We start from the raw sequence: 63,391 nt of genomic DNA on the forward strand, positions 1-63,391 counted from the left end.
TTACCAATTATTTAGCTCTCCTGCTAACACCTGCTAAATAAACTATGTATGCAGATGATACTGGAGTTTAGGCATCAAATAGATAGATAGATAGATAGATAGATAGATAGATAGATAGATAGATAGATAGATAGATAGATAGATAGACCGGAATCCCTAAAACAACAGCTTCAAACTTTGGGATTACTCCGCGAGCCAGTTGACCCCCTGGAGAGGAGACGTAAACGCAAACGGTGCGAGCGAAAACAAAAAAGAGGTAAATGTGGAGGCATAAAAGCGAGGCTCGCTAAAATGCCCTACAGGACCGCTCTTCCGACTCTTTTACTGGCTAATGTCAGATCTTTGGACAATAAAATGGACCACATAGAGCTGATGAGAGCTGTGCACCGCGACGTTAGGGACGGCTGTGCGTACATATTCTCAGAGACATGGCTGAACGAACACATCCCGGACTCCACCGTTCAGCTTGAACAATTCACATGCTACCGTTCGGACAGAATCCTTATTAAAGGAGGAAAGAAGAAAGGTGGTGGAGTCTGTGTCTACATCAGAGATGCAGCTGTGGTATGTAAACACTGTTCACCGCTGGTGGAGTTTATGATCATAAAGTGCCGTCCTTTCTATCAACCGAGGGAGATTACAGTGACCCTGCTCGTCGCTGTGTATATCCCCCCACTAACAACAACGCGGATAGAGTCGATGCACTTTGGGAACTTTACAACGCCATCAGTGAGCAGCAGACAGCCCACCCAGACGGATTTTTCATCATCGCGGGGGATTTTAACCACGCAAATCTCAAGACGGTTTTACCCCACTTCCACCAACACGTGAACTTCCCCACAAGAGAAGGTAACACCTTAGACATGATTTACACATCTGTTAAAGGTGCTTACAAGGCGTCACCCCGCCCCCAGATTGGCCACTCTGACCACATCAGTGTAATGCTAATGCCAGTTTACAGACCCAGGGTTAAAGTCACCAAACCGGTTCTGAAGCAGGTATGTGTGTGGCCAGAGGGGGCTTCTGCTGCACTGCAGGACTGCTTTGAAACCACAGACTGGGAGATGTTTCAGCAGGCAGCCACCTACAACAACCACACAGACATTGAGGAGTACTCTGACACTGTTACCTCCTACATCAGCAAATGCATTGATGATGTCACCACCACCAGAACCATCACCACCCGGGCTAACCAGAAGCCATGGCTGACAGGAGAGGTACGCGGGCTACTGAGGGCCAGGAACATCGCCTTCAGAGCTGGGGATGCAGCGCCTGAGAACAGCGAGGGCCAACCTGTCCCGTGGCATCAGGAAAGCTAAACACAGCTACTCACTTAAAGTAACCAGCCGAGACGCGCAGAGCCTGTGGCGTGGTATCCAGACCATCACGGACTACAAACCCAAGCCACAGACCGGTGACAACAACACCTCTCTGCTGAACGACCTAAACAGCTTCATTGCCAGGTTTGAAGCAAACAATAGCATGCCCGCACAGAAGACCACCCCTCCTCCCCACGACCAGACCCTGTGCCTGACTGCAGCCAGCGTGAAGAGAACCTTCTCCAACATCAACACCTACAAGGCTGCAGGTCCAGACAACATCCCTGGCCGTGTGCTGAAGGACTGTGCAGAGGAGCTCAAAGATGTCTTCACAGACATCTTCAACACTTCTCTGAGGCAGACTGTTGTTCCAGCATGCTTCAAAACGACCACCATCATACCCATTCCAAAGAAGCCATCACCATCCACTCTCAATGACTATAGACCCGTTGCACTGACCCCCATCATCATGAAGTGCTTTGAAAGATTAGTCATGGCCCACATCAAATCCTCCCTTCCCTCCACCCTGGACCCCGACCAATTTGCATACCGGGGCAACAGATCAACCGAGGATGCAATCTGCTCTGCTCTTCACCCAGCCCTCACCCACCTGGACTCCAAAGACTCATCCGTCAGAATGCTGTTCATAGACTTCAGTTCAGCATTCAGCACCATCATCCCTCAGCAGCTGATCGGCAAACTGGACCAGCTGGGGCTCAGCACTTCCCTGTCCAACTGGCTGCTGGACTTCCTCAGCGAGAGGCCTCAGACTGTGCGGGTTGGCGGCAACACATCAAAAACCACCATCCTGAGCACCGGGGGCCCCCAAGGCTGTGTGCTCAGCCCCCTGCTCTTCACGCTGCTGACCCACGACTGCACGCCATCCTTCAGCAGCAACCACATTGTGAAGTTCGCGGACGACACAACAGTGGTCGGTCTCATCTCCAACAACGATGAGACGCACTACAGGATGGAGGTGGGCCAACTGGCCACGTGGTGCAAAGACAACAACCTCTTCCTGAATATCGACAAGACCAAGGAGGTTGTTGTCGACTTCCGGAGGGCCCCCCACTCCCAAACCCCCCCTGACCATCGACGGTGCTGCTGTGGAGAGAGTGAGCAGCACCAAGTTCCTGGGGGTCCACATCAGTGACGATCTCTCCTGGACAGCCAACACCACATCACTGGCCAAGAAGTCCCAGCAGCGCCTCTACTTCCTCCGTAAGCTGAAGAGAGCACGAGCATCCCGACCCATCATGTGCTCCTTCTACAGAGGCACCATGGAGAGCATCCTGACCCATCATGTGCTCCTTCTACAGAGGCACCATGGAGAGCATCCCCACCCATCATGTGCTCCTTCTACAGAGGCACCATGGAGAGCACCCCCACCCATCATGTGCTCCTTCTACAGAGGCACCATGTAGAGCACCCCCACCCATCATGTGCTCCTTCTACAGAGGCACCATGGAGAGCACCCCGACCCATCATGTGCTCCTTCTACAGAGGCACCATGGAGAGCATCCTGACCCATCATGTGCTCCTTCTACAGAGGCACCATGGAGAGCATCCTGACCCATCATGTGCTCCTTCTACAGAGGCACCATGGAGAGCATCCTGACCCATCATGTGCTCCTTCTACAGAGGCACCATGGAGAGCATCCTGACCCATCATGTGCTCCTTCTACAGAGGCATCATGGAGAGCATCCTGACCCATCATGTGCTCCTTCTACAGAGGCACCATGGAGAGCATCCTGACCAGCTGCATCACTGTGTGGCTGGAGGGACCCTGCAGCGCACAGTGAAGGCGGCTGAACGGATCATCGGTGTCCCGCTCCCCTCTCTTCTGGACCTCTACGGCACCCGCCTCACCCGCAAAGCAACCCGCATTGTGAGTGACCCCACCCACCCCTCACACAGCCTCTTCAGCCTCCTGCCATCGGGGAGACGGTACCGCATCCTGTGGGCCGGCTCTACCAGACTGAGAAACAGCTTCTTCCACCAAGCTGTCAGGAAGCTCAACTCTCTCCCCTCTCTTCCCTCCCCTCTGCCCCCATGAACACTGAACATTGGAACCTCCTCCTGTTTGAACATTGAAACAGAACCCTGGTCACTTATTGCACATTGCACGCATGCACAAGTTTCACTTTTCTTATAATCTTGTTTTATACTCCATTTTATTTAACTTTGTACTTTTGCACATTTAGGTTTATTAATGTAAATATTATTTATCTTTTTTACCTCGTTTTATTTTATTTACCGTACCCTTTTTAGGGGAAGGGGGGAAACATAATTTCGATTTCACTGTATGTCTGACATATTTTGGAATTGACAAATAAAGAACCTTGAACCTTGAACCTTGATCATGTGATAGCAAACGTTACGTTAGCCTGATGTTCCTCTGTAGTTCTGTTGTTGTTGTTGTTGGATCTTAGCGCTGCTTATGGCGGTGTAGACGACCACATACGATTGGTCAGACTCAGGTCAGGTGTTCTTGTGTTTACGATCTCTGAAAGATCTCAACATGTTTTATTTAACCTCAGTCTGAGTCCTTCCACAGAGGTCTGTCCTGGGTCCACAGCTGTTTACACTCAGATTTCTGTTTCGCAGATGATTTGTAGTTTTTCGACACTCCGCCACGTTAGCAGAGCTGGTTTTCACTTTATTCAGTGTGTGTGCTTCCACTGACTCCGTCTCAGCAGATCAGAATTCTCTGCTGCAAATACACAAGACAATTTACCACAGAGCAGACTGAGGGAGACAGGAAGTCAGTAACCGAAACAACATTAACACATCTGGTTTATGGAGGGCGCTGGTGGCGCGTCCCCATGTACTGAGGCTATAGTCCTCATCCTTCTTTAAAAAAAAAGCAAACAAACATCCGGTTTATTTTCAGAATAAAACACTCTGTATAGACGGTTCCTTACGTGTTTGTTTAGATTTTTTTAAAGGTTATTACACCACATACATCGTACTATCTCACACTGTCCTGAGTCAATCTGTAAAACTAGCAGGAAGTCCTTTCCTGCCATGGGACGCAGCCTGTGGGTGTTGATGGATCAGGATGCACGGAGCTGAGGATCTCGATCTTTACCGCAGACACTCACAGTGGACAGAAACATTCTCACCTTTTAGAAATGAAATCAGATTCATGATCTTACCGACGGGACACATCGGACAGCACTCGTTACCAAACACATATTCTGTCCGATGACAGATGAGGGTTCGACTGATGAAAATATTCATCATAAATATCTGTGAAGAGAAAGAGAAAGATTCCTGAGTGATGAAGCTGATCAGGAGTTAGAGGGGATTACCATGAACTCACAAATATATTTTTAATATGAATCATTTTAAACTGATGTGAGCAAATACATCGAAGTGATGCTTCTGGATTCATCGAGCGTTTCGGGTCTTTCCATTGACTCCATGTTGGCGCTGTAGAAGTGCTCCATCATGGTGTTTGGCAGGTTGAACTTCTTCAGCAGGAAGTCCCTCCTCTGCTGTCCTGTCTTGATGGGTTCAGCTCCCTCTGGAGGTCCTGGGTGATCTCAAGAGGGTATATTCAGTTAGACAGCAAGGTTCTAAAAGTTATATAATTTGTATGCATATTATATTTAATTTGTGTGTGAATGTTATAAACATCGTCATGTTGCAAGTATACACCGTGCACAAACTAACACAGCTGCAAAACCAACATTTTTTTTATTATTCTAAGACCAGTAAGAAGCAGCTGAAGTCATGCTCGTCTGCTCTCTGAGGTCTCGTTTAGGAGTTCATCAATAAACCTGATTAAATGTTTTACATGATACAAACTTCACTGGGAGTGATTCACACAGGAGGAGGGTTTATAACGCTGGACTTGGTTCTCTGGACGTCTCTGTGACGTCATCTGTGAAGCGCTCAGCCTCTCCCATAGTTTCAGTCTTTGGTCTCCATGTTACAAGGTACGTAGCTGTTTGTTCTCTTCACATTTTCTTTAAAAGAGTCAAACAGAGCAGCTGAAAACTCGCGTACAGTCTGTTGTCTGTATGTTAAAGTCTTCAGGAGTTATCGCGACACATTTGAAGCCTGTGTTCCGGTTTTTACCGAGAGACGTTTGTCCGTTGACACTGCTGCTGTACTTTGAGACCAGGAAATGTCTTCCTCTCTCTCTGCTTCCTTCTCTGTTTCTGTGTCTGTGACTCCTCTGCGGTCAGGAAGTCAGGACTCTGTCCTCACCGTCTGTAAAGGTTAATATACGTTAAAGGGAAATATTCAGACTGTTCACATGATTATATTCACTAACACGAAGCTTTACTTTAGAGAAGGCTTTTTATTTAAACCATAAAGTCGTGCACACTTTACGGGAGCGCGCACACTTTACGGGAGCGCGCACTCACAGAAGAGATAAGTGCTGATTAAACATGTAAAATGATCTTTGTTGGCTTATTAAAGATGATTAAAAATGAAAAGTGTGAGTTTGAAGTAAGTTCGAAAACGTTCACAGTAAAAACGTTTCAGTTTGAAAACAGTGAAGGAGATTTCTGCTCGACTCTGTCCTGTAATAAACACATGATTAAAGTCTAAAAGGAAATATCACATAACCTGTTCTCTATGGTAAAACCTCATGATGAATCACATGGAAATAATCCTACATCCCACATCCTACATCCTCCTACTGCTGATACTGAAAGAGTCTAAACTGAAAGAGTTTAGACTCTTTAAGTTTAGACTCTTTCAGTCTTTCAGAGAAAGGAGGTGAACTTTGCAGTACAGAAAAGAACAAAATTTTTTTTTGCATTAGCTCGTTGTAGTGCAGGAGAATGTTTACGTTTACAAAATCAGGTGCAGAATGTTTATGTTTACAAAATCAGGTGCAGAATGTTTACATTTACAGAAGAAGGTGCAGAATGTTTACGTTTACAAAATCAGGTGCAGAATGTTTACGTTTACAAAATCAGGTGCAGAATGTTTACGTTTACAAAATCAGGTGCAGAATGTTTACATTTACAAAGTCAGGTGCAGAATGTTTACATTTACAAAAGAAGGTGCAGAATGTTTACATTTACTGAAGAAGGTGCAGAATGTTTACGTTTACAGAAGTAGGTGCAGAATGTTTACGTTTACAGAAGAAGGTGCAGAATGTTTACGTTTACAGAAGAAGGTGCAGAATGTTTACATTTACTGATGAAGGTGCAGAATGTTTACATTTACAAAAGAAGGTGCAGAATGTTTACATTTACTGAAGAAGGTGCAGAATGTTTACGTTTACAGAAGTAGGTGCAGAATGTTTACGTTTACAGAAGAAGGTGCAGAATGTTTACATTTACAGAAGAAGGTGCAGAATGTTTACGTTTACAGAAGAAGGTGCAGAATGTTTACATTTACAGAAGAAGGTGCAGAATGTTTACATTTACAAAAGAAGGTGCAGAATGTTTACATTTACTGAAGAAGGTGCAGAATGTTTACGTTTACAGAAGTAGGTGCAGAATGTTTACGTCTACAGAAGAAGGTGCAGAATGTTTACGTTTACAGAAGAAGGTGCAGAATGTTTACATTTACAGAAGAAGGTGCAGAATGTTTACATTTACAAAGAAGGTGCAGAATGTTTACGTTTACAGAAGAAGGTGCAGAATGTTTACATTTACAGAAGTAGGTGCAGAATGTTTACGTTTACAAAATCAGGTGCAGAATGTTTACGTTTACAAAATCAGGTGCAGAATGTTTACATTTACAGAAGTAGGTGCAGAATGTTTACGTTTACAAAATCAGGTGCAGAATGTTTACGTTTACAGAAGAAGGTGCAGAATGTTTACATTTACAGAAGTAGGTGCAGATATAAATAGATCTAAAACAAGAGCTATGGATAGATTCACTGTACAGATAAATATATTGCACGTTTCTTGATGTTATATGTTATATTGTAACCCAGTTTTGGGGGTTTGAGGGGGAATTGAGGGGATTATTTTGATGTGTTAAAGAGTCTTTTGGCCTGAGGGAAGAAGCTGTTACAGAACCTGGAGGTTCTGCCTTGGAGGCTGTGGAACCTCTTTCCAGAGTCCAGCAGTGAAAACAGTCCTTGGTGGGGTGGGAGGAGTCTCTGCTGATTTTCTGAGCCCTGGTCACACAGCAGCTTTTTGCGAAGAGAAGTCCTGATGATCTTTTCTGCTGTCCTCACCGCTCGCTGCAGAGACTTCCAGTCTGAGGCACTGCAGGCTCCAGACCAGACAGAGATGCAGTTGGTCAGGAGGTTCTCTATAGTTCCTCTGTAGGAGGTGGTGAGAATGGGAGAAGGAGCTGGGCTCTTTTCATCCGATGCAAAAAGTGCATTCCCTGCAGTGTAGGGACCAGGTCAGATTGTCACTTATCTGCAGCCCCAGGAACTTGGTGCTGACTTCTTTATTCTCAGTTTTTCAACATGTTTTGGACGTACAGAAGAATCGAAAAGACGTTTCTCCCTGAGCCAAATGAACTTTATACAAAATATGTATAAAAATCTAAAGGATAAAAATCCAGATTTACAAAAGGAACAGATGTTCTTCTTGATGTAAATCCAGAGTCTTTTTAAAAGCAGAGGTCAGCTGGTTGGTTCATGTGCTTAAAGAAATGTAATGACGCCTGGTGGCTCTGTGGCCTCTTTAGACAGGAGAGTCTTTAAAGTGAACTCTGAGGTCAGCCTCATTAACATCTACAGTCAGAGAAGTCCTGAGGCTTCACGTCTCAGGTACAGAAAACCTTCTTCATCATAGAGTCGTATCAGAGATCGTCTTCATTCAGTCCAACACTTTGATGGATTTTCATTTCAAACCTCTCAGATATTGAGCTTTAAGGTTGTTCCTCATGTATCTGAAGCCTCTTCTCTCTGATTGGTTCTCAGTTGATCATGAACTTGATTAATCATTTATCTAAAGACGCTCTGGATCAAAGTCCAGACTTTATTCTGCACCTTGTCCTGTCCCAGTCACTCACTGGTTTCATGTTTCTGCAGCACTAATCTATATGAACTGGTTCTATGTTAAACCTGGACTCTGTGCTCGGAGGTCTGGATTCAGGTTTCACAGGGATCCAGTTTAAAGACTAAGTTAGGACAGTCCAGCTCCCATCGACGAGCATTAATCTGACCAGGACTTCTCTCTATGAACACATATCTCAACAAACTGTTCTACATCAAACATTTCTATACTGGAGGGAACAACCTGCTCCATGCTGGGTCTCAAAGACGATCAGTTTTGAGATTTCCTGACCTCCTTGAATGCATCATAGATGAACAAACCTGACTCTTTGTGTTTGATGAATCAGCTTCATGAGGTTTTTATGACCTTCAGACCTGTTAACATGAGGAGATGAAAGAACAGTTTGAGCCTCCACAGCACAGAATCTTTGAAGAGTCATCCTCATGCTTTCACACCTTACAGCTGCCTCTGACACAATAAACCATGATATCCTCATCGCTCACCTGGAGCAGTGTGAATGGTTTACCTGTCTGAAAGGGACATGTCTTATAAATGTCTTCATGTTGACATTATTCCCACTGTTTGTCCTCTGTCAGGTATTAAAGTGATTCCTCTTCATCAGGTACTTTCATCTGCTCTTTGTCTTCACAGATCAGACTCAGATCAATGATCCATGCTGTGAGAAGTGTCCACCTGCTGAGATCCAGCTCTGAGGCGTTTCCAGCTGCTTCATTAGTCTTGGTCCTGAGTGTGCGTTGGTGGACTTGAAGCAGACGATCAGTGTGTGCTGCTCTTCTGTTAAAGAGACGATGAGAGCTGGATCAGCTGCAGCCTTTCTGGTAAATGATCTGATTGGATGATCTGAGCACACATTCACATCTTCAACATTTCTTTCTGTTTGTTCTCAATGATTCTTCTTCACATTTACAAACAGACAAACTTCAACTCTTTCCCTCTTCTCTCTTACATGGACTGGACCATGAGTTCACATTTCTCTCTGTGTTCATTTACACTTTGTCTTCACAGATTCTCCTGATGAGTGTCCTCTCAGCTCAGACTCTGACATGTGGTCCATATGAGTATGAGATCGGGGATAGATGCTGTGCTAAGTGTCCACGTGGTAAGATCCTCTGTTCAACTTGAATTAAAGTTTATCAGGTCAGATGAACATCCTGATCTTCTGTCCCTGTTTATAAGTTTGCTTTTGTTGCATATTAATAAACAGGAAGTTGCTTTTTAATGAGCTCCACAGAGAAAGGTTCAACAGAGTTCTCTCTCTCTCTCTCTCTCTGTCTCTCTCTCTCTCTCTCTCTCTCTCTCTCTCTCTCTCTCTCTCTCTCTCTCTCTCTCTCTCTCTTTTTATTAAGAATAAAAAACTTCTTCATGTTGTTTCCAACAGGATATCGAGTTTATGTAGACTGCGCAGAGGACAGAAGTACTCTCTGTAAGCCCTGCTCTGAAGGAACCTTTATGGACCATCCGACTTCCCGTAGAGAGTGCTACAGCTGTTCAGAGTGTGATGAAGGTAGATCTGTCTCTTTATTGATCAAACTAAATAAAGATCAGAACATGTTACTAAACAGTGGTCAGTCTAAAAGCAGCTTTCTAACCTTTGATTCACTTCAGCAGAACTCAAACACACAGATGATCCTCAGAACATCTGACCACTTCTTCTTTTCTTCAACTCTTCTTTAGATTCTACTTCATCAATAACCTCTGTGTTTGTGTCCACAGCTTCTGGTCTGAAGATGAAGACGTCCTGTTCCATCGAATCAGACTCAGTCTGTGAACCTCTGGAAGGATTTTACTGCTCAGAGTTTAGAAAGAACGACTGTTCTAAAGCAAAGAGACACAGACGCTGTGCTCCAGGAGAATACATCAGAGAGAAAGGTGAGTTTAACAAACACAGTTCACTTTATCTCATATAGACAGAGGGACTGTGTTCATGTTTAAATCAGACTCAGTGAAATCATGTGTTGTGTCCTTCCTGCAGGAACGTCCTCCACAGACACCGAGTGCTCCACCTGCTCTGATGGAACATTTTCAGACGGGACGTTTCCATCTTGTCAGAGTCACACACAGTGAGTGAAGCTTCACATCACACATGGACACACCTGAGTTCATGATCCTCCACATGTTCCTGTAATAACTGTCCCTCTGTCATTACAGATGTGAATCAGAGGGTCTACAGCTGCTGAGAGCAGGAACTAAGACAGAGGACGCTCAGTGTGGACAGAAATCATCAGACAGCACTGCACTGATAGTCGGAGCTGTTGTTGGTGGTGTTTTGGGTCTTTTTTTAGTTCAGTCTGGATCATCAGTCTGGACTGTTGGTGCTGTTGTTGGTGTTGTGACTTATTTATCCATTGCACTTGGACGGTGTTATAACAGATGCAGAAGGGCAACAAAAGATCCAAAGGAAGGTAAGGTTTCCACTGTGACAATGAAACATGATCATGTTTATTTTATAGATATTATGGTCTGTCTCATCATTCATTTGATTTTTATTTCTAACATTTTATTCCAGGAAACCTTCTTGGTATGTTTTAAACTGTCTTTACTCTCAGTCTGTTTTATGTTCAGTGATTTATTAAAGTCTCATTTATTCATGTTTCCTGTACATGAAGGTGAGAAGTCGACCCTGCAGAGTCTGACGTCAGAAGATCCAACCCTGCAGAGTCTGAAGTCAGAAGATCCAACCCTGCAGAGTCTGAAGTCAGAAGATCCAACCCTGCAGAGTCTGACGTCAGAAGATCCAACCCTGCAGAGTCTGAAGTCAGAAGATCCAACCCTGCAGAGTCTGAAGTCAGAAGATCCAACCCTGCAGAGTCTGAAGTCAGAAGATCCAACCCTGCAGAGTCTGAAGTCAGAAGATCCAACCCTGCAGAGTCTGAAGTCAGAAGATCCAACCCTGCAGAGTCTGAAGTCAGAAGATCCAACCCTGCAGAGTCTGTGTTGAAAATGCTGGAAAAGATTGTGCAGTTTGGTGAATTTGTTTTGTAATTTCTGTATTTCGATCATCATTTAATCTAGTTCAACCTATCATATAATCATACCTGCTTTTGTTGGCTCATACGTAATGAGCATACTTGCAAGCGTTGTCTTTTCCTTTTTCTTTTGTTCTTAGTGATGATGTAACCCTGACAATGTTTTAGTAAACAGTGATGAACCACAAACACACTTATGATAGCGTGTGGTTTTGAGATGTACCGGTTTGAACCGGTTTGAAAGCAAAGAGGTTCATGAGTGAACTTGTGGTGACCTCTGGGTGAGCGGTGTCTTGATATGTGACCTTTCGAGAGTCTTTTTGGCTCCGGCCAGATGACTCCACGCTCTGAACAAAAATTCCCCTTTTGGGGACTTTTGAAAAAAAATATTTTTTATTAATTATTAATTATTTTTAACTTTAATTTTTTCCCTTTTATAAATTCTTACTTTACTGATTTGTTTTGGAGTTTTTAAAGACTTTGTCAGATTTTCACCTTTTTTTGAATTTTCAATAAATTTCATGAAATCTTCCCCATTCCTCCTTTTTTGATCGGGTTTCTTCACGACGCCCCGCGAGCCTCGGAGGTCAGCATGGACACACCTCACCACAGCACACTGAACAGAATGCAGACAGTAGAGGGAGGGGGGGGGGGGGGGGTAGCTGTGAAGGGGATGTACTGATACATAATTATCCTACGGGACGGATCAGGTGGAGCGTTTCTCCTCGTCTGGGTGTTTGATGATTTTATCGTGAGCTCTGAATCACCTGGGAAATAGTAGAACTATTCAGTTCCAACAGGTGACTTCTTAAGTTAGCCACATAGGATCGTGCTATTATTATTTATTTACCCATAACATGCACGTCGAGGACGTGCAACATCTGAAGTCAGAAGAATCTGAAGATCCTGAAGAGGAGAAGAAAAGAGTGTCAGGTGAGAGAGCAGATGTTTGATGAGATGTTCACTGACTGACTGAGATCAACTCTGTCCTGTTTTTACAGCTTTACTAAATGTTTGCTTTAAACTAAATCTCTTTTCTCCTCAGGTTCAGACGGGTCAGAGTGAACCATCTCCAGGATCCTGTTCTGGTCCAGCTGCTGGACCCTGACACACATCGTTCATATCTGTGTATATATGTATTTGTATTCTAATATATATGTTTGTTTTTATATCTGTCCCATCTGAAAGGTCGGGGTTCGATCCCCAGCTCCTGCAGCCTCATGTTGATGTGTCCTTGGATAAAACCCTGAACCCCATATGAGTGGATCAGTGTGACCTGTAGTTTTTATTGATCAGCATGTAAAGAGCTCAGAGCACAGATTGGTTGTTCCCTGTGTTCATCCAGCTATAAAGGAACATGTTGAGCCTGAGGTCAGAGGTCAAAGGTCTCAGTTCTGTTTGTTGAAGTAAAGAAACGACACAGTTCAATGTGCAGGACTTTTCAGTAGTTTCAGCAGACTGAACTCTGGAGGTCATTGTTTGAGTCCACCTCAGTAGACTCAACATGTCAGTATGGATACTCACTTCCTGCTTTTATGCAGCATGGATCAGATGCACCCATTCAGGAAATGATTTGTATTTTAACTCCCACAATGCTTTGCAAAATTAACAGTAAAACGTCCCTTCATGTGCGCCTCCAAATGAAAACAAAGGAGCATGGATGAATTTAATCTGGAGTTAAAGTCCTTTGAATGAACAACAACAAACGTGTGCAGTATTATAAAACCTTTCCCCCTCTGTGGGAAGAAGGATTTCAGATTCACGTCTGCTGTCATGGTTCGGTTTGTTTCAGGGTTTTGAGTTCGGGTTTATTCTTCCTGAGTGTTTTGTGTTTCTTAGTTCAGTCTTTAGTGTTTCCTGTTTTATTTTGTAGTTCTGGTGCTCAGTGTTGTTTCCTGCCTCTCTCTGTTTCCTTCCTGTCTTGATTACTCTGATTATTCTCACCTGTCTCATTAGTCTCACCTGTGTCTGATTGACCCTCTGTGTCTTTGTAGTTTGTAGTTTCTCTGACAGTCTGCATCTTTACTGGTTTATTTCACTTTATATTCTGTATTTTATTTTACTTCCTGTATGTTTTATTTCATTTGTTCTTTACATTAAGAAGTTACTGGATCTTTTAACAATTTTTTTGATTTATATTTTTTATATTTTTATCTAATTGAATTTTAGTGTGATTTTCTGCTCTCCTGCTTTGCTGCTGTATCACTGTACATCGATGTACATTTCTCAGTGAGATGAATAAAAGATGATCTTTTTGTTTACCTGACTGTATATGTGCATTACTCTTTTTGAACAAAGCTAAAACAAAAGAAATGGAGGATGAGGAAGAGTCTGATGTTTGAACATGATACTGAAGCACACGTGTGATCATGTCTCCTGCAGGATTCATCTGAGGGATTAACTTTCTGAGTCCAGTCGAGATCATTTCCTCGACAGTAGGTCCAAACAGCACAGACAGTAGGTACTGACAGATGGAGGAGGCACTTTGTAGGAAGAACTCTGAGGTCAAAGGTCAAAAGTCTGAGGATCAGTTCTGTTTGAAGGGAGATTATAAAAATAGTTGAGAGTATTAACTGTGGATTAGGAGCGCCCTCTACTGGCCAAACTACATGATGACACCATTTCTAAATAATCCTGTTTGTCTCTGTATGAAAGATTTTGTAAATAAAGTTTTGTTTTGATATCAGCTGAAATAAATGAAAAAGCCCCCTCCATTCATCTCGACATGTTCTTCAGTATATCTGAGGTCAGGTCTCTGTGGCTGCAGACAAAATACATCAACCCAGACTTCCTTCTCTTCAACATTTCCCAGCTTCTCCTGGGGGATTCAGAGCGGTTCTCCATCCCGTGCTTTCCCTTCCTGACCCGTCAACAGTGAAAGTCCTTCTCTGGAGCTGAGACACAAAATGAGGGCTGTGAGAAAGGTGTGTCCCGCCCACCTGAGGAGCAGCCGTGGTGTCTCTACGTTTACAGAGGTTAGTGTCAGAACTCCACTTAGACTGGAAGAATCCTTTCATGCCTCTTTTGATACAAGACGCCTTTTCAGAGTCTCAGTCACAATCTGTCTGTGTCAGCAGGCTGCTCCAAAGCCACCCTTCACCAAACTGCTGGCACACATCTTTGTGCACCTTTCTGATCTTCTTCTCTTGTAAATCAATGTCAATGCCAAAAGCTCTGACTTCAGCCAAGAGCATGTTTTTCAAAGTTTCTCCAGTGGCTTTGGACATCATGGGACTCACTGATGGGAACATGTTTCATGTGTGTGTGTGTAACAGCTCTGACACCAGGATATCACAGTTCATCTAACTCCCAGAGCGTGGAGGCTTCTTCTTCTTCTTCGTCTTTATCCTCTGCCTCTGATTAAATCATAACGACCTCCGACTCATCACGAGCTGATGCTGCCTCACACTCTGTAGTTTTAAATGTGGGGGGGCGTCTTCTTCACACACAGCTTCCTCTGCTGGCAAAATCATCATTTCTGATTCCAGAGTTTCTGGATCCTCTGGCAGAGAGTACACAAGCTCGCTCAGAGCCTGGTACCTTTGTGCCTGCTGTTTCAGCCAGGTCCACATCCTGTTCATGAAAGACTCGACCTCAGGCTCAGTCTCCATCTTCATGTCTTCACCTGAGACTTCTCCTTCTTCTCCTGCTGATTTCAGGTGATCACACTAAACATCTCTGAGATCCTGAGCAACGAAATGTCGCTGCCGATCTTCTCGAACAGGCAGACCTCATCTGTCCCCCAGTTTCTGTCTTCAGCATCAAAGATCATCTATTGCACCAGGAGATCCACGTTTTCAAAGAGCTGCTCTGTTGAAGCTTTTCTGTATTTTGTTGGCTGATTTGAAGTTTGTTCTTTAAAGTCGCCTTCATGTTCAGGATTGCTTCCTGAGCATGTACGGACACAGGGAGCCTTCATGTTGCTTGCTATCCTTTTCATTATTGAAGCTTTGGGTGATTCCATCTCTGATTTGATCTCTCCATCACGTTTAACATCCAGGTCCTGTTCAGCTTCATTAGTTACAGTTTACAAAATCTCTCCTGTGAGGTCTTCAGATTCTTTGGAAGATCTGGAAAGAAGTGGACCGAAGTCTTCTTCAGACGTGTTATCATCCACACAGTGTGCAAGGTTGCTGCTCACCTCCTCAAGGATCATCTTGACTGCATTAAAGGATCACATGTATTTGCTTTTCACAGAAAATGATCTCTTCTTCTGATCAGTTGGACTCTGTTCAATGTCCTCATCAGAGTTAATTCAATTTATATTTTATATATAATTCTACTACATATTTTATATTATAACACAATAAGATGTTTCTATTGATTTCCAGAGGAAGTTAAAACTATTTGGTTCTACTTTTAAAGCTTTTATTTTGAAGGGCTGGAAAACGAAAATTGAATTTGGAATTGACACCTTTTGGTGCTTGAAGGTAACGGTCCGTGTTTTTCTCACCACATTTAAAGTAACAATTTGAAAGATTTAGAGATTGTTGGACCTCATGTGTCTGCAGTGACTCAGCAGTTCCTGTAAGATGAAATGGACCGACCCGCCCGTTCCCCAGACATCATGTCTCCATCCACCAACGCCACCATGCACCACAGACCGTCCAGGAGGAGGAGGATGCTTTAGTCCAGGTCTGGGAGGAGATCCCTCAGGAGACCATCCTCCACCTCATCAGGAGCATGGTCAGGTGTTGTAGGGAGGTCACACAGGCAGGTGGAGGCCACACACACACTACTGAGCCTCATTCTGACTTGTTTTAAGGACATGACATTGTTCTGTTGTTTTTAAGTCACCTTGTGCGTGTTGGTTTTCTCAGAGAAGGAAGAGAAGACACTCAGGGTCAAATTGAACAAACCAGAAGGTTTAATGAAGCAAGGAGATACAATGCACATACTGAGAGTTATTCTCAGCTGAGAGGTCCACCTCACTGACAGATCAGCCACCAATCAGAGAATGGACCTCGACTGTTAGAAGATGATGTAGTTATCAGTTAGGTACCTCCTCTGCTGTGTCAGCAGAAGTTTTAGCAGAAGGTGTCTGATGTTCAGTGTCTGGTAAAGAAGGTGTCCTTGAGGTGTTGCAATATGAGGACATTCAGTACACAGTCAGTTCAGTGCTACAGAGTTAGGACATTGAAAGCGGAGGTACATTGGCCTAAGTGAATAGCTTTAGCAGTACAGTAATTTGGTAAATGTTTATATTACATTAAAGTGTGGTCTGCCTGTAGACCCCCTGCTGGTTTGGAATTGTTGTGGATTTTTTCTGGTCTCAACTCCCCCATCACGCCACTCTTCTGAGCGACGAGCTGTTCCTCAGCACACTCTGGTTTTCCATCTTTACCAATGATTTAGCTCTCCTGCTAACACCTGCTAAATAAACTATGTATGCAGATGATACTGCAGTTTAGGCATCAAATAGATGGATGGATAGATAGATAGATAGATAGATCGACAGACCGGAATCCCTAAAACAACAGCTTCAAACTTTGGGATTACTTCGCGAGCCAGTTGACCCCCTGGAGAGGAGACGTAAACGCAAACGGTGCGAGCGAAAACAAAAAAGAGGTAAACGTGGAGGCATAAAAGCGAGGCTCGCTAAAATGCCCTACAGGACCGCTCTTCCGACTCTTTCACTGGCTAATGTAAGATCTTTGGACAATAAAATGGACCACATAGAGCTGATGAGAGCTGTGCACCGCGACGTTAGGGACGGCTGTGCGTACATATTCTCAGAGACATGGCTGAACGAACACATCCCGGACTCCGCCGTTCAGCTTGAACAGTTCACATGCTACCGTTCGGACAGAATCCTTATTAAAGGAGGAAAGAAGAAAGGTGGTGGAGTCTGTGTCTACATCAGGGATGCCTGGTGTCAGGATGCAGCTGTGGTATGTAAACACTGTTCACCGCTGGTGGAGTTTATGATCATAAAGTGCCGTCTTTTCTATCAACCGAGGGAGATTACAGTGACCCTGCTCGTCGCTGTGTATATCCCCCCCACTAACAACAACGCGGATAGAGTCGATGCACTTTGGGAACAACGCCATCAGTGAGCAGCAGACAGCCCACCCGGACGGATTTTTCATCATTGCGGGGGATTTTAAGCACGCAAATCTCAAGACGGTTTTACCCCACTTCCACCAACACGTGAAGAGAAGGTAACACCTTAGACATGATTTACACATCTGTTAAAGGTGCTTACAAGGCGTCACCCCGCCCCCAGATTGGCCACTCTGACCACATCAGTGTAATGCTAATGCCAGTTTACAGACTCAGGGTTAAAGTCACCAAACCAGTTCTGAAGCAGGTATGTGTGTGGCCAGAGGGGGCTTCTGCTGCACTGCAGGACTGCTTTGAAACCACAGACTGGGAGATGTTTAAGCAGGCAGCCACCTACAACAACCACACAGACATTGAGGAGTACTCTGACACTGTTACCTCCTACATCAGCAAATGCATTGATGATGTCACCACCACCAGAACCATCACCATCCGGGCTAACCAGAAGCCATGGCTGACAGGAGAGGTACGCGGGCTACTGAGGGCCAGGAACATCGCCTTCAGAGCTGGGGATGCAGTCGGCCTGAGAACAGCGAGGGCCAACCTGTCCCGTGGCATCAAGAAAGCTAAACACAGCTACTCACTTAAAGTAACCAGACACTTCAAGGACAGCAGAGACGCGCAGAGCCTGTGGCGTGGTATCCAGACCATCACAGACTACAAACCCAAGCCACAGACCTGTGACAACAACACCTCTCTGCTGAACGACCTAAACAGCTTCTTTGCCAGGTTTGAAGCAAACAACAGCATGCCCGCACAGAAGACCACCCCTCCTCCCCACGACCAGACCCTGTGCCTGACTGCAGCCAGCGTGAAGAGAACCTTCTCCAACATCAACACCCGCAAGGCTGCAGGTCCAGACAACATCCCTGGCCGTGTGCTGAAGGACTGTGCAGAGGAGCTCAAAGATGTCTTCACAGACATCTTCAACACTTCTCTGAGGCAGACTGTTGTTCCAACATGCTTCAAACCGACCACCATCATACCCATTCCAAAGAAGCCATCACCATCCATTCTCAATGACTATAGACCCGTTGCACTGACCCCCATCATCATGAAGTGCTTTGAAAGATTAGTCATGGCCCACAGCAAATCCTCCCTTCCCTCCACCCTGGACCCCTACCAGTTTGCATACCGGGGCAACAGATCAACCGAGGATGCAATCTGCTCTGGTCTTCACCCAGCCCTCACCCACCTGGACTCCAAAAACTCATACGTCAGAATGCTGTTCATAGACTTCAGTTCAGCATTCAGCACCATCATCCCTCAGCAGCTGATCGGCAAACTGGACCAGCTGGGGCTCAGCACTTCCCTGTGCAACTGGCTGCTGGACTTCCTCAGCGAGAGGCCTCAGACTGTGCGGGTTGGCGGCAACACATCAAAAACCACCATCCTGAGCACCGGGGCCCCCCAAGGCTGTGTGCTCAGCCCCCTGCTCTTCACGCTGCTGACCCACGACTGCACGCCATCCTTCAGCAGCAACCACATTGTGAAGTTCGGACGACACAACATTGGTCGGTCTCATCTCCAACAACGACGAGACGCACTACAGGATGGAGGTGGGCCAACTGGCCACGTGGTGCAAAGACAACAACCTCTTCCTGAATATCCACAAGACCAAGGAGGGCCCCCACTCCCAAACCCCCCCTGACCATCGACGGTGCTGCTGTGGAGAGAGAGTGAGCAGCACCAAGTTCCTGGGGGTCCACATCAGTGAGGATCTCTCCTGGACAGCAAACACCACATCACTGGCCAAGAAGTCCCAGCAGCGCCTCTACTTCCTCCGTAAGCTGAAGAGAGCACGAGCACCCCGACCCATCATGTGCTCCTTCTACAGAGGCACCATGGAGAGCACCCCCACCCATCATGTGCTCCTTCTACAGAGGCACCATGGAGAGCATCCTGACCCATCATGTGCTCCTTCTACAGAGGCACCATGGAGAGCATCCTGACCCATCATGTGCTCCTTCTACAGAGGCACCATGGAGAGCATCCTGACCAGCTGCATCACTGTGTGGCTGGGGAGCTGCACTGCTGCCAACCACAAGACCCTGCAGCACACAGTGAAGGCGGCTGAACGGATCATCGGTGTCCCGCTCCCCTCTCTTCTGGACCTCTACAGCACCCGCCTCACCCGCAAAGCAACCTGCATAGTGAGTGAGCCCACCCCCCCTCACACAGCCTCTTCAGCCTCCTGCCATCGGGGAGACGGTACCGCAGCCTGCAGGCCGGCTCTACCAGACTGAGAAACAGCTTCTTCCACCAAGCTGTCAGGAAGCTGAACTCTCTCCCCTCCCCTCTCTCCCCTCTGCCCCCATGAACACTGAACATTGGAACCTCCTCCTGTTTGAACATTGAAACAGAACCCTGGTCACTTATTGCACATTGCACGCATGCACAAGTTTCACTTTTCTTAAATCTTGTTTTATACTCCATTTTATTTAACTTTGTACTATTGCACATTTAGGTTTTATTAATGTAAATATTATTTATCTTTTTTACCTCGTTTTATTTTATTTACCGTACCTTTTTTAGGGGGAGGGGGGAAACGTAATTTCGAATTCACTGTATGTCTGACATATTTTGGAATTGACAAATAAAGAACCTTGAACCTTGAACCTTGAACCTTGATCATGTGATAGCACATGTTACGTTAGCCTGATGTTCCTCTGTAGCTCTGCTGTTGTTGTTGTTGGATCTTAGCGCTGCTTATGGCGGTGTAGACGACCACATACGATTGGTCAGACTCAGGTCAGGTGTTCTTGTGTTTACGATCTCTGAAAGATCTCAACATGTTTTATTTACCCTCAGTCTGAGTCCTTCCACAGAGGTCTGTCCTGGGTCCACAGCTGTTTACACTCAGGTTTCTGTTTCTCTGTGGATTCATTCATCGTCACGCAGATGATTTGTAGTTTTTCGGTCTGTCGACACTCCGCCACGTTAGCAGAGCTGGTTTTCACTTTATTCAGTGTGTGTGCTTCCACTGACTCCGTCTCAGCAGATCAGAATTCTCTGCTGCAAATACTCAAGGCAATTTACCACAGAGCAGACTGAGGGAGACAGGAAGTCAGTGACCGAAACAACATTAACACATCTGAGGGCGCTGGTGGCGCGTCCCCATGTACTGAGGCTGTAGTCCTCGTCCTTCTTTAAAAAAAAAGCAAACAAACATCCGGTTTATTTTCAGAATAAAACACTCTGTATAGACGGTTCCTTACGTGTTTGTTTAGATTTTTTTAAAGGTTATTACACCACATATATCATTCTATCTCACACTGTCCTGAGTCAATCTGTAAAACTAGCAGGAAGTCCTTTCCTGCCATGGGACGCAGCCTGTGGGTGTTGATGGATCAGGATGCACGGAGCTGAGGATCTCGATCTTTACCGCAGACACTCACAGTGGACAGAAACATTCTCACCTTTTAGAAATGAAATCAGATTCATGATCTTACCGACGGGACACATCGGACAGCACTCGTTACCAAACACATATTCTGTGCGATGACAGATGAGGGTTCGACTGATGAAAATATTCATCATGAATATCTGTGAAGAGAAAGAGAAAGATTCTTGAGTGATGGAGCTGATCAGGAGTTTGAGGAGATTTCAATGAACTCACAATGATGGCGCTGTAGAAGTGCTCCATCATGGTGTTTGGCAGGTTGAACTTCTTCAGCAGGAAGTCCCTCCTCTGCTGTCCTGATGGGTTCAGCTCCCTCTGGAGGTCCTGGGTGACCTCAAGAGGGTATATTTAGTTAGACAGCAAGGTTCTAAAAGTTAAATAATTTGTATGCATATTATATTTAATTTGTTCGTAAATGTTATAAACATCGTCATGTTGCAAGTATACACCGTGCACCAACTAACCCACCTTTTATTATTATTATTATTATCAGACCAGTAAGAAGAAGCAGCTGAAGTCATGCTCGTCTGCTCTCTGAGGTCTCGTTTAGGAGTTCATCAATAAACCTGATTAAATGTTTTACATGGTACAAACTTCACTGGGAGTGATTCACACAGGAGGAGGGTTTATAACGCTGGACTTGGTTCTCTGGACGTCTCTGTGACGCCATCTGTGAAGCGCTCAGCCTCTCCCATAGTTACAGTCTTTGGTCTCCATGTTACAAGGTACGTAGCTGTTTGTTCTCTTCACATTTTCTTTAAAAGAGTCAAACAGAGCAGCTGAAAACTCGCGTACAGTCTGTTGTCTGTATGTTAAAGTCTTCAGGAGTTATCGCGACACATTTGAAGCCTGTGTTCCGGTTTTTACCGAGAGACGTTTGTCCGTTGACACTGCTGCTGTACTTTGAGACCAGGAAATGTCTTCCTCTCTCTGTGCTGCCTTCTCTGTTTCTGTGTCTCTGTTTCTGTGTCTCTGTCTCTGTGACTGTGACTCCTCTGCGGTCAGGAAGTCAGGACTCTGTCCACACCGTCTGTAAAGGGTTAATATACGTTAAAGGGAAATATTCAGACTGTTCACATGATTATATTCACTAACACGAAGCTTTACTTTAGAGAAGAGTTTTTATTTAAACCATAAAGTCGTGCACACTTTACGGGAGCGTGCACACTTTACGGGAGCGTGCACACTTTACGGGAGCGCGCACTCACAGAAGAGATAAGTGCTGATTAAACATGTAAAATGATCTTTGTTGGCTTATTAAAGATGATTAAAAATGAAAAGTGTGAGTTTGAAGTAAGTTCGAAAACGTTCACAGTAAAAACGTTTCAGTTTGAAAACAGTGAAGGAGATTTCTGCTCGACTCTGTCCTGTAATAAACACATGATTAAAGTCTAAAACGAAACATCACATAACCTGCTCTCTAAAACATCCTCATGATGAATCACATGGAAATAATCCTACATCCTACATCCTCCTACTGCTGATACTGAAAGAGTCTAAACTGAAAGACTTTAGACTCTTTAAGTTTAGACTCTTTCAGTCTTTCAGAGAAAGGAGGTGAACTTTGCAGTACAGAAAAGAACGAAAATTTTGTTTTGCATTAGCTCGTTGTAGTGCAGGAGAATGTTAACATTTACAGAAGAAGGTGCAGAATGTTTACGTTTACAAAATCAGGTGCAGAATGTTTACGTTTACAAAAGAAGGTGCAGAATGTTTACATTTACAGAAGAAGGTGCAGAATGTTTACGTTTACAGAAGAAGGTGCAGAATGTTTACATTTACAGAAGAAGGTGCAGAATGTTTACGTTTACAAAGTCAGGTGCAGAATGTTTACATTTACAGAAGAAGGTGCAGAATGTTTACGTTTACAAAATCAGGTGCAGAATGTTTACGTTTACAGAAGAAGGTGCAGAATGTTTACGTTTACAAAATCAGGTGCAGAATGTTTACGTTTACAAAAGAAGGTGCAGAATGTTTACATTTACTGAAGAAGGTGCAGAATGTTTACGTTTACAGAAGTAGGTGCAGAATGTTTACGTTTACAGAATCAGGTGCAGAATGTTTACGTTTACAGAAGAAGGTGCAAAATGTTTACATTTACAGAAGAAGGTGCAGAATGTTTACATTTACAAAAGAAGGTGCAGAATGTTTACATTTACAGAAGAAGGTGCAGAATGTTTACATTTACAGAAGTAGGTGCAGAATGTTTACGTTTACAGAAGAAGGTGCAGAATGTTTACGTTTACAGAAGAAGGTGCAGAATGTTTACATTTACAGAAGAAGGTGCAGAATGTTTACATTTACAGAAGTAGGTGCAGAATGTTTACGTTTACAGAAGAAGGTGCAGAATGTTTACGTTTACAGAAGAAGGTGCAGAATGTTTACATTTACAGAAGTAGGTGCAGATATAAATAGATCTAAAACAAGAGCTATGGATAAATTCACTGTACAGATAAATATATTGCACGTTTCTTGATGTTATATGTTATATTGTAACCCAGTTTTGGGGGTTTGAGGGGGAATTGAGGGGATTATTTTGATGTGTTGGAGGCTGTGGAACCTCTTTCCAGAGTCCAGCAGTGAAAACAGTCCTTGGTGGAGTGAGACGAGTCTCTGCTGATGAGAAGTCCTGATGATCTTTTCTGCTGTCCTCACCGCTCTCTGCAGAGACTTCCAGTCTGAGGCACTGCAGGCTCCAGACCAGACAGAGATGCAGTTGGTCAGGAGGTTCTCTATAGTTCTCTGTAGGAGGTGGTGAGAATGGGGGAAGGAGCTGGGCTCTTTTCATCCAATGCAAAAAGTGCATTCGCTGCAGTGTAGGGACCAGGTCAGATTGTCACTTATCTGCAGCCCCAGGAACTTGGTGCTGACTTCTTTATTCTTAGTTTTTCAACATGTTCTGGACGTACAGAAGAATCGAAAAGACGTTTCTCCCTGAGCCAAATGAACTTTATACAAAATATGTATAAAAATCTAAAGGATAAAAATCCAGATTTACAAAAGGAACAGATGTTCTTCTTGATGTAAATCCAGAGTCTTTTTAAAACCAGAGGTCAGCTGGTTGGTTCATGTGCTTAAAGAAATGTAATGACGCCTGGTGGCTCTGTGGCCTCTTTAGACAGGAGAGTCTTTAAAGTGAACTCTGAGGTCAGCCTCATTAACATCTACAGTCAGAGAAGTCCTGAGGCTTCACGTCTCAGGTACAGAAAACCTTCTTCATCATAGAGTCGTATCAGAGATCGTCTTCATTCAGTCCAACACTTTGATGGATTTTCATTTCAAACCTCTCAAATATTGAGCTTTAAGGTTGTTCCTCATGTATCTGAAGCCTCTTCTCTCTGATTGGTTCTCAGTTGATCATGAACTTGATTAATCATTTATCTAAAGACGCTCTGGATCAAAGTCCAGACTTTATTCTGCACCTTGTCCTGTCCCAGTCATTCACTGGTTTCATGTTTCTGCAGCACCAATCTATATGAACTGGTTCTATGTTAAACCTGGACTCTGTGATCGGAGGTCTGGATTCAGGTTTCACAGGGATCCAGTTTAAAGACTAAGTTAGGACAGTCCAGCTCCCATCGACGAGCATTAATCTGACCAGGACTTCTCTCTATGAACACATATCTCAACAAACTGTTCTACATCAAACATTTCTATACTGGAGGGAACAACCTGCTCCATGCTGGGTCTCAAAGACGATCAGTTTTGAGATTTCCTGACCTCCTTGAATGCATCATAGATGAACAAACCTGACTCTTTGTGTTTGATGAATCAGCTTCATGAGGTTTTTATGACCTTCAGACCTGTTAACATGAGGAGATGAAAGAACAGTTTGAGCCTCCACAGCACAGAATCTTTGAAGAGTCATCCTCATGCTTTCACACCTTACAGCTGCCTCTGACACAATAAACCATGATATCCTCATCGCTCACCTGGAGCAGTGTGAATGGTTTACCTGTCTGAAAGGGACATGTCTTATAAATGTCTTCATGTTGACATTATTCCCACTGTTTCTCCTCTGTCAGGTATTAAAGTGATTCCTCTTCATCAGGTACTTTCATCTGCTCTTTGTCTTCACAGATCAGACTCAGATCAATGATCCATGCTGTGAGAAGTGTCCACCTGCTGAGATCCAGCTCTGAGGCGTTTCCAGCTGCTTCATTAGTCTTGGTCCTGAGTGTGCGTTGGTGGACTTGAAGCAGACGATCAGTGTGTGCTGCTCTTCTGTTAAAGAGACGATGAGAGCTGGATCAGCTGCAGCCTTTCTGGTAAATGATCTGATTGGATGATCTGAGCACACATTCACATCTTCAACATTTCTTTCTGTTTGTTCTCAATGATTCTTCTTCACATTTACAACCAGACAAACTTCAACTCTTTCCCTCTTCTCTCTTACATGGACTGGACCATGAGTTCACATTTCTCTCTGTGTTCATTTACACTTTGTCTTCACAGATTCTCCTGATGAGTGTCCTCTCAGCTCAGACTCTGACATGTGGTCCATATGAGTATGAGATCGGGGATAGATGCTGTGCTAAGTGTCCACGTGGTAAGATCCTCTGTTCAACTTGAATTAAAGTTTATCAGGTCAGATGAACATCCTGATCTTCTGTCCCTGTTTATAAGTTTGTTTTTGTTGCATATTAATAAACAGGAAGTTGCTTTTTAATGAGCTCCAGAGAGAAAGGTTCAACAGAGTTCTCTCTCTCTCTCTCTCTCTCTGTCTCTCTCTCTCTCTCTCTCTCTCTCTCTCTCTCTCTCTCTCTCTCTAATAAATAAAAAACTTCTTCATGTTGTTTCAAACAGGAGGTCGAGTTCATGTAGACTGCATAGGGGACACAAGTACTCGCTGTGAGCCCTGCCCTGAAGGAACCTTTATGGACCATCCGACTTCCCGTAGAGAGTGCTACAGCTGTTCAGAGTGTGATGAAGGTAGATCTGTCTCTTTATTGATCAAACTAAATAAAGATCAGAACATGTTACTAAACAGTGGTCGGTCTAAAAGCAGCTTTCTAACCTTTGATTCACTTCAGCAGAACTCAAACACACAGATGATCCTCAGAACATCTGACCACTTCTTCTTTTCTTCAACTCTTCTTTAGATTCTACTTCATCAATAACCTCTGTGTTTGTGTCCACAGCTTCTGGTCTGAAGATGAAGACGTCCTGTTCCTTCGTATCAGACTCAGTCTGTGAACCTCTGGAAGGATTTTACTGCTCAGAGTTTAGAAAGAACGACTGTTCTAAAGCAAAGAGACACAGACGCTGTGCTCCAGGAGAATACATCAGAGAGAAAGGTGAGTTTAACAAACACAGTTCACTTCATCTCATATAGACAGAGGGACTGTGTTCATGTTTAAATCAGACTCAGTGAAATCATGTGTTGTGTCCTTCCTGCAGGAACGTCCTCCACAGACACCGAGTGCTCCACCTGCTCTGATGGAACATTTTCAGACGGGACGTTTCCATCTTGTCAGAGTCACACACAGTGAGTGAAGCTTCACATCACACATGGACACACCTGAGTTCATGATCCTCCACATGTTCCTGTAATAACTGTCCCTCTGTCATTACAGATGTGAATCAGAGGGTCTACAGCTGCTGAGAGCAGGAACTAAGACAGAGGACGCTCAGTGTGGACAGACATCACCAGACAGCACTGCACTGATAGTCGGAGCTGTTGTTTTGGGTCTTTTGGGTGTTTTTTTAGTTCAGTCTGGATCATCAGTCTGGACTGTTGGTGCTGTTGCTGGTGTTGTGTTTTATTTATCCATTGCACTTGGACGGTGTTATAACAGATGCAGAGGGGCAACAAAAGATCCAAAGGAAGGTAAGGTTTCCACTGTGACAATGAAACATGATCATGTTTATTTTATAGATATTATGGTCTGTCTCATCATTCATTTGATTTTTATTTCTAACATTTTATTCCAGAAAACAGATGAGAAATAGAACTCAGCCTGGTATGTTTTAAACTCTCTTTACTCTCAGTCTGTTTTATGTTCAGTGATTTATTAAAGTCTCATTTATTCATGTTTCCTGTACATGAAGGTGAGAAGTCGACCCTGAAGATTCACAAGTCAGAAGATCCAACCCTGCAGAGTCTGTGTTGAAAATGCTGGAAAAGATTGTGCAGTTTGGTGAATTTGTTTTGTAATTTCTGTATTTCGATCATCATTTAATCTAGTTCAACCTATCATATAATCATACCAGCTTTTGTTGGCTCATACGTAATGAGCATACTTGCAAGCGTTGTCTTTTCCTTTTTCTTTTGTTCTTAGTGATGATGTAACCCTGACAATGTTTTAGTAAACAGTGATGAACCACAAACACACTTATGATAGCGTGTGGTTTTGAGATGTACCGGTTTGAACCGGTTTGAAAGCAAAGAGGTTCATGAGTGAACTTGTGGTGACCTCTGGGTGAGCAGTGTCTTGATATGTGACCTTTCGAGAGTCTTTTTGGCTCCGGCCAGATGACTCCACGCTCTGAACAAAAATTCCCCTTTTGGGGACTTTTGAAAAAAAATATTTTTTATTAATTATTAATTATTTTTAACTTTAATTTTTTCCCTTTTATAAATTCTTACTTTACTGATTTGTTTTGGAGTTTTTAAAGACTTTGTCAGATTTTCACCTTTTTTTGAATTTTCAATAAATTTCATGAAATCTTCCCCATTCCTCCTTTTTTGATCGGGTTTCTTCACGACGCCCCGCGAGCCTCGGAGGTCAGCATGGACACACCTCACCACAGCACACTGAACAGAATGCAGACAGTAGAGGGAGGGGGGGGGGGGGGGGGTAGCTGTGAAGGGGATGTACTGATACATAATTATCCTACGGGACGGATCAGGTGGAGCGTTTCTCCTCGTCTGGGTGTTTGATGATTTTATCGTGAGCTCTGAATCACCTGGGAAATAGTAGAACTATTCAGTTCCAACAGGTGACTTCTTAAGTTAGCCACATAGGATCGTGCTATTATTATTTATTTACCCATAACATGCACGTCGAGGACGTGCAACATCTGAAGTCAGAAGAATCTGAAGATCCTGAAGAGGAGAAGAAAAGAGTGTCAGGTGAGAGAGCAGATGTTTGATGAGATGTTCACTGACTGACTGAGATCAACTCTGTCCTGTTTTTACAGCTTTACTAAATGTTTGCTTTAAACTAAATCTCTTTTCTCCTCAGGTTCAGACGGGTCAGAGTGAACCATCTCCAGGATCCTGTTCTGGTCCAGCTGCTGGACCCTGACACACATCGTTCATATCTGTGTATATATGTATTTGTATTCTAATATATATGTTTGTTTTTATATCTGTCCCATCTGAAGGGTCGGGGTTCGATCCCCAGCTCCTGCAGCCTCATGTTGATGTGTCCTTGGATAAAACACTGAACCCCATATGAGTGGATCAGTGTGACCTGTAGTTTTTATTGATCAGCATGTAAAGAGCTCAGAGCACAGATTGGTTGTTCCCTGTGTTCATCCAGCTATAAAGAAACATGTTGAGCCTGAGGTCAAAGGTCAAAGGTCTCAGTTCTGTTTGTTGAAGTAAAGAAACGACACAGTTCAATGTGCAGGACTTTTCAGTAGTTTCAGCAGACTGAACTCTGGAGGTCATTGTTTGAGTCCACATCAGTAGACTCAACATGTCAGTATGGATACTCACTTCCTGCTTTTATGCAGCATGGATCAGATGCACCCATTTAGGAAATGATTTGTATTTTAACTCCCACAATGCTTTGCAAAATTATCTGTAAAACGTCCCTTCACGTGCGCCTCCAAATGAAAACAAAGGAGCATGGATGAATTTAATCTGGAGTTAAAGTCCTTTGAATGAACAACAACAAACGTGTGCAGTATTCTAAAACCTTCCCCCCTCTGTTGGAAGAAGGATTTCAGATTCACGTCTGCTGTCATGGTTCAGTTTGTTTCAGGGTTTTGAGTTCGGGTTTATTCTTCCTGAGTGTTTTGTGTTTCTTAGTTCAGTCTTTAGTGTTTCCTGTTTTATTTTGTAGTTCTGGTGCTCAGTGTTGTTTCCTGCCTCTCTCTGTTTCCTTCCTGTCTTGATTACTCTGATTATTCTCACCTGTCTCATTAGTCTCACCTGTCTGATTTACCCTCTGTGTCTTTGTAGTTTGTAGTTTGTAGTTTCTCTGACAGTCTGCATCTTTACTGGTTTATTTCACTTTATATTCTGTATTTTATTTTACTTCCTGTATGTTTTATTTCATTTGTTCTTCACATTGTTAAGAAGTTACTGGATCTTTTAACTATTTTTTGATTTATATTTTTTATATTTTTATCTAATTTAATTTTAGTGTGGTTTTCTGCTCTCCTGCTTTGCTGCTGTATCACTGTACATCGATGTACATTTCTCAGTGAGATGAATAAAAGATGATCTTTTTGTTTACCTGACTGTATATGTGCATTACTCTTTTTGAACAAAGCTAAAACAAAAGAAATGGAGGATGAGGAAGAGTCTGATGTTTGAACATGATACTGAAGCACACGTGTGATCATGTCTCCTGCAGGATTCATCTGAGGGATTAACTTTCTGAGTCCAGTCGAGATCATTTCCTCGACAGTAGGTCCAAACAGCACAGACAGTAGGTACTGACAGATGGAGGAGGCACTTTGTAGGAAGAACTCTGAGGTCAAAGGTCAAAAGTCTGAGGATCAGTTCTGTTTGAAGGGAGATTATAAAAATAGTTGAGAGTATTAACTGTGGATTAGGAGCGCCCTCTACTGGCCAAACTACATGATGACACCATTTCTAAATAATCCTGTTTGTTTCTGTATGAAAGATTTTGTAAATAAAGTTTTGTTTTGATATCAGCTGAAATAAATGAAAAAGCCCCCTCCATTCATCTCGACATGTTCTTCAGTATATCTGAGGTCAGGTCTCTGTGGCTGCAGACAAAATACATCAACCCAGACTTCCTTCAACATTTCCCAGCTTCTCCTGGGGGATTCAGAGCGGTTCTCCATCCCGTGCTTTCCCTTCCTGACCCGTCAACAGTGAAAGTCCTTCTCTGGAGCTGAGACACAAAATGAGGGCTGTGAGAAAGGTGTGTCCCGCCCACCTGAGGAGCAGCCGTGGTGTCTCTACGTCTACAGAGGTTAGTGTCAGAACTCCACTTAGACTGGAAGAATCCTTTCATGCCTCTTTTGATACAAGACGCCTTTTCAGAGTCTCAGTCACAATCTGTCTGTGTCAGCAGGCTGCTCCAAAGCCACCCTTCACCAAACTGCTGGCACACATCTTTGTGCACCTTTCTGATCTTCTTCTCTTGTAAATCAATGTCAATGCCAAAAGCTCTGACTTCAGCCAAGAGCATGTTTTTCAAAGTTTCTCCAGTGGCTTTGGACATCATGGGACTCACTGATGGGAACATGTTTCATGTGTGTGTGTGTGTGTAACAGCTCTGACACCAGGATATCACAGTTCATCTAACTCCCAGAGTGTGGAGGCTTCTTCTTCTTCTTCTTCTTCTTCTTTATCCTCTGTCTCTGATTAAATCATAACGACCTCCGACTCATCACGAGCTGATGCTGCCTCAAACTCTGTAGTTTTAAATGTGGGGGCGTCTTCTTCACACACAGCTTCCTCTGCTGGCAAAATCATCATTTCTGATTCCAGAGTTTCTGGATCCTCTGGCAGAGAGTACACAAGCTCGCTCAGAGCCTGGTACCTTTGTGCCTGCTGTTTCAGCCAGGTCCACATCCTGTTCATGAAAGACTCGACCTCAGGCTCAGTCTCCATCTTCATGTCTTCACCTGAGACTTCTCCTTCTTCTCCTGCTGATTTCAGGTGATCACACTGAACATCTCTGAGATCCTGAGCAACCATCTTGTGTTGCTGGAAATGTCGCTGCCGATCTTCTCGTACAGGCAGATCTCATCTGTCCCCCAGTTTCTGTCTTCAGCATCAAAGATCATCTATTGCACCAGGAGATCCACGTTTTCAAAGAGCTGCTCTGTTGAAGCTTTTCTGTATTTTGTTGGCTGATTTGAAGTTTGCTCTTTAAAGTCGCCTTCATGTTCAGGATTGCTTCCTGAGCATGTACGGACACAGGGAGCCTTCATGTTGCTTGCTGTCCTTTTCATTATTGAAGCTTTGGGTGATTCCATCTCTGATTTGATCTCTCCATCACGTTTAACATCCAGGTCCTGTTCAGCTTCATTAGTTACAGTTTACAAAATCTCTCCTGTGAGGTCTTCAGATTCTTTGGAAGATCTGGAAAGAAGTGGATCGAAGTCTTCTTCAGACGTGTTATCATCCACACAGTGTGCAAGGTTGCTGCTCACCTCCTCAAGAATCATCTTAACTGCATTAAAGGATGACATGTATTTGCTTTTCACAGAAAATGATTTCTTCTTCTGATCAGTTGGACTCTGTTCAATGTCCTGTCCTCATCAGAGTTGATTCAATTTATATTTTATATATAATTCTACTATATATTTTATATTATAACAGAATAAGATGTTTCTATTGATTTCCAGAGGAAGTGAAAACTATTTGGTTCTACTTTTAAAGCTTTTATTTTGAAGGGCTGGAAAACGAAAGCTGAATTTGGGATCGACGCCATTTGGTGCTTGAAGGTAACGGTCCGTGTTTTTCTCACCACATTTAAAGTAACAATTTGAAAGATTTAGAGATTGTTTAATCTATACTTAAAGATGAAAGTAAAAACTACACGAACATTATAAAGAAGTGTTAAAGTAGATCGTTGTTGTGTTAAAGTTCAAACTTCCGGAAACTTCCGGATCTGGAGACACTCTCAGTCTGTGTGAATGTCCTCAAACATCAGGACAGACATGATGAACACAACAAGACTCTACACAAAGTTAAAGATATTACTGAACATCAAGTTTCCGTCCAGAGAAGCTGAGTGTTTTCTGAAACTTTGTGCGCGCTCATGTTCACGGGAGCGCGCACAGACATGTCTCTGTGAGTCTGTGCACTTCATCACTGTTGGATGGTAGATTAGTGAACGATTCGGAGAGTGTGGTTGTTAAACGTACCAGTCCCCAAACTAATTTACAAACGACAGAATTAAAACTGAACGAACTTCTCTCATTGGACGCTTTTAGGAGGAAGCAGACCACGTGACTGTAGTTGTTTTCCCTGATATGTCTGTGAATGATCCTGACGCACACTTGAAGATTAGTTATTTGTCTTTTAATGCTTAAATGAAGTTTAAATAAAAAGAATTCAAAAAGGGAACAGACCACATGTCAGAAGTGATTGATCGAGGGGTCTTAATAAAATATCTATACTTATAATCTGTTTTATTGATGACAAGACAATGTACAGAAGAAGAACAGAAAGGATAGAGAGACTAATGTTGGAGTGATCAACACATAAAATATGACATGAGGACGAGGTGCTGGAGAAATAACACAAACAGGCATGACACATGAAAAGAACTCAAATATATCTGAATCAAGTTTGTCGACCTTTCTGTTCTTTTCTCAGATATTTAAATCATTTATAGTTATTAAATAACAGAAAAACAGGGCTTGATGTTTTTTTTCCATTTACAGGTATGAAAATGATATTTAAATCAAAGGTGTCCATATAATAGGTGATGTCTTTATAAGATAATGTAGGAATGGCTCTTTAAAGACAACCAGCTGTGGATCTCAGTCTAAAATATCTGACTGTCTGAGCAACAAATGAAAGTTCAGACGTTTATAAAGCAGAGAGATCCACTTCAGACCAGAACCTTTAAGTGTGAAACATCAAGAACTGGGTGGAGAGTTTCTCTGAGCGTAGGAGGAAGTGGGCGTTCCCTCAAAGTGACCTGCAGATCTCAGATTGACTTCACCGACTGTCAGACCAGGAGAGACGGGAACACACGGACTCTATGACAAGTTATCTTGGCACGGTTTATTTTATAAAGACTGAAGTGAGACGAACACTCACAACTTTTTTCTTATTGGACACTTTTTGAGTTAAATTTGGTGAAGATCACCTTTTTGTTTCCTTTCACTTCCTCTCTTTTCCACCTCCAGTGTGGACACTTCCTGGTTTCTCTCCTTCTCCCTCTTGATTGGTTGCTGTTTGCACTCTGCGCTCAGGTTCAGATCTCCACATGGGACAGAACTTCAGCGCTGCACTGATGTTTTCTGTTTCCCATCCTTAAAGACTGATTGGAGGAAATAAACCTGTGAACATTAAACTCAAGTTTCTTTGTTGGAGTCGTGCGTCCTGACCCGACCGACGCCCACGATGATGGTTTCTCCTCTTTGAACCGTTCTTAACAAACATGCAGTTAAAAGAAAAGAAGACGGGATAAAGGGACATGTCCTATGAATGTCTTCATGTTGACATTATTCCCACTGTTTGTCCTCTGTCAGGTATTAAAGTGATTCCTCTTCATCAGGTACTTTCATCTGCTCTTTGTCTTCACAGATCAGACTCAGATCAATGATCCATGCTGTGAGAAGTGTCCACCTGCTGAGATCCAGCTCTGAGGCGTTTCCAGCTGCTTCATTAGTCTTGGTCCTGAGTGTGCGTTGGTGGACTTGAAGCAGACGATCAGTGTGTGCTGCTCTTCTGTTAAAGAGACGATGAGAGCTGGATCAGCTGCAGCCTTTCTGGTAAATGATCTGATTGGATGATCTGAGCACACATTCACATCTTCAACATTTCTTTCTGTTTGTTCTCAATGATTCTTCTTCACATTTACAAACAGACAAACTTCAACTCTTTCCCTCTTCTCTCTTACATGGACTGGACCATGAGTTCACATTTCTCTCTGTGTTCATTTACACTTTGTCTTCACAGATTCTCCTGATGAGTGTCCTCTCAGCTCAGACTCTGACATGTGGCCGAAACCAGTATGAGATAAATGATCGATGCTGTCCTATGTGTCCACGTGGTAAGATCCTCTGTTCAACTTGAATTAAAGTTTATTAGGTCAGATGAACATCCTGATCTTCTGTCCCTGTTTATAAGTTTGTTTTTGTTGCATATTAATAAACAGGAAGTTGCTTTTTAATGAGCTCCAGAGAGAAAGGTTCAACAGAGTACTCTCTCTCTCTGTCTCCCTCTCTCTCTCTCTCTAATAAATAAAAAACTTCTTCATGTTGTTTCCAACAGGAGGTCGAGTTCATGCAGACTGCACAGGGGACACAAGTACTCTCTGTAAGCCCTGCCCTGAAGGAACCTTTATGACCCATCCGACTAACCGTACAGAGTGCTACAGCTGTTCAGAGTGTGATGAAGGTAGATCTGTCTCTTTATTGATCAAACTAAATAAAGATCAGAACATGTTACTAAACAGTGGTCAGTCTAAAAGCAGCTTTCTAACCTTTGATTCACTTCAGCAGAACTCAAACACACAGATGATCCTCAGAACATCTGACCACTTCTTCTTTTCTTCAACTCTTCTTTAGATTCTACTTCATCAATAACCTCTGTGTTTGTGTCCACAGCTTCTGGTCTGAAGATGAAGACGTCCTGTTCCAAATCATCAGACTCAGTCTGTGAACCTCTGGATGGATTTTACTGCTCAGAGTTTGATGGGTTCAACTGTTATAAAGCAAAGAGACACAGACGCTGTGATCCAGGAGAATACATCAGAGAGAAAGGTGAGTTTAACAAACACAGTTCACTGTTGTTGGAAGTGTGTTCTCTCATTCTCACCATGATTTACAGACCACTGATACAGAAATGATGTCTGGTGTCTAATGACTCTGAGTCCTCATGATGTAAATCCAGAGAAAGATTTAATCAAACACATCACATTAATAATGATCCACAGGTTGATGCAAATGTTCCACATGTCCCGCTGTATTATATGTGATAATAAAAACTCTAACCTTTTGATTGACACTCCATTTAGCCAATGAGGAGCTTCTATTCAGTTTCCAGCCTTTAGCCAATGAGGAGCTTCCATTCCGTTTCCAGCCTTTAGCCAATGAGGAGCTTCCATTCAGTTTCCAGCCTTTAGCCAATGAGAGCCTGAGTTGCCTTTAACAAACATTTTGGTTTATTTTTAGCCAAACTAAACTGAACATTTACGTCCACTGTGTCCTAAAGAAGAATATTAACATGGACATTCATGTCTTCTGAAGGATTTCTTTAAGACGTCACATTTCTGTGGATTTCCTCTTTCAGGGATTGAGCTCCTCTCCAAAGTGAACTCACTGCTAACTCACCAGAGAGAGAAACGATGGGTTGATTTATGTTGTAGACCAAAGCTACAGACGTATTGTCTCAAAGGATGGTTAGAGAGTAGAAGCCTTTAAGTTTATTTAACCTGAAGACAAAGATCCCTCTGTGCACGGGTACGTGACCTTCAGAGACCGGCAGGTTTGTAACCACTCCAGAGGAACACTGAGTCTGTCTGATCTATGATGACCTTCAAAAAGGAACCTTTGTTGGAGCAGATTTTAGATCCAGGAGACGCTGTTAAAGACTGAACTGTGACAGGAACACTTTGTAATGTTAAATAGTAAATGTAAAACACTGTCTTATAAATCCAGAAGGTTTGGACACTTTGTACATGACGTTAAAAAAAAGTCGTCCATTGAAAGTGATGGTTTGCACGGACAGTTTAGAGCTTTTCATCATTCATTACTCTTCTCCGGAGTTTGGCCTTTAATTAGCTAAAGTTTGAACAGCTGATTATTTTATGACATCATTTTATACGAGTTTATAACATAGATGATGGTTTGTGTTTGTGAGTCTAAATCAGCCTCAGTGAAATCATGTGTTGTGTCCTTCCTGCAGGAACGTCCTCCACAGACACCGAGTGCTCCACCTGCTCTGATGGAACATTTTCAGACGGGACGTTTCCATCTTGTCTGAGTCACACACAGTGAGTGAAGCTTCACATCACACATGGACACACCTGAGTTCATGATCCTCCACATGTTCCTGTAATAACTGTCCCTCTGTCATTACAGATGTCTATCAGAGGGTCTACAGCTGCTGAGAGCAGGAACTAAGACAGAGGACGCTCAGTGTGGAGGACGACTGTCAGTCAGGACTGGACTGATAGTCGGTGTTGGTGTTGTTGTTGGTGTGATTCTTTTATCCGTTGGAGTGTGTTGCATTCGCAAAAAGTACTCGGGTAAGGTTTCCACTGTGACAATGAAACATGATCATGTTTATGTTATAGATATTATGGTCTGTCTCATCATTCATTTGATTTTAATTTCTATGTTTTTATTCCAGAAAAAAAAATAAAAGAACACAGCCAGGTATGTTTTAAACTCTTTTTACTCTCAGTCTGTTTTATGTTCAATGATTTAATAAAGTCTCATTTATTCATGTTTAACTTACAGAATAACAGACAGGAATTTGAAGATGTCATTCATCCAGAGTTTGGAGTTTGAAGAATCCAGAGTGTGGAATAGAGAGTGTTAGGTGAGTGAGCAGATGTTTGATGAGACGTTCATGTTTCCTGTCTGTTTGTGTTGTGTTCCTTGTTTTGTGCTACATGTTGCTTCTCTTTTGTCCAAAACAAATTTCTCCTTCAGGAGACAAGTGTTGGTGTTTTCAGGAGTGAATACCTGACCAACGATTAGGTTGGGTTTTATAATGTCAAATTTAGTTGTGAAATTAGCATTAAATAATTAACTTTATTTAATTATTAATATAAATCTATAATTTGTTATTAAACTGAGTTTAATAAACCTCGGGGGCACCACCCTGTAAACAGGGAACAACCAAAATATTACAAATATCAATCTCAAATTGATTAATTAAATACCAATATCATTAATTAATTAATAATCTGTATGTAATTGAAGGTGTGAAATCCGAACACAAAGCCCTTTCACCCAGCCTAAGTCACAATGCAAATACACAGTAATCACAAACAACTGCTCTTTAAATTATAACACAATTTATTTAATGAAGCAACATCAAGTTAATCAATGAAACTCAATCAAACAAACGACTATTATAAACTAAACTACAGAGACAAACATAAACAAACAAGCTGTGTGTGTGTGTGTGTGTAAGCCAGCGGCCGGATTTGTATCAGACGGCGTTCACACTAGTCTTTCTGATAATGAGTCTATTACCCGGTTATGACGCGAGAGTTCACAGAGAAACACACGGGACACAGCAGCACAAATAAAGAAAACAAAAGAGGTTTTACTCTGGTAAAACCTAAGACACAGTGGTCAAACACCAATTAAATATTATCACAGTTTCACAATAATAACTCAGTTATTAAACACACTCTCTATATCTAACTGCCCAGACCTAGCTAAGCCTCACTTGTAACGGTTTGTCCGCGGTTGATGAAAGGAAGCAAAGGGATCCTGGGGACGGTCTGCAGCCGTCTCCCTGCAGTTGTATGGCGATGGCGGCGCGTCCCAGAGGGTGAGCAGGGCCGTGGTGTCCTCCGTCGAGCGAGGTGATCTCCGTGGATGTCCTTTCTTTAAAAGACGGAACGAGACGTAATCCTTACAATCTCTCTCAATACCGTTTTAATACGGGAGAAATAAGACGCCCTTCTTAGAGATGCGTTCAAATGGATGATCTAAGCTGGGAATTCAGGACGTCGGTATGTTTCAATTCGACCTCCAGAGTGAAACGAATACGGGGGGGGCGCATCGCAGCCATGTGATCGGAGTGGACTCTTTGGCTGCGATGACCTCACCACACCTCCCCCCATACATGTGGACATGCACAGTAGTCCAGAACAAACATAAACAACAATGGCGGCGGATTCTCTTGTGCTCTGAGCTTCAGCAGCTCGTTGTATAAACAGAACCTTGATATGAGACATCGTGTGTGTCGCCGCCCAAAGAGCATCGAACACCTGCAGCAAACAGTTCAACCTTTACCCGAGCACAGGGCGACCATACGCAGGGCGACCATACGCACAGGGCGACCATACGCACAGGGCGACCATACGCAGGGCGACCATACGCAGGGCGACCATACGCAGGGCGACCATACGCAGGGCGACCATACGCAGGGCGACCATACGCAGGGCGACCATACGCAAGGCGACCATACGCAGGGCGACCATACGCAGCGTTTAGGGAAGACCTGGGAGAACTTGCCGCTAAACAGGATGTTGTGGAGGAAGTGGTTGTACTTTTTTTTTTTTTTTAAACTCTTATTTATCCCAGAGGGGCAATTAGCGCACCAAGTGTTCGGCCACAGGAGCAGCGAACTGCAGACACCCTGACAGAGCAGGGGGAGCAATTCAGGGTGAAGTGTCTTGCCCAAGGACACATCGGACATGTTGCTCATAGGAGCTGGGGGTCAAACCCTCGATCTTCCGGTTGAGAGACGATGCCTCTACCCACTGAGCCACAGCCGCCCCGTACTGGTGAGCGTCACGTTGTAAAGTTCCACTGCCCACTACTGGCCGGGCGTGAGAACTACATCGTTTTCACTCAGGCAAGACCTGCTGTGTAGACGGTCTGTAGTTCCAATCCGGAGTGGCGTCGTTTCGATGCGTTTCTGTCACAGCGTCTCCGTGTAAACGGGGCCTAAAGCATCTAACTGACTGACTGAGATCAACTCTGTCCTGTTTTTACAGCTTTACTAAATGTTTGCTTTAAACTAAATCTCTTTTCTCCTCAGGTTCAGACGGGTCAGAGTGAACCATCTCCAGGATCCTGTTCTGGTCCAGCTGCTGGACCCTGACACACATCGTTCATATCTGTGGATATTTGTGTTTATATTCTAATATATGTGTTTGTTTTTATATCTGTCCCATCTGAAAGGTCGGGGTTCGATCCCCAGCTCCTGCAGCCTCATGTTGATGTGTCCTTGGATAAAACACTGAACCCCATATGAGTGGATCAGTGTGACCTGTAGTTTTTATTGATCAGCATGTAAAGAGCTCAGAGCACAGATTGGTTGTTCCCTGTGTTCATCCAGCTATAAAGAAACATGTTGAGCCTGAGGTCAAAGGTCAAAGGTCTCAGTTCTGTTTGTTGAAGTAAAGAAACGACACAGTTCAATGTGCAGGACTTTTCAGTAGTTTCAGCAGACTGAACTCTGGAGGTCATTGTTTGAGTTCGGGTTTATTCTTCCTGAGTGTTTTGTGTTTCTTAGTTCAGTCTTTAGTGTTTCCTCTTTTATTTTGTAGTTCTGGTGCTCAGTGTTGTTTCCTGCCTCTCTCTGTTTCCTTCCTGTCTTGATTACTCTGATTATTCTCACCTGTCTCATTAGTCTCACCTGTGTCTGATTGACCCTCTGTGTCTTTGTAGTTTGTAGTTTGTAGTTTCTCTGACAGTCTGCATCTTTACTGGTTTATTTCACTTTATATTCTGTATTTTATTTTACTTCCTGTATGTTTTATTTCATTTGCTCTTCACATTGTTAAGAAGTTACTTGATCTTTTAACTATTTTTTTGATTTATATTTTTTATATTTTATCTAATTTAATTTTAGTGTGATTTTCTGCTCTCCTGCTTTGCTGCTGTATCACTGTACATCGATGTACATTTCTCAGTGAGATGAATAAAAGATGATCTTTTTGTTTACCTGACTGTATATGTGCATTACTCTTTTTGAACAAAGCTAAAACAAAAGAAATGGAGGATGAGGAAGAGTCTGATGTTTGAACATGATACTGAAGCACACGTGTGATCATGTCTCCTGCAGGATTCATCTGAGGGATTAACTTTCTGAGTCCAGTCGAGATCATTTCCTCGACAGTAGGTCCAAACAGCACAGACAGTAGGTACTGACAGATGGAGGAGGCACTTTGTAGGAAGAACTCTGAGGTCAAAGGTCAAAAGTCTGAGGATCAGTTCTGTTTGAAGGGAGATTATAAAAACAGTTGAGAGTATTAACTGTGGATTAGGAGCGCCCTCTACTGGCCAAACTACATGATGACACCATTTCTAAATAATCCTGTTTGTTTCTGTATGAAAGATTTTGTAAATAAAGTTTTGTTTTGATATCAGCTGAAATAAATGAAAAAGCCCCCTCCATTCATCTCGACATGTTCTTCAGTATATCTGAGGTCAGGTCTCTGTGGCTGCAGACAAAATACATCAACCCAGACTTCCTTCAACATTTCCCAGCTTCTCCTGGGGGATTCAGAGCGGTTCTCCATCCCGTGCTTTCCCTTCCTGACCCGTCAACAGTGAAAGTCCTTCTCTGGAGCTGAGACACAAAATGAGGGCTGTGAGAAAGGTGTGTCCCGCCCACCTGAGGAGCAGCCGTGGTGTCTCTACGTTTACAGAGGTTAGTGTCAGAACTCCACTTAGACTGGAAGAATCCTTTCATGCCTCTTTTGATACAAGACGCCTTTTCAGAGTCTCAGTCACAATCTGTCTGTGTCAGCAGGCTGCTCCAAAGCCACCCTTCACCAAACTGCTGGCACACATCTTTGTGCACCTTTCTGATCTTCTTCTCTTGTAAATCAATGTCAATGCCAAAAGCTCTGACTTCAGCCAAGAGCATGTTTTTCAAAGTTTCTCCAGTGGCTTTGGACATCATGGGACTCACTGATGGGAACATGTTTCATGTGTGTGTGTGTAACAGCTCTGACACCAGGATATCACAGTTCATCTAACTCCCAGAGTGTGGAGGCTTCTTCTTCTTCTTCTTCTTCTTCTTTATCCTCTGTCTCTGATTAAATCATAACGACCTCCGACTCATCACGAGCTGATGCTGCCTCACACTCTGTAGTTTTAAATGTGGGGGCGTCTTCTTCACACACAGCTTCCTCTGCTGGCAAAATCATCATTTCTGATTCCAGAGTTTCTGGATCCTCTGGCAGAGAGTACACAAGCTCGCTCAGAGCCTGGTACCTTTGTGCCTGCTGTTTCAGCCAGGTCCACATCCTGTTCATGAAAGACTCGACCTCAGGCTCAGTCTCCATCTTCATGTCTTCACCTGAGACTTCTCCTTCTTCTCCTGCTGATTTCAGGTGATCACACTAAACATCTCTGAGATCCTGAGCAACCATCTTGTGTTGCTGGAAATGTCGCTGCCGATCTTCTCGAACAGGCAGACCTCATCTGTCCCCCAGTTTCTGTCTTCAGCATCAAAGATCATCTATTGCACCAGGAGATCCACGTTTTCAAAGAGCTGCTCTGTTGAAGCTTTTCTGTATTTTGTTGGCTGATTTGAAGTTTGTTCTTTAAAGTCGCCTTCATGTTCAGGATTGCTTGCTGAGCATGTACGGACACAGGGAGCCTTCATGTTGCTTGCTGTCCTTTTCATTATTGAAGCTTTGGGTGATTCCATCTGTGATTTGATCTCTCCATCACGTTTAACATCCAGGTCCTGTTCAGCTTCATTAGTTACAGTTTACAAAATCTCCCCTGTGAGGTCTTCAGATTCTTTGGAAGATCTGGAAAGAAGTGGACCGAAGTCTTCTTCAGACGTGTTATCATCCACACAGTGTGCAAGGTTGCTGCTCACCTCCTCAAGGATCATCTTGACTGCATTAAAGGATCACATGTATTTGCTTTTCACAGAAAATGATTTCTTCTTCTGATCAGTTGGACTCTGTTCAATGTCCTCATCAGAGTTGATTCAATTTATATTTTATATATAATTCTACTATATATTTTATATTATAACAGAATAAGATGTTTCTATTGATTTCCAGAGGAAGTGAAAACTATTCGGTTCTACTTTTAAAGCTTTTATTTTGAAGGGCTGGAAAACGAAAATTGAATTTGGAATTGACACCTTTTGGTGCTTGAAGGTAACGGTCCGTGTTTTTCTCACCACATTTAAAGTAACAATTTGAAAGATTTAGAGATTGTTGGACCTCATGTGTCTGCAGTGACTCAGCAGTTCCTGTATGATGAAGGCATTGATGCTATGGACCGACCCGCCCGTTCCCCAGACATCATGTCTCCATCCACCAACGCCACCATGCACCACAGACCGTCCAGGAGGAGGAGGATGCTTTAGTCCAGGTCTGGGAGGAGATCCCTCAGGAGACCATCCTCATCAGGAGCATGGTCAGGTGTTGTAGGGAGGTCACACAGGCAGGTGGAGGCCACACACACTACTGAGCCTCATTCTGACTTGTTTTAAGGACATGACATTGTTCTGTTGTTTTTAAGTCACCTTGTGCGTGTTGGTTTTCTCAGAGAAGGAAGAGAAGACACTCAGGGTCAAATTGAACAAACCAGAAGGTTTAATGAAGCAAGGAGATACAATGCACATACCAAGAGTTATTCTCAGCTGAGAGGTCCACCTCACTGACAGATCAGCCACCAATCAGAGAATGGACCTCGACTGTTAGAAGATGATGTAGTTATCAGTTAGGTACCTCCTCTGCTGTGTCAGCAGAAGTTTTAGCAGAAGGTGTCTGATGTTCAGTGTCTGGTAAAGAAGGTGTCCTTGAGGTGTTGCAATATGAGGACATTCAGTACACAGTCAGTTCAGTGCTACAGAGTTAGGACATTGAAAGCGGAGGTACATTGGCCTAAGTGAATAACTTTAGCAGTACAGTAATTTGGTAAATGTTTATATTACATCAAAGTGTGGTCTGCCTGTAGACCCCCTGCTGGTTTGGAATTGTTGTGGATTTTTTCTGGTCTCAACTCCCCCATCACGCCACTCTTCTGAGCGATGAGCTGTTCCTCAGCACACTCTGGTTTTCCATCTTTACCAATGATTTAGCTCTCCTGCTAACACCTGCTAAATAAACTATGTATGCAGATGATACTGCAGTTTAGGCATCAAATAGATAGATAGATAGATAGATAGATAGATAGATAGATAGATAGATAGATAGATAGATAGATAGATAGATAGATAGATAGATAGATAGATTGATAGATAGATTGATAGATAGATTGATAGATAGATAGATAGATAGATAGATAGATAGATAGATAGATAGATAGATAGATAGATAGATAGATAGATAGATAGATAGATAGATAGATAGATAGATAGATAGATAGATAGACCGGAATCCCTAAAACAACAGCTTCAAACTTTGGGATTACTTCGCGAGCCAGTTGACCCCCTGGAGAGGAGACGTAAACGCAAACGGTGCGAGCGAAAACAAAAAAGAGGTAAACGTGGAGGCATAAAAGCGAGGCTCGCTAAAATGCCCTACAGGACCGCTCTTCCGACTCTTTTACTGGCTAATGTAAGATCTTTGGACAATAAAATGGATATATAGAGCTGATGAGAGCTGCGCACCGCGACGTTAGAGACGGCTGTGCGTACATATTCACAGAGACATGGCTGAACGAACGCATCCCGGACTCCGCCGTTCAGCTTGAACAATTCACATGCTACCGTTCGGACAGAATCCTTATTAAAGGAGGAAAGAAGAAAGGTGGTGGAGTCTGTGTCTACATCAGGGATGCGTGGTGTCAGGATGCAGTTGTGGTATGTAAACACTGTTCACCGCTGGTGGAGTTTATGATCATAAAGTGCCGTCCTTTCTATCAACCGAGGGAGATTACAGTGACCCTGCTCGTCGCTGTGTATATCCCCCCACTAACAACAACGCGGATAGAGTCGATGCACTTTGGGAACTTTACAACGCCATCAGTGAGTATCAGACAGCCCACCCAGACGGATTTTTCATCATCGCGGGGGATTTTAACCACGCAAATCTCAAGACGGTTTTACCCCATTTCCACCAACACGTGAACTTCCCCACAAGAGAAAGTAACACCTTAGACATGATTTACACATCTGTTAAAGGTGCTTACAAGGCGTCACCCCGCCCCCAGATTGGCCACTCTGACCACATCAGTGTAATGCTAATACCATCTTACAGACCCAGGGTTAAAGTCACCAAACCAGTTCTGAAGCAGGTATGTGTGTGGCCAGAGGGGGCTTCTGCTGCACTTCAGGACTGCTTTGAAACCACAGACTGGGAGATGTTTCAGCAGGCGGCCACCTACAACAACCACACAGACATTGAGGAGTACTCTGACACTGTTACCTCCTACATCGGCAAATGCATTGATGATGTCACCACCACCAGAACCATCACCACCCGGGCTAACCAGAAGCCATGGCTGACAGGAGAGGTACGCGGGCTACTGAGGGCCAGGAACATCGCCTTCAGAGCTGGGGATGCAGTCGGCCTGAGAACAGCGAGGGCCAACCTGTCCCGTGGCATCAGGGAAGCTAAACACAGCTACTCACTTAAAGTAACTGGACACTTCAAGGACAGCAGAGACGCGCAGAGCCTGTGGCGTGGTATCCAGACCATCACGGACTACAAACCCAAGCCACAGACCTGTGACAACAACACCTTTCTGCTGAACGACCTAAACAGCTTCTTTGCCAGGTTTGAAGCAAACAATAGCATGCCCGCACAGAAGACCACCCCTCCTCCCCAAGACCAGACCCTGTGCCTGACTGCAGCCAGCGTGAAGAGAACCTTCTCCAACATCAACACCCGCAAGGCTGCAGGTCCAGACAACATCCCTGGCCGTGTGCTGAAGGACTGTGCAGAGGAGCTCAAAGATGTCTTCACAGACATTTTCAACACTTCTCTGAGGCAGACTGTTGTTCCAACATGCTTCAAAACGACCACCATCATACCCATTCCAAAGAAGCCATCCACTCTCAATGACTATAGACCCGTTGCACTGACCCCCATCATCATGAAGTGCTTTGAAAGATTAGTCATGGCCCACATCAAATCCTCCCTTCCCTCCACCCTGGACCCCTACCAGTTTGCATACCGGGGCAACAGATCAACCGAGGATGCAATCTGCTCTGCTCTTCACCCAGCCCTCACCCACCTGGACTCCAAAGACTCATCCGTCAGAATGCTGTTCATAGACTTCAGTTCAGCATTCAACACCATCATCCCTCAGCAGATGATCGGCAAACTGGGCCAGCTGGGGCTCAGCACTTCCCTGTGCAACTGGCTGCTGGACTTCCTCAGCGAGAGGCCTCAGACTGTGCGGGTTGGCGGCAACACATCAAAAACCACCATCCTGAGCACCGGGGCCCCCCAAGGCTGTGTGCTCAGCCCCCTGCTCTTCACGCTGCTGACCCACGACTGCACTCCATCCTTCAGCAGCAACCACATTGTGAAGTTCGCGGACGACACAACAGTGGTCGGTCTCATCTCCAACAACGACGAGACGCACTACAGGATGGAGGTGGGCCAACTGGCCACGTGGTGCAAAGACAACAACCTCTTCCTGAATATCGACAAGACTTCCGGAGGGCCCCCACTCCCAAACCCCCCCTGACCATCGACGGTGCTGCTGTGGAGAGAGTGAGCAGCACCAAGTTCCTGGGGGTCCACATCAGTGAGGATCTCTCCTGGACAGCCAACACCAGCAGCGCCTCTACTTCCTCCGTAAGCTGAAGAGAGCACGAGCATCCCGACCCATCATGTGCTCCTTCTACAGAGGCACCATGGAGAGCATCCCGACCCATCATGTGTTCCTTCTACAGAGGCACCATGGAGAGCATCCCCACCCATCATGTGCTCCTTCTACAGAGGCACCATGGAGAGCATCCCGACCCATCATGTGTTCCTTCTACAGAGGCACCATGGAGAGCATCCTGACCCATCATGTGCTCCTTCTACAGAGGCACCATGGAGAGCATCCTGACCCATCATGTGCTCCTTCTACAGAGGCACCATGGAGAGCATCCCGACCCATCATGTGCTCCTTCTACAGAGGCACCATGGAGAGCATCCTGACCCATCATGTGCTCCTTCTACAGAGGCACCATGGAGAGCATCCTGACCAGCTGCATCACTGTGTGGCTGGGGAGCTGCACTGCTGCCAACCACAAGACCCTGCAGCGCACAGTGAAGGCGGCTGAACGGATCATCGGTGTCCCGCTCCCCTCTCTTCTGGACCTCTACGGCCCCCGTCTCACCCGCAAAGCAACCCGCATTGTGAGTGACCCCACCCACCCCTCACACAGCCTCTTCAGCCTCCTGCCATCGGGGAGACGGTACCGCAGCCTGCAGGCCGGCTCTACCAGACTGAGAAACAGCTTCTTCCACCAAGCTGTCAGGAAGCTGAACTCTCTCCCCTCTCTTCCCTCTCCTCCCTCCCTTCCCTCTCTTCCCTCCCCTCTGCCCCCACGAACACTGAATCACTGGAACCTCCTCCTGTTTGAACATTGAAACAGAACCCTGGTCACTTATTGCACATTGCACGCATGCACAAGTTTCACTTTTCTTAAATCTTGTTTTATACTCCATTTCATTTAACTTTGTACTATTGCACATTTAGGTTTATTAATGTAAATATTATTTATCTTTTTTACCTCGTTTTATTTTATTTACCGTACCTTTTTTAGGGGGAGGGGGGAAACGTAATTTCGATTTCACTGTATGTCTGACATATTTTGGAATTGACAAATAAAGAACCTTGAACCTTGAACCTTGATCATGTGATAGCAAACGTTACGTTAGCCTGATGTTCCTCTGTAGCTCTGCTGTTGTTGTTGTTGTTGGATCTTAGCGCTGCTTATGGCGGTGTAGACGACCACATACGATTGGTCAGACTCAGGTCAGGTGTTCTTGTCTTTACGATCTCTGAAAGATCTCAACATGTTTTATTTAACCTCAGTCTGAGTCCTTCCACAGAGGTCTGTCCTGGGTCCACTGCTGTTTACACTCAGATTTCTCTGTGGGATTCATTCATCGTCACGCAGATGATTTGTAGTTTTTCGGTCTGTCGACACTCCGCCACGTTAGCAGAGCTGGTTTTCACTTTATTCAGAGTGTGTGCTTCCACTGACTCCGTCTCAGCAGATCAGAATTCTCTGCTGCAAATACACAAGGCAGGATTAACACATCTGAGGGCGCTGGTGGCGCGTCCCCATGTACTGAGGCTATAGTCCTCGTCCTTCTTTAAAAAAAAAAGCAAATAAACATCCGGTTTATTTTCAGAATAAAACGCTCTGTACAGACGGTTCTTTACGTGTTTGTTTAGATTTTTTTAAAGGTTATTACACCACATATATCGTACTATCTCACACTGTCCTGAGTTAATCTGTAAAACTAGCAGGAAGTCCTTTCCTGCCATGGGACGCAGCCTGTGGGTGTTGATGGATCAGGATGCACGGAGCTGAGGATCTCGATCTTTACCGCAGACACTCACAGTGGACAGAAACATTCTCACCTTTTAGAAATGAAATCAGATTCATGATCTTACCGACGGGACACATCGGACAGCACTCGTTACCAAACTCATATTCTGTGCGAGAAAGAGAAAGATTCCTGAGTGATGGAGCTGATCAGGAGTATGAGGGGATTTCCATGGACTCCATGTTGGCGCTGTAGAAGTGCTCCATCATGGTGTTTGGCAGGTTGAACTTCTTCAGCAGGAAGTCCCTCCTCTGCTGTCCTGTCTTGATGGGTTCAGCTCCCTCTGGAGGTCCTGGGTGACCTCAAGAGGGTATATTCAGTTAGGCAGCAAGGTTCTAAAAGTTATATAATTTGTATGCATATTATATTTAATTTGTGTGTAAATGTTATAAACATCGTCATGTTGCAAGTATACACCGCTGCAAAACCAACATTTTTTTTATTATTCTAAGACCAGTAAGAAGAAGCAGCTGAAGTCATGCTCGTCTGCTCTCTGAGGTCTCATTTAGGAGTTCATCAATAAACCTGATTAAATGTTTTACATGGTACAAACTTCACTGTGAATGATTCACACAGGAGGAGGGTTTATAACGCTGGACTTGGTTCTCTGGACGTCTCTGTGACGTCATTTGTGAAGCGCTCAGCCTCTCCCATAGTTACAGTCTTTGGTCTCTCCATGAGCTACAAGGTACGTAGCTGTTTGTTCTCTTCACATTTTCTTTAAAAGAGTCAAACAGAGCAGCTGAAAACTCGCTTACAGTCTGTTGTCTGTATGTTAAAGTCTTCAGGAGTTATCGCGACACATTTGAAGCCTGTGTTCCGGTGTTTTACCGAGAGACGTGAAATGGCGTCCTCTCTCTCTCTGTCTATCTGTCTCTGTGACTCCTCAGCGGTCAGGAAGTCAGGACTCTGTCCTCACAGTCTGTAAAGGGTTAATATACGTTAAAGGGAAATATTCAGACTGTTCACATGATTCTATTCACTAACACGAAGCTTCACTTTAGAGAAGAGTTTTTATTTAAGCCATAAAGTCGCGCACACTTTACGGGAGCGCGCACACTTTACGGGAGCGCGCACACTTTACGGGAGCGCGCACACTTTACGGGAGCGCGCACACTTTACGGGAGCGCGCACACTTTATGGGAGCGCGCACACTTTACGGGAGCGTGCACACTTTATGGGAGCGCGCACACTTTACGGGAGCGCGCACACTTTATGGGAGCGCGCACTCACAGAAGAGATAAGTGCTGATTAAACATGTAAAATGATCTTTGTTGGCTTATTAAAGATGATTAAAAATGAAAAGTGTGAAGTTTGAAAACAATGAAGCAGATTTCTGCTCGACTCTGTCCTGTAATAAACACATGATTAAAGTCTAAAAGGAAACATCACATAACCTGTTCTCTAAAACATCCTCATGATGAATCACATGGAAATAATCCCACATCCTGCATCCTACATCCTCCTACTGCTGATACTGAAAGAGTCTAAACTGAAAGAGTTTGGACTCTTTCAGTCTTTCAAAGACAGGAGGTTCAGATCTTCTACAAGGTAAGATCAGAACTCTTTAATATCAGAACTCTTTAATATCAGATCAGAACTCTTTAATATCAGAACTCTTTAATATCTGAACTCTTTAATATCTGAACTCTTTAATATCTGAACTCTTTAATATCAGAACTCTTTAATATCTGAACTCTTTAATATCTGATCTGTGTTGGTTTCCTGTTGAATTGAGGTTCATATTTAGGGATTGTATGTGGACGGTCTTTATGGTTGGTTGATTGAACTATAAGATGCAGATGTGTGTTGAGCAGCTGTAATTGAAACAGCTTGAAGTTAATTGGATCCGGGAAGGGGCGGAGTCTGTGGAGTTAATTGGGCTGAATAGAGAGCAGCAGAGAGAGGGAGCCAGTCTCTCTCTCTCTCTCCTCTCTCTCTCTCTCTCTCTCTCTCTCTCTCTCTCTCTCTCTCTCTCTCTCTCTCTCTCTCTGTCTCTCTCTCTCTCTGTCTGTCTCTCTCTCTCTCTCTGTCTCTCGCTCTCTCTCTCTCTCTCTCTCTCTCTCTCTCTCTCTCTCTCTCTCTCTCTCTCTCGTTACCCCGCTCATGCTGTGAAGCTGTTTGTCCTGGTTATCTTTAATGCTGTGTGTCTGATGAACACCTTCAGTCAAAGACTTAGACTTCCTTTATGTCATTCAAATTAGAACTTTGCAGCACAGAAAAGAACGAAATTTTGTTTTGCATTAGCTCGTTGTAGTGCAGGAGAATGTTTACATTTACAGAAGAAGGTGCAGAATGTTTACGTTTACAAAATCAGGTGCAGAATGTTTACGTTTACAAAGTCAGGTGCAGAATGTTTACGTTTACAAAGTCAGGTGCAGAATGTTTACATTTACAAAATCAGGTGCAGAATGTTTACGTTTACAAAAGAATGTGCAGAATGTTTACGTTTACAGAAGAAGGTGCAAAATGTTTACATTTACAGAAGTAGGTGCAGAATGTTTACATTTACAGAAGTAGGTGCAGAATGTTTACATTTACAGAAGTAGGTGCAGAATGTTTACATTTACAGAAGAAGGTGCAGAATGTTTACGTTTACAGAAGAAGGTGCAGAATGTTTACATTTACAGAAGTAGGTGCAGATATATATAGATCTAAAACAAGAGCTATGTATAAATTCACTGTACAGATAAATATATTGCACGTTTCTTGATGTTATATGTTATATTGTAACTCAGTTTTGGGGGTTTGAGGGGGAATTGAGGGGATTATTTTGATGTGTTGAAGAGTCTTTTGGCCCGAGGGAAGAAACTGGTACAGAACCTGGAGGTTCTGCCTTGGAGGCTGTGGAACCTCTTTCCAGAGTCCAGCAGTGAAAACAGTCCCAGGTGGGGTGGGAGGAGTCTCTGCTGATTTTCTGAGCCCTGGTCACACAGCAGCTTTTTGCGAAGAGAAGTCCTGATGATCTTTTCTGCTGTCCTCACCGCTCACTGCAGAGACTTCCAGTCTGAGGCACTGCAGGCTCCAGACCAGACAGAGATGCAGTTGGTCAGGAGGTTCTCTATAGTTCTCTGTAGGAGGTGGTGAGAATCGGGGAAGGAGCTGGGCTCTTTTCATCCGATGCAAAAAGTGCATTCGCTGCAGTGTAGGGACCAGGTCAGATTGTCACTTATCTGCAGCCCCAGGAACTTGGTGCTGACTTCTTTATTCTTCGTTTTTCAAAATGTTCTGGACGTACAGAAGAATCAAAAAGACGTTTCTCTCTGAGCCAAATGAACTTTATACAAAATATGTATAAAAATCTAAAGGATAAAAATCCAGATTTACAAAAGGAACAGATGTTCTTCTTGATGTAAATCCAGAGTCTTTTTAAAAGCAGAGGTCAGCTGGTTGGTTCATGTGCTTAAAGAAATGTAATGACGCCTGGTGGCTCTGTGGCCTCTTTAGACAGGAGAGTCTTTAAAGTGAACTCTGAGGTCAGCCTCATTAACATCTACAGTCAGAGAAGTCCTGAGGCTTCACGTCTCAGGTACAGAAAACCTTCTTCATCATAGAGTCGTATCAGAGATCGTCTTCATTCAGTCCAACACTTTGATGGATTTTCATTCAAACCTCTCAAATATTGAGCTTTAAGGTTGTTCCTCATGTATCTGAAGCCTCTTCTCTCTGATTGGTTCTCAGTTGATCATGAACTTGATTAATCATTTATCTAAAGACGCTCTGGATCAAAGTCCAGACTTTATTCTGCACCTTGTCCTGTCCCAGTCACTCACTGGTTTCATGTTTCTGCAGCACTAATCTATATGAACTGGTTCTATGTTAAACCTGGACTCTGTGCTCGGAGGTCTGGATTCAGGTTTCACAGTGATCCAGTTTAAAGACTAAGTGAGGACAGTCCAGCTCCCATCGACGAGCATTAATCTGACCAGGACTTCTCTCTATGAACACATATCTCAACAAACTGTTCTACATCAAACATTTCTATACTGGAGAGAACAACCTGCTCCATGCTGGGTCTCAAAGACGATCAGTTTTCCTGACCTGTTTGATGAATCAGCTTCATGAGGTTTTTATGACCTTCAGACCTGTTAACATGAGGAGATGAAAGAACAGTTTGAGCCTCCACAGCACAGAATCTTTGAAGAGTCATCCTCATGCTTTCACACCTTACAGCTGCCTCTGACACAATAAACCATGATATCCTCATCGCTCACCTGGAGCAGTGTGAATGGTTTACCTGTCTGAAAGGGGACATGTCTTATAAATGTCTTCATGTTGACATTATTCCCACTGTTTGTCCTCTGTCAGGTATTAAAGTGATTCCTCTTCATCAGGTACTTTCATCTGCTCTTTGTCTTCACAGATCAGACTCAGATCAATGATCCATGCTGTGAGAAGTGTCCACCTGCTGAGATCCAGCTCTGAGGCGTTTCCAGCTGCTTCATTAGTCTTGGTCCTGAGTGTGCGTTGGTGGACTTGAAGCAGACGATCAGTGTGTGCTGCTCTTCTGTTAAAGAGACGATGAGAGCTGGATCAGCTGCAGCCTTTCTGGTAAATGATCTGATTGGATGATCTGAGCACACATTCACATCTTCAACATTTCTTTCTGTTTGTTCTCAATGATTCTTCTTCACATTTACAAACAGACAAACTTCAACTCTTTCCCTCTTCTCTCTTACATGGACTGGACCATGAGTTCACATTTCTCTCTGTGTTCATTTACACTTTGTCTTCACAGATTCTCCTGATGAGTGTCCTCTCAGCTCAGACTCTGACATGTGGCCGATATGAGTATCTGACAGCTGCTGGATGCTGTCCTATGTGTCCACCTGGTAAGATCCTCTGTTCAACTTGAATTAAAGTTTATCAGGTCAGATGAACATCCTGATCTTCAGTCCCTGTTTATAAGTTTGTTTTTGTTGCATATTAATAAACAGGAAGTTGTTTTTTAAAGAGCTCCAGAGAGAAAGGTTCAACAGAGTACCGTACTCTCTCTCTCTCTCTCTCTCTCTCTCTCTCTCTCTCTCTCTCTCTCTCTCTCTCTCTCTCTGTCTCTCTCTCTCTCTCTCTCTCTTTCTCCCTCTCTCTCTCTCTCTCTCTCTCTCTCTCTCTCTCTCTTTTTCTTAAGAATAAAAAACTTCTTCATGTTGTTTCTAACAGGAGGTCGAGTTCATACAGACTGCACAGAGGACACAAGTACTCACTGTCTGCCCTGCTCTGAAGGAACCTTTATGGACCATCCGACTTCCCGTACAGAGTGCTACAGCTGTTCAGAGTGTGATGAAGGTAGATCTGTCTCTTTATTGATCAAACTAAATAAAGATCAGAACATGTTACTAAACAGTGGTCAGTCTAAAAGCAGCTTTCTAACCTTTGATTCACTTCAGCAGAACTCAAACACACAGATGATCCTCAGAACATCTGACCACTTCTTCTTTTCTTCAACTCTTCTTTAGATTCTACTTCATCAATAACCTCTGTGTTTGTGTCCACAGCTTCTGGTCTGAAGATGAAGACGTCCTGTTCCATCGTATCAGACTCAGTCTGTGAACCTCTGGAAGGATTTTACTGCTCAGAGTTTAGAAAGAACGACTGTTCTAAAGCAAAGAGACACAGACGCTGTGATCCAGGAGAATACATCAGACACAAAGGTTAGTTTAACAAACACAGTTCACTGTTGTTGGAAGTGTGTTCTCTCATTCTCACCATGATTTACAGACCACTGATACAGAAATGATGTCTGGTGTCTAATGACTCTGAGTCCTCATGATGTAAATCCAGAGAAAGATTTAATCGAACACATCACATTAATAATGATCCACAGGTTGATACAAATGTTCCACATGTCCCGCTGTATTATATGTGATAATAAAAACTCTAACCTTTTGATTGACACTCCATTTAGCCAATGAGGAGCTTCTATTCCATTTCCAGCCTTTAGCCAATGAGAGCCTGAGTTGCCTTTAACAAACATTTTGGTTTATTTTTAGCCAAACTAAACTGAACATTTACGTCCACTGTGTCCCTAAAGAAGAATATTAACATGGACATTCATGTCTTCTGAAGGATTTCTTTAAGACGTCACATTTCTGTGGATTTCCTCTTTCAGGGATTGAGCTCCTCTCCAAAGTGAACTCACTGCTAACTCACCAGAGAGAGAAACGATGGGTTGATTTATGTTGTAGACCAAAGCTACAGACGTATTGTCTCAAAGGATGGTTAGAGAGTAGAAGCCTTTAAGTTTATTTAACCTGAAGACAAAGATCCCTCTGTGCACGGGTACGTGACCTTCAGAGACCGGCAGGTTTGAAACCACTCCAGAGGAACACTGGGTCTGTCTGATGTATGATGACCTTCAAAAAGGAACCTTTGTTGGAGCAGATTTTAGATCCAGGAGACGCTGTTAAAGACTGAACTGTGACAGGAACACTTTGTAATGTTAAATAATAAATGTAAAACACTGTCTTATAAATCCAGAAGGTTTGGACACTTTGTGCATGACGTTAAAAAAAAGTCGTCCATTGAAAGTGATGGTTTGCACGGACAGTTTAGAGCTTTTCATCATTCATTACTCTTCTCCGGAGTTTGGCCTTTAATTAGCTAAAGTTTGAACAGCTGATTATTTTATGACATCATTTTATACAAGTTTATAACATATATGATGGTTTGTGTTTGTGAGTCTAAATCAGCCTCAGTGAAATCATGTGTTGTGTCCTTCCTGCAGGAACGTCCTCCACAGACACCGAGTGCTCCACCTGCTCTCATGGAACATTTTCAGACGGGACGTTTCCATCTTGTCAGAATCACACACAGTGAGTGAAGCTTCACATCACACATGGACACACCTGAGTTCATGATCCTCCACATGTTCCTGTAATAACTGTCCCTCTGTCATTACAGGTGTCTATCAGAGGGTCTACAGCTGCTGAGAGCAGGAACTAAGACAGAGGACGCTCAGTGTGGAGGAAGACTGTCAGACTGGATTGGACTGATAGTCGGAGCTGTTGGTGCGATTCTTTTATTCATTGGAGTTGGACTGTGTTATTACAGACGCAGAAGGATAATAGATCATCGAGAGCGAAGTAAGGTTTCCACTGTGACAATGAAACATGATCATGTTTATTTTATAGATATTATGGTCTGTCTCATCATTCATTTGATTTTTATTTCTATGTTTTTATTCCAGGAAACAAAAGACAAGCAGAACCCTTCTTGGTATGTTTTAAACTGTCTTTACTCTCAGTCTGTTTTATGTTCAGTGATTTAATGAAGTCTCACTGATTCACGTTAAACTTACAGGAACGTGTGAAGTCGGCCCTGCAGAGTCTGGAGTCAGAAGATCCAACCCTGAAGAGTCTGAAGTCAGAAGATCCATTCCTGCTGAGTCTGAAGTCAGAAGATCCAACCCTGAAGAGTCAGAAGAATCTGAAGAGGAGAAGAAAACAGTGTCAGGTGAGAGAGCAGATGTTTGATGAGATGCTCACTGACTGACTGAGATCAACTCTGTCCTGTTTTTACAGCTTTAATAAATGTTTGCTTTAAACTAAATCTCTTTTCTCCTCAGGTTCAGACGGGTCAGAGTGAACCATCTCCAGGATCCTGTTCTGGTCCAGCTGCTGGACCCTGACACACATCGTTCATATCTGTGTATATATGTGTTTATATTCTAATATATGTGTTTGTTTTTATATCTGTTCCATCGGAAAGGTCGGGGTTCGATCCCCAGCTCCTGCAGCCTCATGTTGATGTGTCCTTGGATAAAACACTGAACCCCATATGAGTGGATCAGTGTGACCTGTAGTTTTTATTGATCAGCATGTAAAGAGCTCAGAGCACAGATTGGTTGTTCCCTGTGTTCATCCAGCTATAAAGAAACATGTTGAGCCTGAGGTCAAAGGTCAAAGGTCTCAGTTCTGTTTGTTGAAGTAAAGAAACGACACAGTTCAATGTGCAGGACTTTTCAGTAGTTTCAGCAGACTGAACTCTGGAGGTCATTGTTTGAGTCCACCTCAGTAGACTCAACATGTCAGTATGGATACTCACTTCCTGCTTTTATGCAGCATGGATCAGATGCACCCATTCAGGAAATGATTTGTATTTTAACTCCCACAATGCTTTGCAAAATTAACTGTAAAACGTCCCTTCACGTGCGCCTCCAAATTAAAACAAAGGAGCATGGATGAATTTAATCTGGAGTTAAAGTCCTTTGAATGAACAACAACAAACGTGTGCAGTATTATAAAACCTTTCCCCCTCTGTTGGAAGAAGGATTTCAGATTTACGTCTGCATCTATATTGGTTTAATTGAGTTTATATTCAGTGTATTATTTCTTTCATGTATGTACTGTATGTTATTTTTTTTCCCACTTTATTTAAGGTGATATTGTTTTTGTTTACCTGACTGTATTTTTTCATTACTCTTTTTGAATAAAGCTAAACAAATGATGTCACTTCCACACTGAAGGAATCAGACGAAGTAGGAACAAATATCATCCTACTGTGTCTGTAATGACTTCAGTCATGTGTGAGTTGTGTCAGTCAGACCTGATCCAGTTCAGCTTTGTCGAGCCCTCCTGGGGTCTTCGGGTCAAATTGACCCGTTTGAAAATGTCAACATGTATGAAAAGTACATTAAAATGTTTTTTTTCCATATGAAACTTCTTCTGCTTGGCTTATTTACTGTACTTAACATGTGAAAATGGTACATTTCATGCATTTGCTACCCCCCCCCCCCCATATCAACCTAAAACACTCGGGGTCTTTGGGTCAATTTGACCCGGACATCGAGAGTTGAGGCTAAAATGGGTTAGAAGTGAAGTTTAGACCCTTTCTTTCTTTGACAATGTTAGACATATTCATGTTTTCTAGTAAACATTGCATTTTGTTCACACATACTATCTTTCTCTAAATGGAAGTTTACATTTCAATAGAATTTCTCTACGGATGTAAAGATAAATAGTGTTAAATTCATTTAAAGTTGTCAAGGTTCACATTAGTTTTTCCGGATTGCTAAGACATGGTGGACTCAAGTTGGGGGTGTGCTGGTGGAATTGGGGGATGATGATGTGACGTGACTCAGCCGTCTATAATCACCTCATCGGTTTTACACCGGCTGGTGATGCCTGCCCAGACTGTTTCACCTCCTTCACCAAAGTGAACCCTGGGGACCGTGTTGACCTCGGCGTATCGCTCACCTCGCTTTCTCCAGCAACACTGATGACCATCATTTCAGTGCAAGGTGACCCGACACTCACTGCGCCTCTGCTGCATTGTCCAGGTCACACGGTCTTGTGCCCACTGCAAACGGTCACGGTGGTGTCTTGGTCATCTGGCACCAAGTGAAAGCGCTGGAGTTGGTTGTAAATGGTCTGTCTGGAAACCCTGGTACCCCTCACTTCTGGTAAACAGGCCTGCAGCTGTGTGACAGTAACAGTGTGTGAGTGCAGAGGTCCTTAGGTACTGGTCTTCATTGAGGTCCATCACTCCTGGGTCTGTCATGAACACTGTCAGTAGTTCTGCTGATGACACTTTGAGACACACCAAGTTCATGAACATGTGACTGCCTGTTACCGACCTGAAGGCGTGCTATGGCCAGGTGGAGCTGCTCGTCTGTAAAGTGACGTCATGGGTTCATGACTTCCGGACCGTCCGAGGAGCCCCTAAAGGCAGCACTCTACTTCCGCTTTCTCTTCTGTGATTAATGCTACAGGTTACCTGCCGCAGGTGAGTAGTATGACAAGCACCTTCTTTTTTACATTTAATTTTATTAAAAGTCTGGCTTTTGAGTTGGGGGATCACAAGGTAGGTAACCTAGATGTTTTACTCTTTTAAAAATAGTAGTTAGGCCTAATTTATCACAGGTCAAACTGTGTGAAAGTGTGGAGAGTCTGTATGCGAGGATAAAGTTGTTGAACCGGTGAAGGAATGGAGAAATGACCCGGAGGCTTTTTTCGTCTGTGGGGCTGAGTGGTCAACCCTGCAGCATCCTGCTGCTGTGCAGGAGGTGAGTCAAGGGGTGGTGATGTCCCACCTCTCCGAGGGGATGTCGGGGTCCTGAGCCACTCGTCTCCCTCTAGGGGGCAGCTGGACCCTATACATGACCTCCCCCAACCTCTCTAGCACTTCACAGGGCCCCACCCAATGACAGTCCAATTTTGGACACCGTCCTTTCTTCCTGTTCGTGGTGTACACCCACACCAAGTCACCAGACCTGAAGTCCTTCCCCCTGGACCTCAGATCGTAGTTTCATTTCTGCCTCATCCCTGCTTTTCCAAGCTTACGACGGGCAAAAGCAAGAGCTGACTCCATCCTATCCTGGCGCCTCCTGGCGTATTCCGGCCCTGGTGGAACTGCTGGTGTGTCCGGGGGGGTTTCCAAAAACCATCTCTGCTGGGGTCCGCAGCTCCCGACCCAACATGAGCAGAGCAGGTGTGCAAGAGATGGAATCCTGCACAGCAGACCTGTAGGCCAGTAAGACAAGGGGTAGGTGCATGTCCCAATCGCGCTGGTGTTCTGCAGTGAGTATTTCCAGCTGCTTTGCCAGAGTCCTATTGAACCGCTCGACGAGTCCATCACTCTGTGGGTGCAGAGGTGTGGTCCAAGTCTTCTCCATTCCCAGGCACTCGCACATGGCAGAGAAAACTGCTGACTCAGAGTTCCTTCCTTGGTCGCTGTGGATAGTCTCAGCTGCCCCGAGACTGGCGAACATGCCCTCCACCAGCATATCAGCAACAGTTTCTGCCTCCTGGTTCGGTATGGCGTACGCCTCTGGCCATTTCATAAAATAATTCATGGCAACCAGGACATAACGGTTCCCCCTGTCTGTGCACGGGAATGGGCCCATTATGTCCACGGCTACTCTCTCCAGAGGGGCTCCCGCTGCCAGCTGTTGAAGCTTCCACCTGTGACTCCAGGGCCAGTGTGGGGTGCATCAGTTTCACAATGGGGCCCTCCGGGAAAGTGTGAGGTTGAGGGGATTCTCAACTCAAAGCCCCTTGGTTATGCTACATCTGATGTCGCTGATCTGGACCCTATTACACCAAATCTGCTGCTCATGGGGCGGCGGGATGCCTCCTTGCCACAAGCAGTATGTGGCAACAGTGATCTGCTCGGGCGTCATCGCTGGAAACACAGCCAGGTACTCGCTGACCATGTCTGGGGTTAAGTTTACCCGTAACTACCTTCCTACTCTTCAGTTTCGTCGGAAGTGGCTCACATCTAACCCAGACCTCACCACAGACCAAGTGGTCATGATTGTTGACCCGCAGTTGCCGAGAGCTCTATGGCCAGTTGGGCGTGTCACCAAAGTGATCCCAAGCAATGATGGCAAGATACGGTCAGCTGAAGTGAACATAAAAGGAACAATCTGCACCCGTCCGGTGGTCAAGCTCATCCCACTCCCTGCAACACCTGATGAGTGACGGCCACCGCGATCTCCAGCAGGGACATTTGGAGGATAACAAACTCACTCTGTGTCTTTGGGGACGGCTGTGCAAATTCCCTGCTCCGCGATGCTGGCTTTCGCGAGATTGTCATTAAACGCACCTCGAGGACCATGACGTCATCGACATGCGCACCCGACCTGCTCCGTCCCGAGTTGTGCTGCGATCCAAACAGGTGGTTTGTCGCTGTTGTTGTCAGACTTTCCAGCAGTCGTGCGTCTATAAAACTGTGAGTTTTGTTGTCTAAATTTATGTAGGGTTTGACTTTTATGTTGTTGGCGTTTGCCACACTTTTATATTTATGTTAACAAATCGTTATTTGTTATAATGTCAATTTAGCACTAGCTTTGATAACACGTGCTGTGTTCTTTGTAGTAGGGAGACCTCTGCTGGACACTATGCTGTATTGTTTGGTCACATGTATGCCTGTGATTTTCAGTTTACTGCACGTGATCTATTTATGTTTGATTGTAAACAGCTTTTGATTGACATTTGTTTTCCTTGTTTATTTCCTTTAGAAAACCGCTTATTAAGCTGCATTGAGATTTTGCATCATTTTGGATTAGAATTAAAGAAGATTGAAGAAACTCCTGGATTGCTGCAGTCTTTCTAACAGAAGACTAAAGCCAGACTTGTATACCCCAGCATACTAACAACATTCACAAAGTCCATTGACCCATTCTGTAGGCTTGTTTACTTTGGTGATGATGCCGTTTCGTTCCATGTCATCCAGCTCCTGTCTTTTAACATGAACGGTATTCTCCATGGGGGGTACACGACTGGCACAGCTGTGGGGTCTACATGCAGAACTTTCCTATCCCTTTGAAAACATCAGCAAATTCCCCCATGATGCTCTCGGTGGCACTAGTGGGTTCTACTGACATGACTAACTTGACAAGGTTAAGGTCAAGGCATGCCCTTAGCCCTAGAATTGGAGGGGCTGCTGTGTTTACAATGGATGGTGACTGCCTTTTCTGCTGCATTTCAGCTCACACGTGCCTTTGATGTCTAGTCTCTCTCCACCATAGCCTGATAGAGCGCGTGTGGCTGGTCTCAGTTTGATATGCTTGAAAAGTCTATTGAAGAACTGAACAGGGATAATGTTGGCGGTAGCTCCAGTGTCTACTTTAAATCGGATACTGTGTGACTGTGAGTCTACCTGCACATCTGCAAAGGCCTGTTCGTTGTTTTCCCCTTCATTTGTTTTAGTGATAGAGTCAATAAACAGCTCATCTGTGCCACTTGAATTGTGTTGCTCAACTGTGTACACTTTGTTAGACTTGTATTGTGATGACTGACAAACCTTGGCGAAGTGATTCATTTTTTGACACTTTTTGCACTTTCGCTCTTGAGCAGGACACTCCTCTTTATCGCCGTGCTGCAGCGCACACCTCCCGCATGTTTACTTCGGGTAGTTGCTGCTGCCTGTCTTTTGGTTTTTCTGCACGGTGTGTCTCCGCTTTGTGAAAATAGCATGTGCTGCCGAACTTGGACGTGGGGCCACCATCATCTTTAGCTAGTCATGCGCTATTTCATATGAGCGTGCAATGTCAATAGCTTTCTCCAGCGTAAGGTCTGTTCAAGAGGGAAGGGGTGCACTGAAGTCTATGTAATACTCTATACTGATTTTCTCTCAGTCTGTTACACAAAAATAATTTCTTTGCAGATTCAAAAGCATCACACCAACTGTTGTAATCCAGGTCGATCCCGAGATCTTTTCCCAACAGTTCTTTAGCTCTGGTGACTCTGACGCTGTCACAAGAGAATAATTTACCTTAAAAAAGAGAAATAAACTCTTTGTTAAGTGCACATGAGCTAAAATCTAACAGAAAGCTTTCAATCGGATGTTTAATTGGTCGATCCAGTGGGAGTGAGCATAAGGACTTCACAAAATGCCAAAAAATGGGCAGTGTGGGATCCTGTATTTAATTTGAAGTTGTGAGAATGACGTGACATTAACATTGTCAAATAAGTCAGCCACAAATCTCAATCCCTTTGAATACCAATCATTAAAGATGGTCACACTCAGACCAGGGGGGAAAGCTTTATGTTGAATTAATGTCTGTAATGCTAATGAAAAACCTTGTTGGCCAGCATGTTTGGTAATATATCGCCATGTTTTGAGGGTAGTTTTAATAATAAGATTATTTTCAACTTCTCCTGGGAGCTCCTTTAAATTTACTGATAACAGACTTAGGAGAGCAAGGGGTGCAGCACCAGGCACATGGGGTTCTTTTGGGTTAACAAAGTGTTTAAGCCAACTATATACTATCCTGGCGTGGCAAGCCCAGTTGTAATACAACAAATTGGGGAATGCTCGACCTCCCCTATTTATAGGCAGTTGTAGAATCTTCATTTATAGTCGTGGTCTCTTTCCATGCCACAGGAACCTAGAGATGGATCTTTGGATATCAGAGATATCTGGCCTATTAATCCTAAGTGGTAACATTTGAATCGGATATAAAATTCAAGGAAGAACATTCATTTTAATTAAGCTGATCCGACCCTTCCATGACAGAGGGAGATGAAACCACCTATTTAAATCGTTCTTAATGCACTTTAAGGTTGTTATGAAGTTGTGTTTATATCGGTCTTTAATTACAGCAGATACTCTAATCCCCAGGTAAATAAAACCAGAGAGTGACCACTTGAAGGGAAAATCAACCAGGGTGGTATGGTCTCCAAAGTTGCCAAGAGGCAGAGCCTCTGATATCTCTAAATTAGTTTTATAACCTGAGATCTCACCGAATTGATTAATGATTGATATTAAATTGGGTATTGAATTCTCTGGGTTTGTGATAAACAAGAGAACGTCATCAGCGTAGAGAGAACTTCTATGTTCAGCATTTCCTAAGGTGACACCGGACAGACTGTGATGGTCTCTGCACGTGGCTCTAACGCGAGGGGTAATAGTAATGGGGACAGGGGACATCCCTGGCGAGTACCTCTAGACAAGGGAAAGATATCGGACACTAAGACATTTACCTGAATCCTTGCCGATGGAGATCTACATAAAAGGTGAATCCAATTTATAAAATCTGCACCCAGCCCAAATCTATGCAGCGTGTCAAATAGATACTCCCAGTCCACGCGGTCAAAAGCTTTTTCATCATCTAAAGATAACACTAGTGTTCTTGTCTTTGAACTTTGGGAAAAATGTATAATATTAAGTAACCTGCGAACATTGGAGTGAGAGTATCTACTTTTTATGAAGCCAGTCTGATCCAGATTGATTAAGGCAGGCAACACCGATTCCAGTCTTCTTGCAAGAAATTTTGCAAGTATTTTGAAATCGATTCCAAGCAAACTAATTGGTCTGTAAGACATAATTAGCACAATTATCTTTTTTCAAAATTAAACAAATGTGGGCCAGATTTAAAGTAGGTGGGAGATAACCCCTCTCAGCTGATTCAACAAACATGTGAGTCAGAGGTCCGACACCCAGCCTGGCCATCTTTTTATAAAATTCAGGTCCAAACCCATCTGGGCCTGGAGCTTTCCCACTTGGCAGGGATTTAATGGTTTCCATGACCTCTTGTGCTGTAATTGGTCGACCCAGGTTTCAACTATTTTCCTCAGACAAAGAGGAAGGCCAACTCCATCAAAAGAACACTTCCTTTTTGTTGATGTGTTCTGACAGTCCGCTGTGTACAGATTCTGATAAAACTCTTTGATTATATTACAAATACTTTTGGTTTTAAAGTGCCGGGTACCTGTGCTATCTTTGAGAGATGATTTTGTGGTAGGACCAGTTTGGCCTCTAGCCAGCCGGGCGAGTAGCCTGCCAGGTTTGTTACCAGACATGAATAATCGATGCTTGGCAAAAAATATTGATTCTGCTTTTTGCGTCAGTAAGTGGTCTAGTTAGTAGTTTTGTTGTCATTCTAAATGAAAAGCACTTTTTTTTTTAGTCTATTACAGTATTATTGCATGTTGTCTGACTGACCTTAATAATGGCCTTTTTTAAGATTTGTACTTGAGTACCCCGGATGTACTTCATCAATAACCTCTGTGTTTGTGTCCACAGCTTCTGGTCTGAAGATGAAGACGTCCTGTTCCATATTATCAGACTCAGTCTGTGAACCTCAAAGGTCAAGGGTCACATGTCTGAGGCTCAGTTCTGTTTGTATCAGAAGTAAAACTCTCTGTTTATAACTAAATATATCACCTGCTGTAAGAACTCTCAGGTCAAAGTCTCTTCACGGAGGACGTGGCCTTCATGGACCGCAAAGGCCACGTCCTCCGAAGGCTGCAGCCTCTTGAATGGGACACAGCTTTAGAGTTGCTCATGACTTGTTCAGTTATTGTCATTTCGCTGCTTTTCACATTAAAGTGTGCAAACAAATGGAACGTTGTTCTTATTTAATTGTGTGCAGGGAAAATGTAATGTGTGTTATTGCATGATTCAATTGGATTCATTAAAACGAATGAGAGGCAGCAACAGCACTGTAGCACTGTCACAATAACCTCCTAGCGCGTCACAAAGTTGGAAACCTGAGGACAAAACCTCCGACTCTCAGCCCTTACACTTGTGTAATACTGACAGCTCTCTTCCTGTTTCTCTTTCCTGCAGTTCAGTTTTTGCTAAAGTAGGTGGTGGTTGTGTGCTGTGGTGAAGAACAGAGAAAGGTGTAGAGACAGACGTGTCGTCTACGTGTGTTTCTAAGAGGCTGATGAAAAAGAACTGATGTCGAAAGTTCCTGTAACAGACGCAAGCTCTCGATAACAGGTACGTTGATGTTTCTTCTCTTTAAATAGAGCCACTCAGCACAGGTGAGCTCTGTGTAAAACTCTGTTATTGTTAATGTTATTATGACGCTGGAACACTTCTGGTGTGATTATCGGTTAATGAATACACACGTGATGATTTTCGACCTCTACAATCTAAAGAAAGGAAATGAGAGGTCGGCACATTTACCGCATGAAGCTCCCAAAAGTCTGACGTTTAAAAAACAACTTTATTAAATTAAATCTACAAAGCAGGAAATGTTGTAAATGTGAACACTATTAATATAAGGAGGCCAAGAAGACAAAAAAACAGGAAGTGGAGAAAGAAGGAAGTAGCACAATACACACGTTTTTTTCTGTTTCAGCTTCTTGGTTGTCTTCAGTGTCTTTAAAGGCTTTCGTGAAGGAAACATGCATTATTGTGATTAAATGTAAGACAGGCTGAGGCAGTGACATGGTTCATGGTGAAAGGAGCAGCTGTTACACTATAACTGCAAGGCAAGGCAAG

At 43.7% G+C, this 63,391-nt stretch overlaps 1 protein-coding gene across 1 annotated transcript; it reads left to right on the forward strand.

Annotated features, from left to right (window-relative positions):
• Positions 1–31,255: 31,255 nt before the first annotated feature.
• On the forward strand, positions 31,256–39,068 carry LOC306833414 (tumor necrosis factor receptor superfamily member 5-like). Its single transcript, XM_079358661.1, has 10 exons — positions 31,256–31,307; positions 33,124–33,311; positions 33,499–33,592; positions 33,814–33,939; positions 34,149–34,304; positions 35,449–35,536; positions 35,625–35,791; positions 35,896–35,921; positions 36,006–36,087; positions 38,272–39,068. Exons 2-9 carry the CDS (start codon positions 33,282–33,284, stop codon positions 36,054–36,056), a joined length of 738 nt encoding a protein of 245 aa, XP_079214787.1. The 5' UTR covers positions 31,256–31,307; positions 33,124–33,281; the 3' UTR covers positions 36,057–36,087; positions 38,272–39,068.
• The last annotated feature ends 24,323 nt before the right edge of the window (positions 39,069–63,391 follow it).

This window comes from Symphodus melops (assembly GCF_947650265.1).
Source record: "Symphodus melops genome assembly, chromosome: 13".
NCBI lineage: Eukaryota > Metazoa > Chordata > Actinopteri > Labriformes > Labridae > Symphodus > Symphodus melops.

Bases quoted from the DNA above. Each gene is read 5' to 3' on its own strand.
- LOC306833414 (XM_079358661.1), top strand. From the start codon at position 33,282: ATGAGAGCTGGATCAGCTGCAGCCTTTCTG. The intron at 33,940-34,148 runs GTAGATCTGTCT...TTGTGTCCACAG, and splicing joins CTGTTCAGAGTGTGATGAAG to CTTCTGGTCTGAAGATGAAG. The intron at 35,792-35,895 runs GTAAGGTTTCCA...TTTTTATTCCAG, and splicing joins CATTCGCAAAAAGTACTCGG to AAAAAAAAATAAAAGAACAC.